At 43.8% G+C, this 72,089-nt stretch overlaps 1 pseudogene; it reads right to left on the bottom strand.

Moving 5' to 3' along the window:
* Positions 1 to 48,720: 48,720 nt before the first annotated feature.
* On the bottom strand, positions 48,721 to 50,294 carry LOC123399002 (annotated as a pseudogene).
* Between the last annotated feature and the right edge of the window lie 21,795 nt (positions 50,295 to 72,089).

The raw sequence follows: 72,089 nt of genomic DNA, 5'->3' as shown, positions 1-72,089 counted from the left end.
GCTTGTAACTTTTGACCCGTAGCTCCGTCGGAGATGTTCTTTATGTGTAGATTGCTTGTCTTGACGCGTAGAATCACGTGAACCTATTTGTCTTGCTGTTAACAAACAGTTAAATGTGTTAGTTCAGATCTGGACAGAATTGTAAATTAGCATGTGAGGTCGTCTCGGAGATGCTATATGTCATTTCCGACCTCATTTAAAATGTCTAGATAGGTAGTTTAATTTCCGCTTCACCTCTTGCATGTATGACAACATTAATATTGCCGAGTATCTAATCGGGATAGACCTGAATAATTAACGTGGAGTTTCGTCAATATGCAACTCGTTGCATATTGAACTTCACTTAATGTGTAGCTTTGATTGTGTGGAATTGTCATGCCTTGCATTAGACCGTTCATGCATCATTTGTGTTGTTGCACCGTGTGGTGAATTTCGTGTGTTGATTTGTGTTTCCGGTTTGCGTCGTCTCGATAGAGTTCCGCAAGCGTGCCGGATGTGAGGACCCGTTCGACTACATCGGTTCGTCTGCTTCACGGAGGCATTCTTCTTACAAGCGGGATCTCAGGCAAGATGATCATTTCCCCAGATACCATTACTATCATTGCCATGCTAGTTTTACCGTCTCCATCGTTATGTCTCGTTGCCTGCCACATGTTAAATAGCAGCCTCTCAACAATCCATGATAACCTTCAACCTGTTCGACCTAGCAAACCACTGATTGGCTATGTTACTGCTTGCTTAACCCTGTTGATAGCGTTGCTAGTTGCAGGTGTAGTTTCTTCCATGTGAAAGCATGGGTTCCTTGTCATATCACCATATTAAATGCTATTTAATTTAATGCACTTATATACTTGGTAAAAGGTGGAAGACTCGGCCTTCCTAGCCTGGTGTTTTGTTCCACCTTTGCCCCCTTAGTTTCGGCTACCGGTGTTATGTTCCATAATCGAGCGCTCCTAACACGATCGGGGTTGTTATGGGGACCCCCTTGATAATTCGTTTTAGATTAAAGCTAGTCTGGCAAGGCCCAATATTGGTACTATTTGCCCAACATAATAATTCTGTTAAATTGAAATGCATAGGGAGTTAGCGTTACCCGAGGAGTAATTCTACATAATACAGGGGGGCCAGTGCTGTTGGTGCTGGTCCAAAACTAGAGCTGTTTGCGGGGCCAACCCGGGGCAACTCGGGAGATTTCTATCAGGTCACCGTACGTTGTGCTTATCCGTCGTGTCCTGAGAACGAGATACGCGGCTCCTATCGGGATCGTTGACACGCCGGGCGGCCTTGCTGGATTAGTTTTACCTTTGCCGAGATATCTTGTGCATCGGGATTCCGGTGATGCTTTGGGTAATCTGAGAGTTGAGGTTTTCCACTAGGGAATCCGACGAGATCGCGAGCTTCGTGATTGAGGATTTCTATGCGGCTTGTGGTAATTTGTGATGGACTAGTTGGAGCACCCTGCAGGGTTAAATCTTTTCGGAAAGCCGTGCCCGCGGTTATGTGGCAACGTGGAAACTTTGTTTAACACTGGTTCTAGATAACTTGAAGATAACGTAATTAAAATATGCCAACTGTGTGCGTAACCGTGATTGTCTCTTTCGTGAGTTCTTTCTCCGATGGAGGACACGGTGGGGTTATGTGTGACGTAGGTATGTGTTCAGGATCATTCATTTGATCATCAGTAGTCACGTCCGTTATGCGTAGATCTTCCCCCTCTTGTTTCTTGTACTCGTAAGTTTATCCACCAAATATATGCTTAGCCGCTGCTGCAACCTCACCACTTAAACTTACATCACCCATTAAGCTTTGCTAGTCTTGATACCTTTGGAAATGAGATTGCTGAGTCCCCTGTGGCTCACAGATTACTACAACACCAGTTGCAGGTACAGGTAAAGGTTACTAGACGCGAGCGCGTTGATTGTTCATTTGGAGTTGCTTCTTCTTCTTTTTCTTCATCGATCTAGGATGGGTTCCAGTCCGGCAACCTGGGATAGCAAGGATGGACGTCGTTCTTATTTTTCTCGTTTGTTTCCGTCCGTAGTCGGACCCTGCTCTTACTCTTGATGATTATGTAATGTACTGATGTGACTCTGATGTAGCTTGTGGCTAGTGTAAGCCAATTCTATATATATCTCTTCCTTTCAGTACATGTACTTGTAACGATATCCATTCTTGCGACACGACGAGATGCGCTTCTATTCCTGACGAGGCCTTCGTGCCAAATTGAGGATAGGATCACATCTTGAGCGTGACATAGCAGCAACGCGTGTTGTTGGCCCACGCGGTACCGTTACAAGTTACCTGTAGCGCTGGCTCAACCCACGCCGCTGCTATAACTTGCGAGTAGCGTTGGACAAACCCACGTTGCTGCTATGTAAGGATAGCAGTAGCAAGTTTCTACTAGCGCTACTGCTACAAGTTAGTTGTAGCGCGCTAGCAGTAGCGCGGGCACCCGTGCTACTGCTAGCCCAAAAACTAGCGCTACTAGTTGCCTTTTTTCTAGTACTCGTTGGAGATTACAGATCAAGACATGGGGAAGCGGAACTGGATCGGCTTGTCCCAGTCGGTAGAGCAAGTGGCTCGCGCCTATGACATGACGGCGATCCACCTCCACGACAGCCAGGCAAAGATAAACTCCCACCTTAATAGCGGCGGCTTCCCGGATTTGGTTGTAGTTGATCCCGGAGTGCTCTCCGATCACGAGGTACAAGAGAATTGGGAAGCCCCTGAGCTAATCTAGGTCGCGCACACCAACGGGAACTACATGGCCGAGCTCTCAACGAATTATCCAGAGCTCATCGCCAAGGAGCTCTAGGTTCATGAGCTCTAGAAGAAGACTACCGATGAGGCGCGCCGTTTGGTGGGGCGGTTCGAGGATGAGCTCGCCTCGGATATGACCGATCTTTCTTCCAGCGACTCCGACTTCGATGGCTCCGACGAGGGTGGAGTGGACTCGGAGAATATGTTGCCCGAAGAAGATTAAGTAGTTTTTATTATGCTCCTAGTAGTTTCATTTTGTTTGAAACGAGTAATTTAAGTTCATGTGAAGCAACGTATCCACTTGTGTATCTTTGTTTATATTTGTGTTTGAATCGGGTAATTAATTTTTCAGAAAATTCCGAGAATGTAGAAAATATTCACAAATATAAATAGATATTCATGATTTGAAAAAAGGTTCACGAATTAAAAAAATGAAGTAAAACAAGAAAAAAGTACCTAAAAACCCAAAAATAGAAAACAAAGAAAAAACAAGAAAACTGCCGTATAAAATAAAAAAAAAGTACGGAACCTTCCTAAACTGAGCTTAAGTTACAAAACCGGAGGAAAAATCTTCACAATACCAACGGAAGGTTTCCCACGCTCTAGTGGGCGATTCTCGGGACATGTATCGGAGTTAGCAAACTACATACCTAATAATATGTTAAACGACTTTCATGACCATTTAATTATCGTGCAACCCGGAAATGTACATAATTAATACATATTATTAGAGAAGATTTTGCATACACTAGTGGGGACAGGACCTATAGTCCCGGCCCGTAAGAGGCTTTAGTCCCGGTTCATCAACCGGGACCAAAGAGACGGGACTAAAGTTCTAACCTTTAGTCCCGGTCTTGTTCCATGCCGGGACCAAAGGTGCTCCACGTGGGCGCCTCGGAACGTCATCAGGGGCAGACCCTTTAGTCCCGGGTCTTAACACGCACCGAGACTAAAGGATCCGTTTGTTTATTTTGTTTGTTTGACCCAAAAAGGTACATTTTTTATTTATTTTTGAATATTCTTTGATTTGTTTTTATGTTTTATTTCAATTTTTAAATCTTTGATTTATTTGACAATTTAATCTCTAATCACCCATCATCACCGCTCTAGCGTAGATTACTCATTTCAAATCGTCTAACTTCTCGGTCGGTCACCCATCCTTTCACTGCTTCAGCCCGAGCATGCTTAACTTCCTGGTTCTATCGCCCCTAGTTGCCAAGTCTGCACTTGTTCTCCTCCTGACAATAGTAAGCTATCAATCCTAAACAACCTAGGGTTTGATGTCATGTCACATGATTTAATTTTTTGAAATTCAAACAATTATTAAAATAAACAAAATAAGTAATAATAATAGTGAATTTAAATGAAAACAACCTAAAGATTTTAAATAAAATTATTTTTTCTTATTTTTGTGGAAAAAACTTCTTTTTGCCATAACTTTTTTTACATTTGGAATTTTGAACATTTGAGAAAACTTCACCGGGCAAACCCCGGTGAAATCGATTCCCAATTTTCTCTAGTTTTTTTTTGATATATTAAAAAAATGACGTCGTATGCAAAAGTTATGGCTGTTTTACATTTTTCCCTTTTTTGAAAAAACGGTCAAAATTCATATCTTAAAATTTGTATACCAACTATGCACTAAAACCTAACTACATCTCAAAGGATTTTATTTTTTGAAGATTTTAGCATTTTTGTTTATTTTCTACAAAACTAAAAAAGACGGTCCAGGGAGGGTAGAGTTTGAAAATTTCAGAATCCCCTTTAGCCAAGAGTCCAATCATACCCGTCGACTACGTTTGCTAGCATCGTCCTCGCCAGAATCACAACTAAGGTTAACCAAGCCAGAGTTAACCCTTTCTAACTTTATTTGCTATGTTGAGCTAAATGACGCTGAAATTGAAAAGAACTATAATGAACTCTGAAAATGTTGAAACTTGGCATGGTATCATCATTTCATCCACATAGCTTGTGCTAAAAAGTTGAGAGGGTTACGACAAAAACTGGATGCACTTCGTGTACAAACTGGACCATCTCCTACGAAGTATCACGGTTTTCGGACGAAAACCCATCTGCTAGAAAGATATTTTATTTTTTTACTTATTTCAACTTCACACATTTTATGCATTTTGTGCATTCAATATAAACCATTCAAAACCACATCCTAAATTTCGACCCTTTATAACTTCATTTGCTATTTTTCATGCATTTAATGATTTTTTGACCTAAATGACCTTGAAATTGAAAAGCCCGACAAATGAACTCTGAAAAGGTTGAAATTTGGCATCGTATCATCATTTCTCCCACATAGCATGTGCTAAAAAGTTCAGAGGGTTACGTCAAAACCTGGATGCACTTCGTGTATAAAATGAACAATCTCTTTCGAAGTATCAGGGTTTCGAACGAAAACTCATCTATTGCATAGGGATTTCATTTTTTTGAACTCCATACTTTTTGTGTGTTTAAAATACACCATTTAAAGCCACATCATAAATTTTCAATATTTTCTGACTTCATTTGGTATTTTTCATGCATTTACTTACTTTTTTGAGCTAATTGACCCTGAAATTGAAAAGCACTACAAATGAACTCTGAAAAGGTTGAAAGTTGGCATGGTATCATAGTTTCACCCACATGGCATGTGCTAAAAAGTTGAGAGAGTTACGATAAAAACTGATGCACTTCGTGTACAAACTGGATCATCCTTCGAAGTATCAAGGTTTCAGACGAAAACCCATCTGCTACAAAGGCATTTTATTAAAATGATTTTAATTCTAGACTTTTTATGCATTCAATATGCACCATACTATAACATGTTAAAATCTACATAAAGTACTAACTAAAAATAATAAAAAACAACAATTCAATGACTAAAACAACTATATAAGCAAAACACTATTGTTTTAATTAAAATCCAAATTTAAATTATTCTAAAAATAACCAAATAAATCTTACTGTGATAACAATCTAACAAATGACTAGGATAAAAAAGAATTAAATTAAAAACTATTTGTAAACTCAAGTTATTCACAATTTGGGTTTGAAGCAAATTTGAACAAATTCAAATTTAAACCATTCAAATTTAAAAACTAATTGCACAAACAGAAACTAGACAAAATTTTGAATCTAATGCAAAAAGAATCACTCAAAAAAAATTAAATATCCTAAAAGATATAAGCAATTTAAAACAGAAACTACAAACAGAAATAAAATTTAAAAACAGGAAAAATAAAAATACAAAACCCCTTTAGTCCCGGTTCATGTCTCGAACCAGGACTAAAGGTCTACCCTTTAGTCCCAGGACCTTTAGTCCCGGTTCAAGACACGAACCAGGACTAAAGCCTCCAAACCCTTTAGTCCCGGTTCGAGACACGAACCGGGACTAAAGGTCCCTTTTGAACCGGGACTAATAACCGACCGGCGCCCTTGCCGTTCGAATCGGGACTAATGCTAACATTAGTCTCAGTTCGTAATGGAACCGGGACTAATGTGTAAATTGAGCTGGGACGGAAGCCCCTTTTTCTACTAATGATAACTTTATGTATATTGCATAAATCACCATGAGACTCCACTCTAGATCACTTGCTTAAAACAGTAAACTTAGATATCGGGTGATTTTATACCGCCAAACTCCGTGGTTTCGAAATCATGATACAAGCACTCATTCAAGAAATCTTAGCACATTGGTTTTCAAATTCAACAAATGGAAATAAGATTTTAAAATCTTCACAATATTTTAAAGGTTCCATTTTAAGGAAATGTTTGATAATTTTGGAAATACAATTAAGAATTTAGAAAAATTTCACGAATATTAATGAATATTCATGAATTTTAAAAATGTTCACAAATTAGTGATAAATTAAATGATGAACTAAGAAAAGCAAGAAAAAATAAATGTAAGAAATAAAAAACCAAGAAATCTGGTGTAAAAAAAATAAAAGAAGGACGAAACCCCAAATCTGAGATTAAGTTGCAAAACCAAAGGAGGAACCGCCGGAAGGTTTACTACATTCCTGCTAATTAGCTGGCCCATCTTGTAGTTGGTGATTCTTTCTACATTTATCGCAATTAGCAAACTACATGCTTAATAGTTTAAATGACTTTCATGACTATAGCATTAATGTGCAACTCTGAGATGTACATCACTAGTGCAAAATATTGGAGAAGACTTTGCAGAAATTTATGTATATTGCATAATCATCGCGAGACTCCCCTCTATATCACTTGCTTAAACATGGTAAATGTAGATACCGGTGATGTTATATCAACAAACTCATGGGTTCAGAAATCATGATATAGTCCGAATTTTTGCAGCATTCATTGGGTTTAGCAGAGACCGAATCTGTCAAACAAATGAGGCAACACTAAATCATCAGGAAACAACAAAATATTACATCATATTAACGAGTCAACATATTCTCTGCCCAAATCATCATTTACAGACAACAAAATACAGAAAGGCATAGAGGAAAATAACCAGAATGACCTATTATATGTATGTATTGGCCATGGGAAATACACTTTGGTTCTTGGTTATATGCACTCTATATAGATTTTTTCTAAAATAATTAATTAAAAAGTAAAAATAATTCCAAAGTATTTTTAAGATTAACTTGATTTTGGTTTGCACTAGTATATAAATTTTCATGAAAAAAAAACATTGACTTATGGGCAAAAAAGACAAAATTTCTTTACTATTATAGGTTACTATTCACACTATTTTGATCGAAAATTTATCTTTTTTGAAAGAAGTCAAAGTGTAATTTTTGTATGTGAATTTTTCTCACAAGTACAATGAAAGGTCAGCTTTATTTCAAATATATTTGCAAAATATATTGACTTTTTGTTGAATTACCAACTTTTTGCATATACGATGTATACACACCCAGGTTTCAAAAGTTCCTCTCCGGTTGGCCATATCATACTGTTAGGATTTGAACTCATCTTCAGTTTCATTACTTGTAATATAAAGTGTAGTCTCAAACTGAACCAGTACTCCGAGTACTCATTTGGTCGAACCGAAAGTGATCCAGCCACACAATTGAGGCAAAATCAAAGCGTAGAAATGGAGCCAAAGATTAACGAATCAAATTGCACACTGACATCCATAGCAAGTACAGAGAGTATCATTTTATAATGTCAGAGTACTGTCAAAGGAAGCAATCAAGTACGTATATGATCTACTGTACTGTATGTTTTTATTGCCACATTTGGCCACATCATATATCACAAGAATCATCACTACTCAGAGCAGGATCTTTGTCAAAACAGAGCAAGCAGAAGAGGCGGAAGGGGTGGCCACAAGTCTGGCAGATCGGGCCCGAACCGAGGGCCGAGCTCGAGCTGGAGCTGGAAGAAGGCCTAATGGCCGCAGCCCCTCGAGGCGCACCGCCGTGGCTGGGGACTGGACGCGGATGCACGCAGCGGATCTCCGGGTTCTTCTGAAGCACTTTGCTGACGACGAGATTGGTGTAGCAATCCGCGCACACTGGCCCCAATCCCGAGAACACGATCATGGGCTTCTTGCAACGAGGGCACTCTTGACCAACGAGGGCACCTGCCGCACTCGCGCAAGAGATTGCCGAAGAAGGCTGCTGACCAATGCAAAGATCCAAGAGGAAATCAATGAGTTCATGGCGGCAGGACAAGACCAAATAACGAATGAATGGGAAGTATTGCATAGCAAATTACCACGCCGGAGCCGGTGTGGCCGCGCGGCGGCCCTGTTCCTGTCTGCAAGGGGCGGGCGGTCTGGTTCTGGCTGGGGAGCTGACCATGGCCGTTCGGCGCGTGGTACTGGTGGGTGAAGGGCGGACGCCCACCGGCTGCAACAGAAACCAAGAAATCGAACTCCGGCGTCAGTGAAGAACAAGAACCGCACGGATCAGAAAGAATTTGGCGCTTTTCTTGGGAGCTTAGCTAACCCACCTGGATTGTGCAGCGGTGGCCGGAGCATCCCCTGAGATGGCATCTGCGGCTGCCCTGTTCCTCTCTGCATGGGTCCGGCGATCTGGTTCTGGCCGGGGAAGAAACCATGGCCGGTCGGCGCGTGGTACTGGTACAGAAAGGGCGGACGCCCACCGGCTGCAACAGAAACAAAGAAATCCAACTCCGACGTCAATGAAGAACCAAGAACCGCACGGATCAGAATGAATTTGGCGCTTTTCCTAGGAGGGAACTCACCTGGATAGCCCAGCGGCGGCCGGAGCATCCCCTGAGATGGCATCTGCGGCGCCCTTCCATACGACTGCGACTGGGAGAATCCCCTGTACGACTGGGAGAATCCCCTATACGACTGCGACTGCGACTGAGAGAACCCGCCCCCAGCCCCGCGAGCAGCTGCAAGGAACGAATGGGATGTTACAATCCAAGAAGCGACATGATCAACCCAAGAACGAATCCCGCGGTCGATCGTATGCCTTGATTTCTTGGGCACCCACCTCCACCGGACTGGGAAAAGCCGCCGGCGGAGCCTGTAGTCGCCGCCGTCAGCCCTGCAAGCGCCTGCAAAGTCCCGGAAATTCTGTGGCCGGCTGCATTCTCCGTCCGCCCTGATGTCTGCGCCGATGTACCGACGAGGTCCTCGCCGTCTCTAGTGTCCGTCCGCGCACGCGCAGCCGGATGCCTTGTCCCGGTAAGGTTGTCTTCGGCCTTCCGCTTGCCCGCCATCTCGCCTCGTCCGAACAGCTTCGCAAGGACGCCCAGAGGAGGGAAGGAAGCTACGATCGAGAAACGATGAGAGGGGAGGAAGGACGGCGAGGAAGGTGTAACCGATTTCAAGAAGCAGAGGTTCAGTCGGTTGATTTTGGGGGGAAGACGATAGGAAGAGGAACAAGCCTAAATAATGGGCCTAGTTTATTCGGACAGCCCAACCAGTAGCCCAAATAAGTTGGCTAGTTCAAGAGCTCGCCGGCCAATCAAACGAGCCACGTGATCGCTCGCCCGTTTAATAAAAAAATCATAAAAAGTTCATGAGTTCAAGAAAAGATAGTGGATCTGAGGAAATGTTGGCAGATTCAAAAAAGTTCAAAATTTTAGAGAAAAGTTAACGATCCTTTTCAAAAAGCTCATAAATTTTTAAAAAACTTCACAGATCCAAAAAATGTTTATCGATTTTGCAAAACAAAAATCACTTCATAACTGGGGAGGATATGAGGTTCTCTGGGCATGTCGGACAAGGCCCATCTAGACCATTTTTTCTTGGGAAAATCTAAGTAACGACGCCGCACCTCTTCCTTCCCGTGCGGCGGGCGCATGCAACGATCTGTGCAGGCATCGTACGACATTGTGTTAGCATGCAGTGCGACCGGTCTTTTAATGTTGAATTTTTAAAAAGTTTTATCTCTTGAACTATAAATTCAATTGACGATCCGTTTACACCGTTAGCTTTCTCGCAACGAGATCTTCAAAACTAGATCCCATGTCGACATGTTTCGACAACTTTTTTTTTTCATCGATAGTTGCCAGATTACTATTACTTAGTTGTTAGATTATGAGACACTTAGTAGCCATATTTAATTAACCTAGTTGTCAATTTGACAACTGTGTGTATAAATTTTTATCAACTACGCTTGTTTAAACCCGACGACCGTGTTTGACAAATTATTGTTGTCTTGTAGCAATTTTCATTATACATGATATAAATGCATGTCATAGGTTTGGTTTGCCAATTTAAATATGTCAACTTATCATATTTACATACAACTTTGCCAGAAAAATATTTTGTGTGTTTGCTACTTTAACTATGACGACTTGTCATATTTACTAACAATTACCAAAAAAAGATTTCTTCTGGTCGTCGATTTTAAATATGCTGAGTTGTCATATTTTTACACGTTATCATCTTAAAAATGTCGTTTGTGCTTGCTCGTCCGATTATGTCGAGATGTCATATTTATACGCAATTTCTAAAAAATATGACGATTAAGTTAACTTTTATCAGACAAGTAAGTATTTACTAATATGACAAGTACGTACAACAAATGTGGTAAGTACGAGAAACAAAAAAGTTGTCGAAACATATCGACATGGGATCTAGTTTTAAAGATTTCGTCGAAACAAAGTCAACGACGAAAACGGATCATCGATCGAATTAATGGTTTGAAAGATAATTTTTTTGAATTTTAATCATTTTAGAAAAATCTGATGACATCATTGCATGCATGCATGCATGCGTGAATGACGAAGGGAGAGGGTTTGGCCGCAGCATCACATTACTTTTTTTAAATTAACATGATTAGCAAAGCACTAAAGCAACGCTACTTTTATATTAGAATGGTGATTAGTTCGGCCGCCCCACCGCAAGACGCAGGTGCGGCGCCGCTGGGTAGTGTTGTCCTTTTTTCTTTTCCTTTCTTTATCTCCACCAACCAAATGCAACATATACATGTGACCGAACAATTTAATGGACACGGTTGTGCAAACGAACAAACAAACGTGGGCTCAAAACAGATAGGTCTAAACATTGTATAGACGCGTCTAGAGTAAAGTTAGCCCAACACAATTGTAGACGCTATAATAGCATCTACTACCAGGGGCGGCGTTAGCCCCAGGCAGACGGGGCAGCCTCCTAGGACATGGACGAAAGTTGTCTAGTTGACTGTAGCTACATTGCGTTGTAGGCTGGCCTGGGTGTCTCTTCGTCATGGCTCCGCTACTACGTAGCTAATTTGAGTTGCCAGCCGTCTATGGACATGGTTGGACGCGTATGCGGACAGTAACCCATCATACCTCATATTTCACCTTCGACAATCATAGTACCCATTTCATGATTTGCATTTCCAAACAAAAGCATGCACATTGATATCATGTTTTGCCTAAGCTACCACCTCTGTTGAGCTACCATGGGTGGACTTCACTCTAACACCAGTGGCGAAGCTTAACTGTGATGTGAGGGGGCAGAAAGCAAAGTGTACATGTTCGGGGGAGGGGGGCTAATGAGAATAATTTGTTCTACTTATGCCCCTAAAACAGGGATTTGTGTTTGGTGGGGGCGCTAAATACCCTTCTTGTCTGGCGCATGGAATCCCCGCATCTGAATGTGACCTCTTTCGTGTCCAATGCCGATGGCCGTGCATCCACAACATGTCTCAAGCTCACCGTGACTGCTTGCGGTGTCCTGATCTCACCCTCGAGATTTCACCTTGCTCTCACACAACAATGAACATAGGCGGCAAAAAAATCCGCTCATTTGAATAATAGCAAACATGTTAATGAAAACATACGTAGAATTGGATGACAGGAATGAACAAAGAAGATCTTGGACAAGCTATAGATTACTTATGGTCAATAGCAAGCGTGGTGGTCACTCGCAAAAAAAAACAAGCGTGGTGGATATGAATTCGATCACACCAGACCGGATCCAGCAATGAGATACCTACAATCTACTCCCTCTGACCCATAATATGGGACAGAGGGAGTAGTATTCTGCACTAGTGAAGTATTTGCTCGTTTCTAATAGGAAGGAATCCACTGAACATCCTTGAATTGTTGGGGGCAATCATTCAGGTCATTCGATTTTCCTCCTCGAATTAGAAAGCCATAAAATCTTCTTCTCCATCCATGAAAACCGGTATTTGTCCACCTTGGCTGGTTTTGATGATGATTTTTGTGTGGGCCGCCACGTCATCCATCCTTGTTGGTACCATGTTTGGTCGGCCCACAAGGCAGCCTCCTTTTCCATGTCAGGCTGTCACTCTCACAAGTCAGCCTCCAATGTATGCTCATGTGTCATTTCCCTGTCCCTTATACCCGGAATTCAGTACGGGCCGGCGCTTTTGTTGGGGAACGTCGCATGGGAAACAAAAAATTTCCTACGCGCACGAAGACCTATCATGGTGATGTCCATCTACGAGAGGGGATGAGTGATCTACGTACCCTTGTAGACCGTACAGCAGAAGCGTTAGTGAACGTAGTTGATGTAGTGGAACGTCCTCACGCCCCTCGATCCGCCCCGCGAACCGTCCCGCGATCAGTCCCACGATCTAGTGCCGAACGGACGACACCTCCGCGTTCAGCACACGTACAGCTCGACGATGATCTCGGCCTTCTTGATCCAGCAAGAGAGACGGAGAGGTAGGAGAGTTCTCCGGCAGCGTGACGGCGCTCCGGAGGTTGGTGATGATCTCGTCTCAGCAGGGCTCCGCCCGAGCTCCGCAGAAACGCGATCTAGAGGTGAAACCGTGGAGATATGTGGTCGGGCTGCCGTGGCAAAGTTGTCTCAAATCAGCCCTAAAACCCCACTATATATAGGAGAGGGAGGGGGAGCCTTGCCTTGGGGTCCAAGAACCCCCAAGGGGTCGGCCGAGCCAAGGGGGGAAGGATTCCCCTCCCAAACCGAGTCCTACTTGGTTTGGAAGGTGGAGTCCTTCTTCCCTTTCCCACCTCCTCCTTTTTTTCCTTTCCTCTTTGATTTTCTTCCCAATGCGCATAGGCCTCTCTTGGGCTGTCCCACCAGCCCACTAAGGGCTGGTGCGGCACCCCAAACACCTATGGGCTTCCCCGGGGTGGGTGCCCCCCCCCCCCCCCCGGTGAACTCCCGGAACCCATTCGTCATTCCCGGTACATTCCCGGTAACTCCGAAAACCTTCCGGTAATCAAATGAGGTCATCCTATATATCAATCTTCATTTCCGGACCATTCCGGAAACCCTCGTGACGTCCGTGATCTCATCCGGGACTCCGAACAACATTCGGTAACCAACCATATAACTCAAATACGCATAAAACAACGTCGAACCTTAAGTGTGCAAACCCTGCGGGTTCGAGAACTATGTAGACATGACCCGACAGACTCCTCGGTCAATATCCAATAGCGGGACCTGGATGCCCATATTGGATCCTACATATTCTACGAAGATCTTATCGTTTGAACCTCAGTGCCAAGGATTCATATAATCCCGTATGTCATTCCCTTTGTCCTTCGGAATGTTACTTGCCCGAGATTTGATCGTCAGTATCCGTATAACTATTTCAATCTCGTTGACCGGCAAGTCTCTTTACTCGTTCCGTAATACAAGATCCCGCAACTTACACTAAGTCACATTGCTTGCAAGGCTTGTGTTTGATGTTGTATTACCGAGTGGGCCCCGAGATACCTCTTCGTCACACGGAGTGACAAATCCCAGTCTTGATCCATACTAACTCAACTAACACCTTCGGAGATACCTGTAGAGCATCTTTATAGTCACCCAGTTACGTTGCGACGTTTGATACACACAAAGTATTCCTCCGGTGTCAGTGAGTTATATGATCTCATGGTCATAGGAACAAATACTTGACACGCAGAAAACAGTAGCAACAAAATGACACGATCAACATGCTACGTCTATTAGTTTGGGTCTAGTCCATCACGTGATTCTCCTAATGACGTGATCCAGTTATCAAGCAACAACACCTTGTTCATAATCAGAAGACACTGACTATCTTTGATCAACTGGCTAGCCAACTAGAGGCTTGCTAGGGACAGTGTTTTGTCTATGTATCCACACATGTAAATGAGTCTTCATTCAATACAATTATAGCATGGATAATAAAGGATTATCTTGATACAGGAATTATAATAATAACTATATTTATTATTGCCTCTAGGGCATAATTCCAACAGTCTCCCACTTGCACTAGAGTCAATAATCTAGCCCTCACGTCATCATGCGAATTACATTGTAATAAATCTAACACCCATACAGTTCTGGTGTTGATCATGCTTTGGCTGTGGAAGAGGCTTAGTCAGCGGGTCTGCTACATTCAGATCCGTGTGCACTTTGCATATATTTACGTCCTCCCCTTCGATGTAGTCGCGGATGAGGTCGAAGCGTTGTTTGATGTGTCTGGACTTCTTGTGAAACCGTGGTTCCTTTGCTAAGGCAATGGCACCCGTGTTGTCACAGAACAAGGTTATTGGATTCAGTGCGCTTGGCACCACTCCAAGATCCGTCATGAATTGCTTCATCCAAACACCCTCCTTAGCCGCCTCCGAGGCAGCCATGTACTCCGCTTCACATGTAGAATCTGCTACGACGCTTTGCTTGGAACTGCACCAGCTTACCGCACCCCCATTAAGAATAAATATGTATCCGGTTTGCGACTTAGAGTCGTCCGGATCTGTGTCAAAGCTTGCATCGACGTAACCTTTTACGGCGAGCTCTTCGTCACCTCCATATACGAGAAACATCTCCTTAGTCCTTTTCAGGTACTTCAGGATATTCTTGACCGCCGTCTAGTGATCCACTCCTGGATTACTCTGGAACCTACATGCCATACTTATGGCCAGGCTAACGTCCGGTCTAGTGCACAGCATTGCATACATGATAGAACCTATGGCCGAAGCATAGGGGACGGAGCGCATATGCTCTCTATCTTCATCAGTTGCTGGGCACTGAGTCTTACTCAATCTCGTACCTTGTAAAACTGGTAAGAACCCCTTCTTGGACTGTTCCATTTTGAACCTTTTCAAAACTTTATCAAGGTATGTGCTTTGTGAAAGTCCTATCAGGCGTTTTGATCTATCCCTATAGACCTCAATGCCTAGAATGTAAGCAGCTTCTCCTAGGTCCTTCATAGAGAAACTTTTATTCAAGTAATCCTTTATGCTCTCCAAAAACTCTACGTTCATATAATATTAGAAACGCCACAGAGCTCCCACTCACTTTCTTGTAAATACAAGATTCTCCAACCACTTGTATAAACCCAAATGCTTTGATCACCTCATCAAAGCGTTTGTTCCAACTCCGAGATGCTTGCACCAGTCCATAAATGGATCGCTGGAGCTTGCACACCTTGTTAGCATTCTTAGGATCGACAAAACCTTCAGGTTGCATCATATACAATTCTTCCTTAAGGAAACCGTTAAGGAACGCCGTTTTGACATCCATCTGTCAGATTTCATAATTGAAAAATGCAGCTATTGCTAACATGATTCTGACGGACTTAAGCATCGCTACGGGTGAGAATGTCTCATCGTAGTCAACTCCTTGAACTTGTGAAAAACCCTTTGCCACAAGTCGAGCTTTATAAACGGTCACATTGCCGTCAGCGTCCGTCTTCTCTTAAAGAACCATTTGTTGTGAATAGCCTTGCGGCCCTCAGGCAGTACCTCCAAAGTCCACACTTTGTTCTCATACATGGATCCTATCTCGGACTTCATGGCTTCTAGCCATTTGTTGGAATCTGGGCCCACCATTGCTTCTTCATAATTTGCAGGTTCATTGTTGTCTAACAACATGATCGATAAGACGGGATTGCCGTACCACTCTGGAGCAGCACGTGGTCTCGTCGACCTGCGTGGTTCGACAGAAACTTGAACCAGAGTTTCATGATCATCATCATTAACTTCCTCCTCAACCGGTGTCGCAACGACAAAGGTTTCCCCTTGCCCTGCGCCACCATCCAGAGGGATGAGAGGTTCGACAACCTCGTCAAGTTCTATCTTCCTCCCACTCAATTCTCTCGAGAGAAACTCCTTCTCGAGAAAAGCTCCGTTTTTAGCAACAAACACTTTGCCCTCGGATTTGAGATAGAAGGTGTACCCAACTGTCTCTTTTGGGTAACCTATGAAGACGCACTTTTCCGCTTTGGGTTCCAGCTTTTCAGGCTGAAGCTTTTTGACATAAGCATCACATCCCCAAACTTTAAGAAACGACAACTTTGGCCTTTTGCCAAACCACAGTTCGTATGGTGTCGTCTCAACGGATTTTGATGGTGCCCTATTTAAAGTGAATGCAGCTGTTTCTAATGCATAACCCCAAAACGATAACGGCAAATCGGTAAGAGACATCATAGATCGCACCATCTCTAATAAAGTACGATTACGACGTTCGGACACACCATTACGCTGTGGTGTTCCAGGCGGTGTCAACTGTGAAACAATTCCACATTGTCTTAAGTGAGCAGCAAACTCGAAACTCAGATATTCACCCCCACGATCAGACCGTAGGAACTTGATCTTCTTGTTACGATGATTTTCAACTTCACTCTGAAATTGCTTGAACTTTTCAAATGTTTCAGACTTGTGCTTCATTAAGTAGACATAACCATATCTACTCAAATCGTCAGTGAAGGTGAGAAAATAACGATATCCGCCGCGTGCCTCCATGCTCATCGGACCACACACATCGGTATGTATGATTTCCAACAAGTCACTTGCACGCTCCATTGTTCCGGAGAACGGAGTCTTAGTCATCTTGCCTATGAGGCATGGTTCGCACGTGTCAAGTGAATCAAAGTCAAGTGACTCCAAAAGTCCATCGGCATGGAGTTTCTTCATGCGCTTTACACCAATATGACCTAAGCGGCAGTGCCACAAAAATATGGCGCTATCATTGTTAACTCTAACTCTTTTGGTCTCAATGTTATGTATGTGTGTATCACTATCAAGATTCAATATGAACAATCCTCTCACATTGGGTGCATGACCATAAAAGATGTTACTCATAGAAATAGAACAACCATTATTCTCTGACTTAAAAGAGTAACCGTCTCGCAATAAACAAGATCCAGATATAATGTTCATGCTCAACGCAGGCACTAAATAACAATGATTTAAGTTCATAACTAATCCTGACGGTAACTGAAGTGAGACTGTGCCGACGGCGATTGCATCAACCTTGGAACCATTTCCCACGCACATCGTCACTTCATCTTTCGCCAGCCTTCGTCTATTCCGCAGTTCCTGTTTCGAGTTGCAAATATGAGCAACAGAACCGGTATCAAATACTCGGCACTACTACGAGAGCCGGTTAAGTATACCTGATTTTTCTTTGGCCGCCTTCTTATCAGCCAGATACTTGGGGCAATTGCGCTTCCAGTGACCCATACCCTTGCAATAGTAACACTCTGTTTCAGGCTTAGGTCCAGCTTTGGGTTTCTTCGTCGGATTGGCAACAGGCTTGCCGCTCTTCTTCGAATTACCCTTCTTGCCTTTGTCGTTTCTCTTGAAACTAGTGGTGTTATTCACCATCAACACTTGATGCTCTTTACGGAGTTCAGACTCTGCGACTTTCAGCATCGCAAACAACTCGCCGGGAGACTTGTTCATCCCTTGCATGTTGTAGTTCAACACAAAGCCTTTACAGCTTGGCGGCAGTGATTGAAGGATTCTGTCAGTGATAGCTTCTTGCGGGAGTTCAATCCCCAGCTCAGCTAGACGGTTTGAGTACCCAGACATTTTGAGCACATGTTCACTGACAGATGAGTTTTCCTCCATTTTGCAAGCATAGAATTTATCGGAGGTCTCATACCTCTCGATCCGGGCGTTCTTCTGAAAGATAAACTTCAACTCCTGGAACATCTCAAATGCTCCATGACGCTCAAAGCGACGTTGAAGTCCCGGTTCTAAGTCATACAAGACTGCACATTGAACTACTGAGTAGTCCTCCTTACGTGTTAACCAAGCGTTCTTAACATCCCGATCAGCCGTAGCGGGTGGTTCATCTCCTAGCGCAGCATTAAGGAGATAATCCTTTTTCCCAGCTTGTAAGATTAGCTTAAGATTACGAGCCCAGTCTACAAAGTTGCTTCCATCATCTTTCAACTTAGCTTTCTCTAGGAACGTATTAAAATTCAGGATGACTGTCGCGTGAGCCATGATCTGCAACACAAATATATTCAAAGTGGACTTTAGACTATGTTCAAGATAATTAGGGTTTAACTTAATCAAATTATTCGCTAAACTCCCATTCAAAAAGTACATCTCTCTAGTCATTTGAGTGGTTCATGATCCACTTACACTAGCTCAAGTCCGATCATCACGTGAGTTGAGTATAGTTTCAGTGGTAAGCATCCCTATGCTAATCATATCATCTATATGATTCATGATCGACCTTTCGGTCTCATGTGTTCCGAGGCCATGTCTGCACATGCTAGGCTCGTCAAGCTTAACCCAAGTGTTCCGCGTGCGCAACTGTTTTGCACCCGTTGTATGTGAACGTTGAGTCTATCACACCCGATCATCACGTGGTGTCTCGAAACGACGAACTGTAGGAACGGTGCACAGTCGGGGAGAACACAATTTCGTCTTGAAATTTTAGTGAGAGCTCACCTCATAATGCTACCGTCGTTCTAAGCAAAATAAGGTGCATAAAAGGATTAACATCACATGCAATTCATAAGTGACATGATATGGCCATCATCACGTGCTTCTTGATCTCCATCACCAAAGCACCGGTACGATCTTCTTGTCACCGGCGCCACACCATGATCTCCATCAACGTGTCGCCATCGGGGTTGTCGTGCTACTCATGCTATTACTACTAAAGCTACATCCTAGCAAAATAGTAAACGCATCTGCAAGCACAAACGTTAGTTATAAAGACAACCCTATGGCTCCTGCCGGTTGCCGTACCATCGACGTGCAAGTCGATATTTTCTATTACAACATGATCATCTCATACATCCAATATATCACATCACATCGTTGGCCATATCACATCACAAGCATACCCTGCAAAAACAAGTTAGACGTCCTCTAATTTTGTTGTTGCATGTTTTACGTGGTGACCATGGGTATCTAGTAGGATCGCATCTTACTTACGCAAACACCACAACGGAGATATATGAGTTGCTATTTAACCTCATCCAAGGATCTCCTCGGTCAAATCCGATTCAACTAAAGTTGGATAAACTGACACCCGCCAGTCATCTTTGAGCAACGGAGTTACTCGTAGCGATAAACCAGTCTCTCGTAAGCGTATGAGTAATGTCGGTCCGAGCCGCTTCATCCAACAATACCGCGGAATCAAGAAAAGACTAAGGAGGGCAGCAAAACGCACATCACCGCCCACAAAAACTTTTGTGTTCTACTCGAGAAGACATCTACGCATGAACCTAGCTCATGATGCCACTGTTGGGGAACGTCGCATGGGAAACAAAAAATTTCCTACACGCACGAAGACCTATCATGGTGATGTCCATCTACGAGAGGGGATGAGTGATCTACGTACCCTTGTAGACCGTACAGCAGAAGTGTTAGTGAACGCGGTTGATGTAGTGGAACGTCCTCACGTCCCTCGATCCGCCCCGCGAACCGTCCCGCGATCAGTCCCACGATCTAGTGCCGAACGGACGGCACCTCCGCGTTCAGCACACGTACAGCTCGACGATGATCTCGGCCCTCTTGATCCAGCAAGAGAGACGGAGAGGTAGAAGAGTTCTCCGGCAGCGTTACGGCGCTCCGGAGGTTGGTGATGATCTCGTCTCAGCAGGGCTCCGCCCGAGCTCCGCAGAAACGCGATCTAGAGGTGAAACCGTGGAGATATGTGGTCGGGCTGTCGTGGCAAAGTTGTCTCAAATCAGCCCTAAAACCCCACTATATAGGAGAGGGAGGGGGAGCCTTGCCTTGGGGTCCAAGAACCCCCAAGGGGTCGGCCGAGCCAAGGGGGGAAGGATTCCCCTCCCAAACCGAGTCCTACTTGGTTTGGAAGGTGGAGTCCTTCTTCCCTTTCCCACCTCCTCCTTTTTTTCCTTTCCTCTTTGATTTTCTTCCCAATGCGCATAGGCCTCTCTTGGGCTGTCCCACCAGCCCACTAAGGGCTGGTGCGGCACCCCAAACACCTATGGGCTTCCCCGGGGTGGGTGCCCCCCCCCCCCGGTGAACTCCCGGAACCCATTCGTCATTCCCGGTACATTCCTGGTAACTCCGAAAACCTTCCGGTAATCAGATGAGGTCATCCTATATATCAATCTTCGTTTCCGGACCATTCCGGAAACCCTCGTGACGTCCGTGATCTCATCCAGGACTCCGAACAACATTCGGTAACCAACCATATAACTCAAATACGCATAAAACAACGCCGAACCTTAAGTGTGCAGACCGTGCGGGTTCGAGAACTATGTAGACATGACCCGAGAGACTCGGTCAATATCCAATAGCGGGACCTGGATGCCCATATTGGATCCTACATATTCTACGAAGATCTTATCGTTTGAACCTCAGTGCAAAGGATTCATATAATCCCGTATGTCATTCCCTTTGTCCTTCGGTATGTTACTTGCCCGAGATTTGATCGTCAGTATCCGTATACCTATTTCAATATCGTTTACCGGCAAGTCTCTTTACTCGTTCCGTAATACAAGATCCCGCAACTTACACTAAGTCACATTGCTTGCAAGGCTTGTGTGTGATGTTGTATTACCGAGTGGGCCCCGAGATACCTCTCCGTCACACGGAGTGACAAATCCCAGTCTTGATCCATACTAACTCAACTAACACCTTCGGAGATACCTGTAGAGCATCTTTATAGTCACCCAGTTACGTTGCGACGTTTGATACACATAAAGTATTCCTCCGGTGTCAGTGAGTTATATGATCTCATGGTCATAGGAACAAATACTTGACATGCAGAAAACAGTAGCAACAAAATGACACGATCAACATGCTACGTCTATTAGTTTGGGTCTAGTCCATCACGTGATTCTCCTAATGACGTGATCCAGTTATCAAGCAACAACACCTTGTTCATAATCAGAAGACACTGACTATCTTTGATCAACTGGCTAGCCAACTAGAGGCTTGCTAGGGACAGTGTTTTGTCTATGTATCCACACATGTAAATGAGTCTTCATTCAATACAATTATAGCATGGATTATAAACGATTATCTTGATACAGGAATTATAATAATAACTATATTTATTATTGCCTCTAGGGCATAATTCCAACAGCTTTCGGTTCGAGAGCTTTTGGCCCAGGGCCGAAGGCTTCATGCAGACGGTGGCGGAGACTTGGCAGACTATTCCATCTGTGGGGAACCCGTTCCTTGTGCTAGCTAGACAATAAGTTGCATGAAACTGCCAAAGTGCTTCAAAGGTGGAGTGATTGGTTCGTTGGCAACATTCGCCTACAGCTATCCATCGCTAAGGAGGTGAGCATGCGCCTTGATGTGGCCGCAGAGTCACGTGTTTTATCTGAGCAAGAGCATGGCTTGCGCAAACTTCTTAAGAAGAAATTGCTTGCCCTTAGCTCGATGGATCGATCTATTGCTAGGCAAAGATCACGACTGTTACATCTAAAGGAAGGGGAAGTGAACACGTCGTTCTTTCATCGACAACCTAGACACCGGCAAAGGCAAAGGAAAAAACAGCATCACCACCTTGCGTCACAATGGGTAGATTTTCACAGGACGGGATGAGATCTCCGAGGTGGTGGATGAGTACTACGACACTCTACTCAGATCAGCGGCGACACGTGACCACACCTTGAACTTGGACTTCTTCGACCTACCATCTCACGATCTATCGCACCTAGAAGCCATGTTATGCGAGGAGGAAGTGGCACGAATAATCAAGTCCATGCCTTCGGACAAAGCACCCGTACCGGATGGCTTTACCCGTCGCTTCTGTGCGACTTGTTGGCTCATAATCAAAGATGATTGATTTCATGAGGGATTTATCCCAATTCTATGAGGGAGATATGAGAGGGATGCCAGCTATCAATAATGCGCTTGTGTCGTTGCTTCCTAAGAATGAGGGAGTGGATATTAAGGACTACAGGCCGGTAAGTTTGATACATGGGGATGTGAAGATCTTCGAGAAGATTCTAGCTTCACGACTTACGGATGACCTTCCAAAGTTGGTTGGGAAAAATCAGAGTGCCTTTGTATGGGGGCGTTCCCTACACAACAACTTCATGCTTGTCCAGTGCACGGCAAGGTGGCTTCATGCGCTCAAAAACCCAACTGTAATGTTGAAACTTGACATCTCGAAGGCATTCGACACAATTCAATGGCCGTTTGTGATTGAGGTCCTCATGTGAATGGGCTTTAGGGAGAGGTGGATTTCCTGGATTTGCGGATTACTGTCTACATCATCAACGAGAATTTTGGTAAATGGAGTACCAGGCAAGCCAATTCTTAATTGACAAGGCTTATGACAACGGGCCTCGGTGTCACCACTGATATTCATCTTATGCATGGAGCCCCTCTATCGGTTATTCCAGCATGCCACGATGAGAGGCCTCTTTGCACCCCTGGCACGGTCTGGTATGCACCAGCGCATTTCCATGTTTGCGGATGATGTGATGATCTTCCTCAAGCCGTCGGAACTTGAGGCACGAGCATGCAATGCCATCTTGTCACTTTTTGGTGGGGCTTCAGGGCTGGTGGTGAACAAAGCAAAGAGCATGGCAATTCCAGATGCTCGTAGCAGATGATAGATATGGTTGGCGAACTTATGGGCTGCACAATCTCGACCTTTCCATGCACATACTTGGGTTTTCCGCTGACCTTGCGGAAACAGTCAGCCGCGCAGTTCCAGTGTCTTGTGGATCGGGTTGCGGGTTACCTACCTACGTGGAAGGTAGCGATGATGCCTAAGAGCGATCGCCTGGTTCTCATATTATCAGTTCTATGTGCCATTCCCATCCACTTAATGATGGCACTCGACCTCCCACCAAAAATCCTCCCGGCACTTAACATAATATGTCGTGGTTTTCTCTAGTGTAGAAAGCGGGAAGCAAATGGCGGAAACTGTGCGGTGGCATGGGAGCTAGTGTGCAGGCCCAAATGGGTCGGTGGCCTGGCCATTCCCAACCTGGCATGGCTAAACAAAGCACTGCAAGCACTATGGCCATGGATGCAGAGGACGGACAAGGAGAGGCCATGGACGGAGTTTGAGATAAATGTTCCGGCGGAGTCAAGGCATTATTCCATGCAGCCACTAGCGCTATGGTGGGCAACGGGAATGCAACTCTCTTCTCAAAGGACCGATGGATCGACGGATTTAGAGTTTGCGAGCTGGCACCTGGAATTTATTCCAGGATCTCGAAACGTATCAGAAAGACTCGCACAGTTGCGGAGGCGGTCCAAGGCAACGCGTGGGCTGGAGATATTGGATCGGACATCGAGCAAGGTATGCTCGCTGAGTTGCTACGTCTATGGCCAAGAATCACAACCTTCCGAGTGGATGAAGACGTTGATGACTCGATCATTTGGTTGTGGGAGAAGGAAGGGCAGTTTTCTGCGCGGTCCACCTATGCGGCGAAGTTCATGGAGATGGAAGTGTCGCCTACAGCATCCTTCACTCAGGATTCAAAAGCGCCGCTAGAATGTCGATTCTTCGCATGGCTTGCACTTAAGAACCGGTGTTGGACGGCTGACAGATTAGCAAGGCAAGGACTATCGCACCCGGAGGCATGCCCGTTGTGTGATATACAAGAAGAGGCCATGGACCACCTGCTCATTAAGAGTCCCTTTGCAAGGCAAGTATGGCACTGGATAAGTGTGGCCACGGGTAGACTAGAGTTTGTGACTAGAGACGATGAAAGTCTGGGGGAGTGGTGCATCCGGCAGGATATAGGGACGGCGAACCGCAAAGCAACGAGATCGAGGTGTTAGCTAGGCATGTGACTGCTATGGAAGCACCGAAATGACATTGTCTTCAATGAAGCATCGCCGTGCATTCGACGGATCAAACAACGCATCGAATAGGAGGGAAAGGTATGGAAAATGGCCGGTCTACTAACTGGAGACACATGCGGCCATGCGAAAGTGGATTTAGGCGAGTAGTTCACTTCTTCAGTTGATCGGTTGGTGGGCTTAGTCCCGCATGTAAATACCTTGTAAAACCGTGGATCTTAGGATTGCATGTAAATTTTTGTGTAGTGCAAATAAAATATAATATCATCATCGTCTTGACATTGCAATGACACTGTACAAAACAAAATGGGAGACTCGTCATTACTACATCAATGGGGTATGCGATGTAAAGCCTTCAAATAAGACCAGAAGCTGCAGCCCCCCTTTTTCAAACAATCTACATCAAGTGAAGCACATGTTCCATTTTTAAACTAAGAAGGAAATCTTCTTGCTTGGCGAGCTCGGCGTACAGCAATGGAGACCACCGGTGTTATGATGCGACGACATCTGGGCTACCTACATCTCGGCCAACTCCAAGTTTTCCACCCAGGCACAAACTAGACTGGACTGCCCAAAACCTCTCCCTGTTTTTACAAACTGTACTGCACAATGTCAAACATGCATTAACCAGCAACAACAATTGATATTATATAGACAACCTAACCAAAAAAAAATGCATTCAACCCAGAATTAAAACCTTTATGCTAAAGCAATCCAGTTCGAATCAAATCTCACTTGGGGCATAAAACCGAGGAACTCGGACATCAACAGCACTTCTGTAGATAACACTCTTCACCTCATTTTAACGAGGCTCACGTCCTCTCTGGAGTCTGGAGTCTGGACACAAATTTTACGTTATTCCTACTTTGGTAGATATGGAAGTCAAGAAAAAACCATAGTTTCAAAAGTAAAAAAACACCTATAGACTCGGTTATGTACCTTGCCAAACAGAGTTTTTATCCCACAATTATCACATTGCCAAGACCAGAAGTTTACAAACTAAGGATCCTCCCATCAACCAAAATGAGCTCATCACAGTACAGAGCTCCTACAACTTTCTGCTGTTCTAGTGCTTCTTTCGCAACCCAATGAGGTTAGGTCTTCACGGCTCCATCAGCATGCTTAATACTCAAACTAGTTGGTTGCTGCAGTCTTGCTGGCTGCACATATATTTTTCATGTTTTGCAGGTACACCACAGGACAGCTATTTCAGATAACCTCAAACCTGACAACAGCCTGAATGCCGAACTGGATGCTCAGACCAGCGACATTAGAAACGAAGAAAATATCAGATAGTACGAATTATCTTCACTGCTGTTACCTACAGAGAGACAAAAATGCAATTCCTGATAGTGTAGCAAGTCAGTTCTTCAGAGACACGCTATTCCTTCAAGAGCTCAGTGTTGTAATTCTAGGCATGACCCTGTTTGCTCAATCTTAAACACCTTGTCGAATCTACCACAAGATCATTTTATCTAACTTCAAGGGATCAAAATATGTAACTTACAATGCTATATCAACGAAATCAAGCCCTTCAAGGTTGTTTTCTTCCAAAACAAAAAAAAATCCTACTTACAATGTTATATTCCGAGAATATAATGTCGCTGTATTTAATAATATTTCCATTCTGATAGATGGGCTAATGTAGCATTGCACGCTAATGTACACCGTATGGGTATCAAATGTTCAACAGAGGTTGCACATGGAAGGAATTTTTTGCAGAAGATAAAGAGCACGTGTTACACGGTTGCAGAGAAGCTCCAGATAAAATTAGCAAAGCTGATAAATAAAAAGTTCAGTTTTGGACGGGTTGATGTAGGACAACTTTAACGCCATTGGTATCACTTGAGAATTAATCTAACCACTCTTAGATTCATCTAATACTGGGCTGATCATTCCTACGAGTCTACGACAGATTGGTAACAAATCTACTAATGTAGCTGCTCATGCCTTACGAGACTTCCTTCTCTTCTCCAATGCTTCCACTATGAGCGATGGGCATGTCACATTGAGATCTTTGTAGCCTTGGGCTCCGGTAAGGGTTTAGTGGATTCGGAGAAAATCCTGCTGGAAGAAGATTAGGTAGTTTTTAGTATGCTTGTACTAGTTTTATTATGTTCGAATTGAGTACTTTAAGTTAATGCGATACAAAGTATCAAATTGTGCTACCTTTGTTTATATTTGTGTTTGAATGTGGTAGTTCACATATGTGAATTTTGAAAAAAAATCCAGAATTTAGAAAATGTTCACAAAATAAATAAATATTCATGAATTCCAAGAAATGATCACATATTTAAAAGATGAAAGGGTGAAATAAAACAACAAGGAAAAATAAAAAAATAACTAAAAATCAAGAAACAAAAACAAGGGAGCTGGTGCATAAAATAAAATAAATGTCGGAATCTTTCCAAAACCGAGTTTTTTTTTTTTGAGAAATCCGAAAACCGAGCTTAAGTTACAAAACCAGAGGAAGGACCTTAGCAATACCACCGGAAGGTTTCCTACACTATCGCTAATGGGCCAGCCCACGCTCTAGTGGGCGATACTTTCGACATGTATCACAATTAGCAAACTACAGGCCTAATGATAGTTTAAAGGACTTTCATGGCTATAGCATTACGATGCAACCTGGAAATGTACATCATTAGTGCAAAATATTAGAGAAGATTTTGCAGAAGTTGCTTAAAATCACCATGAGACTCCACTCCAAATCACTTGCTTAAAATAAGTAAACCTAGATATTGGGTGATGTTATACTGCCAAACTCGAGGGTTTAGAAATCATGATACATAGCCCAAAAAAATTAGCACTCATTCAAGAAATGTTAACACACCATTTTTAAAATTCATAAAATCTTCCTGGATTCAAACAAATGTTTTATAAATATAAAAAATATTCACAAAATTTTAGAAGTTTAACTTTCTTTAAATATTTGTGAATTGTGGAAAAAATCAATAATTTAGAAGCAATTCGCGAACATGAACAAATATCATGAATTTTTAAAATATCAACGAATTCAAAAAGTAAAAGTGAAGTAAGAAAAAGAAGGAAAAGGCATTAAAAAGGAAAAACCCAAGAAAACTGGTTTAGAAAATTAAAAAAGGACGGAACCTTCCCAAAACCGATTTAAAGTTGCAAAACCGTAGGAAGCACCTCCGCAATACCGCCGGAAGGTTTTCTATACTCTCGCTAATAGGCCGGCCCACTTACTAGTGGGTGATTCCTTCGACATCTATCGCAAGTAGCAAACTACATGCCTAATACTATTTTCGTTTCTAAATATAAGTCTTTTTAGAGATTTCACAAGAGACTAAATACGAAGCAAAATGGATGAATCTACATTCAAAAATATATCTATAAACATCCGTATGTATTTCCTAACAGAACCTTTAAAAAAACTTATATTTAGGAACGGGTGGAGTAGGATAAAGTACTTTCATGAATATAGCATTAGTGTGCAATTCGGAAATGCACATCATCCGTGCATAATATTAGAGAAGACTGCGTAAATCAGCACGAGACTCTGCTCTAAATCACGTGCTTAAAAGAAATAAACCTACATATCGGGTGTTGTTATATCGCCAAATTTGTGGATTTAGAAATCATTATACATAGTCCCAAAAAAATTGAGCACTCGCTGGATTTAATAGACTGAATCTGTCAAAGAAATGAGGCAACACTAAAGCGTCGGGAAACAACAAAATAATACTCCCTTCATCTACTAAATACAAGGTCATTTTTTTTATAATCTATTTGAATGAACTTTTCAATAATCTATTTTTTTATGAATTATATCTCATATTTTGTTGATCAAAATTACAAGTCAAAACTTGACCGAAAAACGAAGTGGCTTTGTATATAAAAACGGAGGGAGTACTTTGTACGAACGAATCAAGGTATTCTCTGCCCAAATCATCATTTACAGACGACAAAGATATGTATGTATTGGCCATAGCATACTGTTAATTAGGATTTGAACTCATCTTCAGTTTGGTCGCTTGTATAATAAAGTGTAGTCTCATGGAAGAAGCTGGCGAGTACTGATTTGGTTGAACGAAAAGTGATCCAGCCACACAATTGGGGCAAGATCAAAGCGCAGGAATTGAACCGAAGATTAGGAAAGAAACCAAAGATTAAGGAATCGGATTGCACACTGACATCCACAACAAGTATGAAGAGTATCATTTATAAATGTCACTGACAATGGAAACAATCAGATCTACTGTGTCTGTGTGTATGTATTTGCCACATTTGACCACATGTTTGTCAAAACAGAGCAATCAGAAAAGGCTCGGAGAGTTGAGAACAGAGCAAACCAGAGCGACGAGTATGAGCTAGCCTAGCCCTGGCCCTGGCCGTTGCTGTGGCAAAACCTGCACGCCCTGTTTCCGGTGCCCAAGGGGTGGCCACAAGCCTGGCAGATCGGCCCCGAACCCACGTCCGAGCTCGAGCTCGAGCTGGAGCTGGAGCTGGAAGAAGGCCTAATGGCCGCAGCCCCTCCAGGCGCACCCGCGTGGCCGGCCTGCGTGTGCTGCGGACGCAGGTCGAAGGTGCCGACGAAAAGGTTGTAGCAAGGCTCGCATAATGGCGACGAGCGATAAACCCGCGTGGTGGCCGCTTGGCAAATACGGCACCATGGACCAGGGCCGACGGCAAGCCGGGCCAGCTCCGCGGACGAGGAAGAAGGCTGCTGGTGACCCTGAGTCGCGCCGCCGTTGCTGAGGACTGGACGCGGAGGCACGTAGCGGATCTCCGGGTGGTTCTCAAACACGTTCCTGAGGAAGAAATGGGTGTAGCAATCCGTGCACAATGGCGACAGTCCCCAATACACGATCGTCGGCCTGTTGCAACGAGGGCACGGCCGATGGAAGGGACTGACTGGAGCACCATCGTATGCCTGTTGCAACAAATGCCAAGATCCAACAAGAAATCAATAACGAATGAATGGGAAATAACAAATGAATGGAAAATAACGCGTCGCAAATTACCCTGCCGGAGTGGCCGCGCGGGTGCCCTGTTCCGTTCTGCCTGGGGCCGGCGACGTGGTTCTGGGTCTGGCCGGAGAGCGAACCATTGCCGGCCGGCGCGTGGTTCTGGGTCTGGCCGGAGAGCGAACCATTGCCGGTCGGCGCGTGGTTCTGGGTCTGGCCGGAGAGCCAACCATTGCCGGTCGGCGCGTGGTTCTGGGTCTGGCCGGAGAGCGAACCATTGCCGGTCGGCGCGTGGTTCTGGTACGGGTAGGGCGGACGCCCACCGGCTGCAACAGAAACATGGAAATCCAACTCCGGCGTCAATGAAGAACCATGAAATCCAACTCCGGCGTCAATCAAGAACCAAGAACCGCGCGGATCAGAAAGAATTTGGCGCTTTTCTTGGGAGGGAACTCACCTGGATTGCCTGGCGGCGGCCGGAGCATCCCCTGAGATGGCATCTGCTGCTGCCCTGTTCCCGTCTGCAAGTGGCCGGCGATCTGGTTCTGGGCGTTGAAGAAACCATTGCCGGTCGGCGCGTGGTACAGGTACGGGAAGGGCGGACGCGCACCGGCTGCAACAGAAACCAGGAAATCCAACTCCGACGTCAATGAAGAACCAAGAACCGCACGGATCAGAATGAATTTGGGAGTGAACTCACCTGGATTGTCCACCAGCGGCCGGAGCATCCCCTGAGACGGCGCCCTTCCATGCGGCTGGGAGAACCCCCTGTTCCTGTCTGCAAGAAGATAAGAAACGAAGCAATGGGATGTTACAATCCAAGAAACGACATGATCAACCCAAACTCGTATGCTTTGATTTCTTGGGCACCCACCTCCACCGAACTGGGAAGAGCCGCCGGCGGAGCCTGTAGTCGCCGTCGTAAGCCCCGCAAGAGCCTGCGAAATCCCCGCAATGCCGTCGCCGGCTGCATTCGCCGTCGTCCCTGATGGCTGCGCCGATGTACCGGCTGCAACAGAAACCAGGAAATCCAACTCCGTCGTCAATGAAGAACCAAGAAACGCACGGATCAGAATGAATTTGGGAGTGAACTCACCTGGATTGCCCACCGGCGGCCGGAGCATCCCCTGAGACGGCGCCCTTCCATGCGGCTGGGAGAATCCCCTGTACCCCAACCCATCCCCTGCCCCGCGAGCAGCTGCAAGAAGACAAGAAACGAAGCAATGGGATGTTACAATCCAAGAAACGACATGATCAACCCAAGCTCGTATGCCTTGATTTCTTGGGCACCCACCTCCACCTAAAGCGAAGGCCGGTGTAGTCGCCGTCTGCCCTGGAAAAGCCTGCCGTGGCGGCGGAGCGAATCCCCTTCCCCTCTGCCCCGACCATGGGCCGCGCCCGAGAACTGCAAGAAACGAAGTTACCGAAGGTTACAGTCCAAGAACGAACCCCGCGCTCGATCGTATGCCTTGATTTCTTGGGCACCCACCTCCACCTAAAACGAAGACCGGTGTAGTCGTCGTCTGCCCTGGAAAAGCCTGCCGTGGCGGCGGAGCGAATCCCCTTCCCCTCTGCCCCGACCATGGGCCGCGCCCGAGAACTGCAAGAAACGAAGTTACCGAAGGTTACAATCCAAGAACGAACCCCGCGCTCGGTCGTATGCCTTGATTTCTTGGGCACCCACCTCCACCGGACTGGGAAGAGCCGCCGGCGGAGCCTGTAGTCGCCGTCGTCAGCCCCGCAAGCGCCTGCGAAATCCCCGCAATGCCGTCGCCGGCTGCATTCGCCGTCGTCCCTGATGGCTGCGCCGATGTACCGGCGAGGTCATCGCCGTCTCTAGTGTCCGTCCGCGCACGCGCAGCCGGATGCCTTGTCCCGTTAAGCTCGTCGTCGGCCTTCCGCTTGGGCTCCATCTCGCCTCGGTCGAACAGCTTCGCAAGAACTCCCAGATGAATCAGAGAGGGAAGGAAGGAAGCTACGCTCGAGAAGCAATGGGAGGGGAGGAGGAGGAAGGACGGCGAGGGAGGCTATATAGACGACGGTCAGAGCGTCTCCCGCTGTAACTGATTTCGAGAAGCAGAGGTTCAGTCGGTTGGTTTTGGGGGGAAGATGATGGTAGGAGCCACGGAAATGGGCCCAATGTATTTCGGTTAGCCCAGCATGTGGCCCAAATAAGTTGCTTAGCTTTCCAAAGTTTCTGCAATCTTAACAACTTTCACCCAAGGCGGAAAGCCTAGCCAGTGGCACAAATGCGTTCGCTTATTTTTTCCAAAGTTTCCGCAAGCCTTCAATTTTAACCCATCCTGTTAAAATAAGGACTTCTAAAAAGATTTAAAGGCACAATGCCAATGATTTGCTTTCAAAAATATTCATTTTGTTTGGAGCATGGTTTGCCCATGCCAGTGTTGTTGCATAATAAATGTAAGTGTTTGAAGGCACAATAATTTCATGGCGGGCTTCTTTGATAAACTTCATCTAGTACAAAAGGTGAAATACTCAAAACAATAATGTCAATGCATCATCTGCTTAATGATGAAGGCATTTCAAAAAAAATAAATGTCAGTCAAAGATAACGTACAAATCTAGGGCTGTTTTGGCAGGGGCGGAGCCAGTGGGGGCGAGCGGGGGCCAGACCCCCCTATCTATTGGCCACCCCCATCTATCATCAGCGGGGACTAGCTATGGTATATCAAGCAGTGATTTTAGATTAATTAGTACTTGATGTTTTCATTAGCAGGCCCAGTAACTCGGAAGTGGCCCAAGCCTAGTTAGCAAAAGAATGCTCAGGTCTGCACTAGATGTATTGACTAGCCTTGTCGCTTTTGTCAAAAAAAAAAACGAGCCTGGCCGCTGTTTCACAAGATTAAACCCGTACTAGGACATCACCAGCCACCGGCGGCGCTTCGTGGCAGATTTGATTGGCGTCCCTTATCGCATGTTGCGTGCGACCAGCCTGTACGCCGACCTCTTGATTACCTATACTAGGCGCTTCAGATTTCACACTCAAGGCTGCACAATATGACTCACGTCGGATCAAAGGTACTATTTCATATATTACCGCTCATATGACCAAGTTTACCACTAAATTTATACAAACTGCTATACTCCCTCTGTTCCTAAATATAAATCTTTTTAAAGGTTTCACTAAAAAAATACATACAAATGTATATAGACATACTTTAAAGTATATATTTACTCATTTTATTCTGTATATTGTCCACTAGTGAAATTTCTTAAAAAACTTATATTTAGGAACGGAGGAAGTAGATGCTAGTTACCTTATGTTAGGTTGATTATAGATTGCAAACTAGCCTATGTACATAATAGCTTCAATCTTAATTCTTTTATGCGTAGCTTCAATCTCTACCGATCAAATAATTTAGCACAAGTAGAGTTACACAACAAGCTGAAACAGAAATCAGACCATATGAGATTTTTATTTTCTTGCATTTGTTTAGGGGTGTATATGATCTACATTAGTCTAATAGAAATCTGTTTTCCTTCTTCTGTTTTCAAAATATATACTCCCTCCGTCCCAAAAATTTTGTCTTACATTTATGTAGATATGAATGTATCTAGTCACATTTTAGTATTTAGATACATCCATTTGTAGACAAATCTAAGACAAGAATTTTGGGATGGAGGGAGTATCATCTTACGCTCCACTTGTATGTTCATTGGTCAAAACATATATTATCTTGCATTCCTTTTATGTTTATATATTGGCGAAGAAAATAATATTCGTACTCTTCTTCGCCCCCCATATGGTAAAATTCTGGATCCGCCCCTGTGTTTTGGAGTGAACTAGATCCATCTTCAGTTAAAATCTGAATATTCTCGAGAACTGCGTTTGTGACAAAAATAACTTGACTAGTTAGATTTACACAAATCAAGCTTGTAGAAGATGAAACAAACTATTATTCGCATAGTAGTCCGGTACCGACAAACTCATCTACAATATGACTATTCAAAAAAAAAGTTAAATAGAAACTCGATTTTCATTTCAAAACATAAGGTCGATGCAGGTTCTTTTTTAAAACTTATGATCAATTGCAAGATCAGAATGCACAAGAACTATATATGCCAGTACAATTCAGGTAAAAGAGAAGGAAAAAGAAGATAAAGAAAGTAACATGTTTTTTTTTGTGTGTGTGTGTGGGGGGGGGGGGGGGGGGATAAAGCAACAACCTTAACCATAAACTTACTGCATGGTAATGGTACAATCCAAATAATGTTGATATGATATTATTAAAATTTATTGCTTGAAATTTATTAATATGCTTTTAAATTGAATTTACGCGTATTGTTTTATTACCCTCCACATCTCAATGGTTTTCTTTTTAAAAGTGCGGTTTCTCAAGTTTTGTATTATTTAAATTATTTTCCCCTTCCCCCAAATTTTATTTACTATCCATGCTTACTATTTACCCATTCTTGCTTTTGTCTTCTGCGAAAATTTGGATTGAAGGGCCTTCTTATCCTTCACATGGACAGTGTGTCAACAAATACTTTGACACTTAGATGGCTGGTTGTGCACAGAGTTGTCATGCAACTTGTAAACCTAAATGAGAGATCTGGACCGTCCGCTTAATGGAACACTGAACACTCCCACACAACATTTCTTACTTTATATGAAACATCAGTGCAACATTTTTCTTTTGTAATGTAAAAAGTCATGGGAAACAACATTGTAACATCTCAAACCGACGTGCAAGTAATTATGACTTACGATTTTGGAGAATGCTCGCAACATGAGAATTTTTTGGAGGCTTCAAAACAAAATGTTCTAAGACTCACATTACTACAAATCCAAATAGCACTGATCACGCGTTAGTGGTGAGCACTAGCACCAACCGCTCAGCCAAGATGCCTCAATGATATTGCATTCGGGCTAGGCTTGATGCCTATCATGGGTGGGCTGGAAAATCACCCGTCATGATCATGTGTATAGTACACATGGTCAAACAGATCAACAATTTTGACTAACGGACAACTATATTTCACACATTATGTACAGATAGTACGAGCCACGGAAATGGGCCTAATCTATTTTGGATAGCCCAGCCAGTGGCCCAAATAAGCTGGCTAGCTTTTCAAAGTTTCTGCAAGCCATGAAAGAGAACCATGGAGCTCTTTCAAGATACGTGAAGCTTTCTAAAAAAAGTTCATGAATTCAATAGTGCACTTGAAAAAATAAAAAATATCTTTTTTAATAAAGCTAGAAAAAAATCATGATTTTAAAAAAGTTCGTAAATTTGAAAAAAAAACTTCACGTATCTGAAAAAAGTTCGATGATTTTGCAAAACAGAATTCACTCCATAAGTTGGGAGGATATGAGATTGTCCGGGCATTTCGGACATGGCCCATCCGGACTATCTTTTGTTTTTCTTTCTTCATCTCCAACAATCATATGCATATGACCGAACAATTTAATGGACACGGCTGCACGGATGAACATATGTAGGTTCATAACGAGTTCATAACGAATGTGTTTAAACACTCTTCCGACGTGTCCAAAGTAAAATTAGCCCAACACAATTGTAGATACTATAAGAGCATCTACTACCAGGGCGGCGTCAGGCCAGATGCCTAGGGCATGGACTAAAAATTGCTTATTTGACTGTAGCTACATTACGTTGTAGGCCTAGGCGTCTCTTCGTTCTGACTTTGTTACTGTATACAACCACATATAGCTAACAGTAACTCGTCATACCTCACATTTCACCGTCCACAATCATAGTACTCATTTCATGATTTGCATTTGATGCCCCGTTCTGCCTGAGCTACTACCTTTGTTGAGCTGTCGTGGACGGAGTTCACTGTAAACACCAGTGGCGGAGCTTGACTGTTTTGTCAGGGGACAGAAAGCAAAGTGTATGTATTTGGAGGGGGGTACTTTGTTGTAACTATGTGCCCTAGAACAGGGATTTGTGTTTGGCTGGGGGTGGGGTGAGGGAATACTTTGTTGGAATTATGTGCTGGGGGTGGGAGGGGGGCTCAACACCCTTCTTAGGTGCCGTATGGAATCCCCGCACTTGAACTACTTAACCTTCATCGTGTTCACCGTTGGTGACCTCACATCTACATCATGTCTCAAACTCACCGCGACTGCCCTAGGCGTCCCCATCTCACCCTCGGGGTTGCATGTTGTTCTCGCACGAAGATGAACTAAGGCGGCAAATTTTTTCGCCCGCTTGAATAATAGCAAACACGTTGATGAGAACGCATGTAGAATTGGACAACATGAAAGAATAAAGAGGGTCTTGGACAACTTATAGATTGCCTATGGTCAATAGCAAGCATGGCCGTAGATAATTACCCGAGTGTCGGATCGCAACAAGTAATATATGAAACTTGTGTAGTTTTTCACGTAGATTTATATTTTTCAACTTGCATGTATGTTTGAAATAGTTTGACCCGCCGAATGCCTAGAAACGTGTGATGTCCTATTATGTTTTTGTCCGTATTAATTTTCGTGTGTGTCCGGATTGTTCAAACCCCGTAGATGAAATGTTCATATTTTTAGGGACCTTTTGCCATGTATTTTAGAGTAGTTGTTTGTATTTTTCTTCTAGGATTCCGTCGCTAGTTTATTAAATCGTGTTTAGGACATATTCTCGCATATTCGTGTGGCGTTATTTTTATTTTGCAACCCCTCATGTTATATATGTTTTCGGGGTAGAAAAATCCATAGAATTTAACTATGCATTTGTTTTAGCTTTTGAGTAAGTTAGTGCATGTGATATTTTGCCATGTTGCCCTTTTATTTATTTTGTGTGATTTAATCCATGCATGATATGAAGGAGTTGTCAACTAGAGATTTGTCCTTGGATATGTAGGCTAGCCTTTAGTGATTTTGGTTGCTTTAGAAATCTATGTTTAGGTGTCGTTTGCTTGCTATCAATATGCTAGGAAATAGTGCTAATTTGGAGATGCTGAAATATTTCTAAGTCTGAAATCTGCTATATTTTGTTGCTCTCTTGTCGTGAGTTTATCTGGTGAGCTATTGCTCTTTTGAGGTTGGTGCAATGAAGTTAGTGGTAGACTTTAAGATTCTCTAACATGTTGTCAATTTTCATGCCATTTGAAGTCCTGTAATATATAGTTTTGTTGTTGTCAATATGCATGGAGGACTTTGTATCATGGCCATGGGATAGGCCTGGTAACTTGTCTGTCAAGAGTGCTTATCACTTTGCTATGTCAACCTGCTGGAATCAGATCAACCCAGGTGCGTCTACTTCAGCCCCGTCTGGTGATCGGCCACTGTGGAAACTGGTTTGGAATGCCGCTGCTCCTCCAAAGATGCGGCACTTTGCCTGGCAGGTTATATCAGGTTCACTACCTACATCCGCGGAGAAAAACCGGAGACATATAGGCACATCTGCTGCCTGTTCCCTGTGCGATCGTGACGAGGAGACGTCATTTCATGCACTTTTGGTGTGTCCCAATGCTGCTCGGTTATGGGACTCAATGCAAATGTTCTGGCCGCTGCCCAATAGGATGGATATCATTTGCACAGGTACGGAGTGGCTGCTTCATTTGCTGGTGGAGTCGCAGGAATTCATAAGGAGCGGGATCATCATGGTGCTATGGAGAATCTGGCACTTAAGGAATGAAGTCATGCATGGCAAACTATACCCCCGCTGGATATTTCATGCTCGTTTCTCTCAAGCTACTACAATTCCTACAAAGATATATCCCTGAGTGCTGAGGAGATTTTGAAAGGTAAAACCCCAGTCATGGAGTCTGCACTTACATTGGCTACGCCAACATTACAACCCTGTAGGCCATGGCCAGCTCCGGCAAGGAATGTGGTAGCCTTGTCTGTTGATGGCTCTTATACTCCTATGGATGGGTCGACGGGCTCGGGTATGATTCTCCGAGATGATAAAGGGGCTGTTATCTTTGCCTCCTATCGCAAATTGTTCCATTGCAATGAGGCTCTTGAAGCAGAACTACAAGCAATGAAAGAAGGGCTTGAGCTGGCGGTGGTTCATTCTCAATTCCCGGTGGTGCTGCAATTTGATTGTGCGGTGGCTCTCAAGATGATTGCGACGGATTCCTTTGATAGATCAGCCTATGGTAACTTAGTCTCAGAGATTAGGAGGTATCTTATGGAAAGGGTTGTTATTCCTCTTAAAATTAGCCAGGAACACAATAAAGTTGCTCATTGTTTAGCAAACTATGATAGATGTGGTGATAGCACAACTTGTTGGTTGGGCCAGCCACCTCCATGCATCACTAAATTAGTTGTTGAAGATTGTAATTCTATACCTTTGGAATAAAAATCCCTATGTTTCATCGCAAAAAAATATAGCAAGCATGGTGTATACGAATACGACCACACCAGACCGGATTCGCCACCAAGAGATCTACAATCTAGTATAACAACATGTATAAACTGAAGCATGCCTCTTATTTGTAACAGGATTTGCATTGTAAAAATATGTAGTAAGTATAAACTAAGAAGAAGAAAAATCCTCAATCATGTCCATCCAACAGAGCGAGATGTATGGCCAAGAAATTAAAAATAAGACGAGAAGCTGCAGCCCCCATTTTTCAAACAAGCTACTCGGGGCGAGCAAAATCTTCTTGCTTGGCACATCTCGGCTACCTACATCTCGGCCAATTCCATGTTTTCCACCCACGCACAAACTAGACTGGACTGGACTGCCCAAAACCTCTCGTTGTGTTTACAAACTGGACTGCCACAATGTCAAACATACATTCAACCCAGAATTCAAACCTTTATGCTAAAGCAATCCGGTTCGAACCAAATCTCAATTGGGGCTTAAAACCGAGGAACTCTGGCACCAACAGCACTTCTGTAGATCACACCCTTCACCTCATTTTAGCGAGGCTCACTTCCTCTCAGGACACGAATTTTGTGTTATTCCTACATTGGTAGATATAGAAGTTAAGAAAAAACCAGACATTCGAAGGTAAAGGAACACCTATAGACTCGGTTATCTACCTTGTCAAATCAGAGTTTTTATCCCACAATGATCACATTGCCAAGGCCAGAGGTTAACAAAGTAAGGATCCTCCCATCAACCAAAATGACCTCATCACAGCACCGAGCTCCTTCGACTTTCTGTTGTTGTGGTGCTTCTTTCACAACCTAATGCCAGTCAGGGATAGGTCTTCACATTTCCATCAGAACTCTCAATACTCAAGCTAACATTTTAATCCAAGCCTTTGGGTCTGTTTATGTCTCTCCTTCCAACGCAGAGGCCTCTGCAGATTTTGCTGTCTGGACATACTCCCTCCGTCCCAAAATAAGTGTCTCAAGCTTAGTACAACTTTATACTAGAGCTAGTACAAAGTTGAAACAGTTATTTTGGGACGGAGGGACTATAATTTTTCATGTTTTGCAGGTACACCACAAGACAATTATTTCAGATAACCTCAAACCTGTCAACAGCCTGAATGCCGGACAGGGAAGCAACAAAAACATGGAATGGATGCTCAGACCAGCGACATTACAAACGAAGAAAATAGCAGATACAAATGCTCTTCACTTTGGTTACCTATAGAGGGACAAAAATGCAATTTCTGCTAGTCTAGCGAAGGCAGTTCTTCCTAGAGCTGCTATTCCTTTAAGAGCTCAGTGTTGCATATCTTGTCTAATGTAGCACAATATCATGCTATCCTTCTTCTGTGCATCAAACTATGTAATCTACAATGCTATATCAATGAAACCTAGCGCTCCGAAGTTGTTTGCTTGAAAAAACTGTTGTTTGCTTGGAAAATTTGTCCTATTTATAATGCTATATTCCAACAATAGCATTTTGCTGTGTCCAGTCTTGTTTCATTCTAATACATGAGGCCATCATAGCATTGCATGCTAATGTAGATGAAAGGACGTGGATGTCGCCTAGAGGGGGGGGGGGGGTGAATAGGCGCTTTAAAATAATTATGGTTTAGGCTTGAACAAATGCGGAATAAAACTAACGTTTAATTTGTCAAGCACAAAACCTACAACAACTAGGCTCACCTATGTGCACCAACAACTTATGCTAAGCAAGATAAACAACTAAGTGATAGCAAGATATATGACAATAAACAATATGGCTATCACAAAGTAAAGGTCATAAGTAAAGGGTTCGGGTAAGAGATAACCGAGGCACGTGGAGACGATGATGTATCCCGAAGTTCACACCCTTGCGGATGCTAATCTCCGTTGGAGCGGTGTGGAGGCACAATGCTCCCCAAGATGCCACTAAGGCCACCGTAATCTCCTCACGCTCTCGCACAATGCAAGATGCTGTGATTCCACTAAGGGACCCTTGAGGGCGGTCACCGAACCCGTACAAATGGCAAACCTTGGGGGCGGTCACCGATACCCGTACAAATTGCTCGGGGCAATCTCCACAACCTAATTGGAGACCCCGATGCTTGTCCGGAGCTTTACACCACAATGATTGAGCTCCGAGACACCACCAAGCTTCTAGAACGCCAAAGCATCCACGAAGAACAATATCTAGGTTACTAAGTACCAAAGGTAATAAGCTTCTCAAACTTCACTTCCAAGTATCACCGTGGAGAACTCAAACCGATGCAACTAATGCAATGACAAGGGCACATGGAGTGCCCAAGTCCTTCTCTCCCAAATCCAACCAAAGCAACTAATGCTAGGGAGGAAAATGAGAGGAAGAACAAAGAAGAACACGAAGAACTCCAAAATCTAGACCCAAGGGGTTCCCCTCACTTAGAGGAGAAAGTGATTGGTGGAAATGTGGATCTAGATCTCCTCTCTCTTTTCCCTCAAGAACTAGCAAGAATCATTGGAGGGATTGAGAGTTAGCAAGTTCGAAGAAGGTCAACAATGGGGGAAGAACACGAGCTAAAGAGGTAAGGTTCAATGGGGAAGAAGACCCCCTTTTATAGGTGGGAAAAAATCCAACCGTTAAGCCTCACAGCCCGCACACAGCGGTACTACGGCTCATGGAGCGGTACTACGGCTCGGTAGGTTCACCAATCATGCTGAGGCCAAAAAGTATGTAAAAAATGGTCCGACGGAGCGGTACTACCGCTCTTGGAGCGGTACCACCGCTAGGGAGCGGTAATAAAAATTACTACCGCTCCGGGGGCGGTACTACCTCTCCGGGGGCGGTACTACCGCTATAGGAGCGGTACTACCGCTCGCACCAGGAGCGGTACTACCGCTGGATACTGAAACTGCTGTAACTTTTGCATACGGACTACGAATTCCATGAAACCAAGTTTGTTGGAAAGCTAACGACATGGGCTAACACAATCTTGATAGAAATATAAATAAGAAGCAAGTGAGAAAATTACCATAAGAAAATGGTGAGAACCCTTCTTCGAATAAGACCGGTAAAAACTCCCAACATCGAAAATATCATAGAAGATGCATATGGACTCCGTTTTCGATGAACTCGAGCTTGTCATGAAGATGAACATAAGCTCTAAAACTCACAAAGAGAAACAACAAACAAGAACCAAGAAGTATGATGTAAGGATGCAAATGGTTTGAGCTCTCAACGAACGATACAGTCAAGCTCTCTATGAACATTCTTTGGATAATATCTTGAATCCCACCTTGGTCATCATATAAACTCCTTGAACCCAACACATGGACTTCAAGAAGTGTCTATGGACAAATCCTATAAATATAACTTAAGGCAACCATTAGTCTATAGTATTGTCATCAATTACCAAAACCACATATGGATATATATGCTCTAACAATCTCCCCATTTTGGTAATTGATGACAACCACTTCAAGAGAGTTTATATAAGGAAATAAGCATAACCAAGCGCACACATAGAAAGCAATAATGCATGTGTGGAAGATGTAAATACTTACGCAATAAAAGCAAAACCCTCTAAACATATCCAAAGTAAACTCTCTAAACTTCTCCCCCATTGGCATCGATTGCCAAAATGGACGAAAAGTTTAGAAAGCCAATATATTTGCTGATCCTCCAAAAAGTGTGTACTTCTCAGCAAATGAGTAAGAAATACACAAATACAATGATAAGTAGTTGGAGGAAAACAAACTATATTGAGGACCCAAAGATTGCAAATAAAAGGATCGTATGCCACAAAGACATACAAAAATAGAGGCAAGCAATCAAAAGGTACCAGATGGAACAAACAACCATATGGTCCTTCGAACGACATGAATAAAAGATATTATGATAAAGGCAATAGAGTGTTTTATCAAAACTAGAGAAGCTCCCCATGATTTGTGCACTAATAAGAGATTTTTGTATTTGATACAAGTGCACAAAATAGGATCGTTGCTCCCCCAAAAATTAATAAAAACACACAACGAGTGCAAGAAGATAAATGAGACAATAGGAATATCACTTGCACAAAACAAATGGTTGAGAAACATGTAAAAGAAGCAACTTAAGAATAGGCTCAACCAAAATAATGTATGTGATTCATGGCAAAGCACTTGAGAAGACTAAGATAAGGATGAGCATTACTCATCAACATAGTCTTGATGAAATGAGACACAAAGTGCAAGACATATCATTCCCGCACACACACATACGAGAAAATGGGTTCACAAGCTTACTAATAAACAAAATAAGAACCAACGCTTGTGACAACCCATGGTGAAGATAGGAAATAAGAACCTTGTCAAGAGGAGGGATACCAATCGAAATGGCAAAACCCTCATCAAGACAAGCATGAGGAAAAATAATCTTCACGGCCAAAGAGTGCATCAAGATGTAGGAAAATAAGATACGCACTCAAGACAAATCCTTTCACGAAGCCACCAAAAACTGAAAAAGGAAATGCAACGATGGACGTGAAAGAAAAGAGGATATTAATTAGAGATGTAACTTTTCTCATGTGTAAAAGATTCTAAGTAGAAGACAATCATGATGATATATATCCACAAAGAAGTATGTACACACGAAATGGTTACAAGAAGGAACAAACAAGATATCCAAAAGGAAGTCATAAATATATCAATAAGATCTTTGCTTGAAAGCATATCACATGGCCTAATATTTTCTTATTGTACAATATGAACTTCCAACATACAAACATCAAAGACATCCCAACTAGCAATAAGACATCATCGTTCGGATGCTTTGAGAAAGGAAACAAGTACTACAAGAACGAATCAAGAGATTCATGCCATGATGCAACCTCGAAAAGAAAAGACAGGTTTGGGCCTTTGTAAGAAATGAATGCATGAAGTAGATACTTGTTACCGAGACAACATTGGATTGGTGTAGTAGATAGTTGTTCGTTGATCATCCTAACTTGACTCCAATAACCACATGGTCTCAACACCTTCCTTATAGGTGAGCCGAGCATCCAACGCATCTCCAATTGTTTCTGCAACAACAAAACAAACAAAATGGTGCCCAAGCTCATTGGGACCAAAGATTTAGAAAACCAACAATACATAGGACAAACTCCACATACATATGTGCACATATATATGAATTTGAATTTCATGCACACTTTAACCAATTTATGACAAGGTGGAGTTTCCCTTATATATTGGGTCAAAAAAAGAAAGCAAGCAAAAGAAGCTATATATAGTAAATATGCATGCTCAAGGCTTTCAAGAATCAACTCAACACAAAGTTGATAATACACCAAAAGACAAGGTATCAAGTGATAATAAGATACCAAATGAAAAACTATCACTTGAAGGATATCACTTAAAAGATACCTCAAGGAATGAGATATCCATTGACACATGCCAAATAAAAGGAAACAAGATACCAATTGAAGGAAAACAAACACAAGGTATCTAATTTCTAAAAGAGTGCTAGGTTCCAACAAACCAAACCCTCGACAAATTTTCATGATGGCACAAAGCATCATAAAGAGCAAGACTTGCCTCCAATCGACACACACTTGATGGGGATCAAAAGATTTTATGATGGATGAATAAAGAGAGTGTTCTAAAGAAAATATGATAGCTCCCCCAAGGGACGTGCATTATATAGAATTTGCATTTAAATACAAAATGCACAAGATGGGATCATCACTTTCTCTATATCTATAAAAACACTAGACATGTTAAAATAGATCCACAAGAGGCAAGGAAGACAAACGAAACACAAAATCCAATGTAAAGATGATTAGCAATTCCTACCACATGATGGGAATACCAATTGTCAAGGACAAGAAGTATTTTGAAAATGATACTCATTGGTAGATCGCAAATATATCCAAGATCATCTTTACCCATAAAACGCAAGCAAATGACACTTGTAGAGCTAACATGCCACCTAGGAACAAGATAATTTACAATATCAACACTAAGTGGCAACACCTCAAATGTACACATTTTATAGGTTTGTAATATGCACATAGCATATTACTCCCCCATAATATGATAAACCAACAATATAAACAAGTGGCAAATTAAAACCAACAAGAGATAATTAATGGACCATATAGAATTTGAATTTCTCATGAGTAAGACATACCACGTACAAACTAGATAATCTTGAAATATCAATACTAAATGGTATTCCCCATGTATACATATTTATAGGATTGTGAGGTGTGCAAAGCACATCACTCCCCCCACAATGGGATAATCCATTAATCTCTCACAAGAGCCAACAAAGATACAAACAAGATGCAAAAAAGCTTAATACAAGACTCACATGTACATGATATGCAAACCAACATACACATACTCGATTACTCAAGATAAGCAAGTTGGAAGCACAACATATACAAACACATGCAAGGTACAAAACCACAACATGCAAAGAGGCAAGCAACTAACAATGTAAACAATTTAAGTACAAGTTACTGTAAGGAGGCACATTCGATATAAGATAGAAACTCGATAATCCAAATGACTTGGCTTGAGAAAATATGAATGATGAAGACCCCTTAATTCTTCATTATGTATCCAAGTCTCTAATGTCCTCCACAAACACCTATTGATCAAGTTTGAGCTTGTTGGTTCCCAACCACGTTGGGTCCTAAGAGGTTAGTCACAATAGGCTTGGCAACCCAAATGGTACATTTCTTGACACCACTTTGAATACCAACAAACTTGGCAAACATATTGCCAACCTTATCCTTCCCAAGTGAATAGATATCATGAATAATGATTATGTTGGATAAATTACCTCTCGTGCAAGAAGAAGCGAAGTGACCCTTCTCACGACATAAGTAGCAACATCTACCCTTTAATTTCTTCCCTATTGATTTCTCAACATGAGGAGTGTTGGCTTGGGTCTTCTTGGGAAAGGGCCTTTCTTCAACTTCTAGTTGAGTATGTAAGTGCACTTGTGGCCTCTTCCCTTGTTGCTTCTCACTTTGGAGCTTCTTCTTTAGTGGGCAAGATCTAACATGGTGTCCTTCAATTTTGCACTTGAAGCAAATAATCTTGGCCGAATTGTTGACTTGTTCTTGGCCCTTCTTCTTGAAGATTTTGGACTTATTCTTCTTGTTGGAGTTGAATCCAAGTCCATATTTGTCATTTGGGGATTTTTGCCCACACAAGACATTGTTGAGTGTGGACATTCTTCATGACTCTTTTTTCCAAGTCTTTCTTCAAGGAAGTGACTTGGGCCTTGAGCTCTTTGATTTCCTCTACATGGTTAGTATCAACACAAGTACTAGAGGTAGTATAATCTTCATTGTTAGAGCAACAAGGCATGGAAAGTAATTCATCACAAGATGTAGCAACATTGTGAGTAGATGAATTACGAGGACTAGCAAATGGCAATATAGCTTTTTGACTAAAAGTAGTGCTAATGTCCACATGAGGCTCACTCGATGTTACCTTGGTAGTAATAGCCTCATGAGCTAATTTTAGCACATTATGGGATACTAGAAGATCATCATAAGAGCTTGTGAGCATTACATGACTTTCTTCCAATTTCTCATAATTGCTAGATAGCAACTCAAGTTGAGCCCTTAGCTCAACATTCTCCTTTAAAATGGATGCTTCACAAGAAGTAGCGTTAGTAGCACAAGCATCATTATTAACAATAAGAGGAGAAGGCAACTTGGCAAGCTCTTTAGCATATGAAGCTTCAAGTTGAGCATGAGACTCGGTGAGTTCTATGAGCGAACTCTTAATAGCCTTTGAGCCATTTTCGAGGTGCTTATAGTCCTCAATGAGTTTAGCATGTGCAACTTTAAGATTATCATTTTTAGTTCTAAAATCATTAGCCACCTCGAGAGCTCTATCATGGGATTCCTTTAATCTAGATAATTCTATAGCAAAGGTTTCCTCAAGATATTCCTTGATGGTTTGTTCATTTTCAAGATCTTGAGATAGCTCCGCGATCTCGTTAGCGTATTCACGCTCATGACCTTCCATTGTCTCAATGGTGGCCTCATGCTCCTCGAGATGAGCTTCCAACTCCTAATGTATTTATTGCCCTCAGTGGCAATAGACATGATTTCAAAGAAGTTGAAACAAGCAAGTTTATTCTTATAAAGAGATTTAAAAATCATTTCACCCTTAATTTTTAAGGATGCAATATTATCACTCTCTTCGTCATTATTCTCATCCCCATTATCATCAACATCATCATCATGAGATATATTGGGATTCAAAGTAGGAGATACCTTTGAAGCCTTAGCCATAAGGCAAAAGTGAGTCACAATAGATGATGATGTAGGATCCCTTGAAGCATCATTCAAGGCCACATCTTGTTCCATGGAGTGATGAATTTCCTCTACATTGCTAGCACAACAACTCGAGGAAATATATACATTTTTATCATGGCAACAAGATATAGGAAGCATATCATCATGAGATTTAGTCAAGCAGTTTTTACATGATATGTAAGGACTATCAACACAAGCATGTAAAACATTTAGAGTGCTCGAAGTGTTAATGCCCAAAGATGAAGCATTGCAATAATATAGTGATGAATGATCATCAACAATAAACCCACTATCATTGTTGCAATGATCACCACTACACACCATATCATTACCTTGTGGCAATCCACATGTAGGTGAAGTAGATAAAGTTGAGAAGACCACACGACCGGAGGTGGAGGGAGAACAATCATTCCGACAAATCTTGGACATACCATATTTATCTTGAAGCTTTGTCCACAACTCATGAGCATTCCGGAATGGCATGAGTAGAAAGATAACTACATTGCTGAAAGCATCAAAAAGCACATTAGAAGCTTGAGCATTGAGATAAGAGTTTTTCTCATCCTCTAAAGATATATTTTGAGAATCCTTTGGAGGAGAAAAACCCATATCTACAATCCGCTCTAAATTTGGGTCCAAGACCCGAAAGTGATTAAGCATGCGAATTACCCAAACATCAAAATTTGTGCCATCGAAACTAAGAGTGTCAGTGAATCCTAAATCCCTAGTCGACATCCTTACTCTCTAGGTGGTTAAACCTAATAAAGAGAGACCTAGCTCTGATACCAATTGAAAGGACGTGGATGTCGCCTAGAGGGGGGTGAATAGGCGCTTTAAAATAATTACGGTTTAGGCTTGAACAAATGCGGAATAAAACTAACGTTTAATTTGTCAAGGACAAAACCTACAACAACTAGGCTCACCTATGTGCACCAACAACTTATGCTAAGCAAGATAAACAACTAAGTGATAGCAAGATATATGACAATAAACAATATGGCTATCACAAAGTAAAGTGCATAAGTAAAGGGTTCGAGTAAAAGATAACCGAGGCACGCGGAGACGATGATGTATCCCGAAGTTCACACCCTTGCGGATGCTAATCTCCGTTGGAGCGGTGTGGAGGCACAGTTCACCCCAAGATGCCACTAAGGCCACCGTAATCTCCTCACGCTCTCGCATAATGCAAGATGCCGTGATTCCACTAAGGGACCCTTGAGGGCGGTCACCGAACCCGTACAAATGGCAAACCTTGGGGGCGGTCACCGATACCCGTACAAATTGCTCGGGGCAATCTCCACAACCTAATTGGAGACCCCGACGCTTGTCCGGAGCTTTACACCACAATGATTGAGCTCCGAGACACCACCAAGCTTCTAGAACGCCAAAGCATCCACGAAGAACAATATCTAGGGTACTAAGTACCAAAGGTAATAAGCTTCTCAAACTTCACTTCCAAGTATCACCGTGGAGAACTCAAACCGATGCAACTAATGCAATGACAAGGGCACATGGAGTGCCCAAGTCCTTCTCTCCCAAATCCAACCAAAGCAACTAATGCTAGGGAGGAAAATGAGAGGAAGAACAAAGAAGAACACGAAGAACTCCAAAATCTAGACCCAAGGGGTTCCCCTCACTTAGAGGAGAAAGTGATTGGTGGAAATGTGGATCTAGATCTCCTCTCTCTTTTCCCTCAAGAACTAGCAAGAACCATTGAATGGGTTGAGAGTTAGCAAGCTCGTAGAAGGTCAACAATGGGGGAAGAACACGAGCTAAATAGATAAGGTTCAATGGGGAAGAAGACCCCCTTTTATAGGTGGGGAAAAATCCAACCGTTAAGCCTCACAGCCCGCACACAGCGGTACTACCGCTCGGTAGGTTCACCAATCATGCTGAGGCCAAAAAGTATGCAAAAAACGGTCCGACGGAGCGGTACTACCGCTCCTGGAGCGGTACTACCGCTAGGGAGCGGTAATAAAAATTACTACCGCTCCGGGGGCGGTACTACCTCTCCGGGGGCGGTACTACCGCTACATGAGCGGTACTACCGCTGGATACTGAAACTGCTGTAACTTTTGTATACGGACTACGAATTCAACGAAACCAAGTTTGTTGGAAAGCTAACGACATGGGCTAACACAATCTTGATAGAAATATCAATAAGAAGCAAGTAAGAAAATTCCCATAAGAAAATAGTGAGAACCCTTCTTCGAATAAGACCGGTAAAAACTCTCAACATCGAAAACATCATATAAGATGCATATGGAATCCGTTTTCGATGAACTCGAGCTTGTCATAAAGATGAACATAAGCTCTAAAACTCATAAAAAGAAACAACAAACAAGAACCAAGAAGTATGATGTAAGGATGCAAATGGTTTGAGCTCTCAACGAACGATACGATCAAGCTACTCACTTGAGAGCCCCTTGACAATACGACAATCTATCCTAAAACGGAAAACCTATCAAGGGCAAACCTATACCTTGCACCTCGTCCTCTTGAGCTAGATGACGATGATCTTGGCTTTCTCAAGATGGACCACCTTTCTTGATTGCGTTGGCTTGATGAAGACTAGTTGATTGCTCTCTATACACACTATGGGTGAGCGGCTCTTCAACATATCTTCACAAGTCCATTGCCACCATCCTCAACCACTTGACGTCATCCTTAATGAGTTGTATGAGATCTTTCTGTTGACGCAATCCCATGAAAACACACCTAACCCCACATAGAACTCTCACGAAGACCATGGGTTAGTACACACATACATAATGGATAATGCTTACTATACCATGGGATCGCTTGATCCCTCTCGGTACATCTTGTACGCTTTGTGTGTTGATCATCTTGATTTACTCTTTGTCTGACGATCTTGATCAACCTTGTGTCTCTATGAACATTCTTTGGATAATATCTTGAATACCACCTTGGTCATCATATAAACTCTTTGAACCCAACAGATGGATTTCAAGAAATACCTATGGACAAATCCTATAAATATAATTTAAGGCAACCATTAGTCCATAGGAATTGTCATCAATTATCAAAACCACATATGGAGATATATGCTATAATAGTAGAGCATCAAATGTTCAAGGAAAGTTTCACAAGGAAATTTTGCCAAAAGGTTAATAGTAAGTGTTACACGGTTGCAGACAAGCGCTACAGATAAAATCAGCAAACCTGATAAATTAGAAGGTTCAGTTTTGGACGGGTTGATCTAGAAGAACTTTCACGCCATTGGTATGACATGAGACTTAATCTAACCATTCTTAGATTCATCTAACGTTGCGGCTGATCATTCATACGGTAGATTGGTAGCAAATCTACTAACATAGTTGTTCATACGTTATGAAACTTCCTTCTCTTCTCTAATGCGTCCACTATGAGAGATGGGCAAGTTTCTTTCAGATCCTTGAAGCCTTGGGTTGCCACCATAACATCCATAGAATTGGTATCTGATATTTCGATAAATTCAAGGCAAGCATCCTTAAGCTCGTCGCAGTTATGTTGGTCAGCTAAAGCCAATGTGGTTGCCACAGTGTCCACATTCAGATCCTCGCAAAATATGCTTTGGCAAACCAGCTTGAGCCTCTCCATGGCATACCTGTCCGCAGCCACCAGTAAAAGCCGGGTCATCTCGGTATCCTCATCCTCGCCACCAGGCAAAGAATCGGTATAGATGAAATGGAGCAGGGCCCTGGCTGCATGTCCTTAATGGTTATGCACTGCCCCGGCCTCGCCTCCCGCACAGGCCCGTAGAGCTCTGCCTTCAGAACAGGCGACCGCATAGCAAGAACGAGCCTATGTGCTTCAATGGTCTCTCCTCCAACAATGAAACTGACATCGAATCCCTCCTTGTCTTCCAACAGCCTACCAACATGTTCAGTCATGTCAGATGGTGGCATGCCGATTTTGCAGAGCCCCGGTCTGGTATCAGTAACATGCGGCTTATCAAAAACAGTGACGATGCATTCGATCTTCAGGTGGTCACCCTTAAGGTACGAGGATCCCTCGATGTCGCTTCGCCTCTGGAACTCAGAAGTCTGTGGAGCAAACGCAGTCACATCACCGGAGTTGAAAATCCTGGGCTCTGTTTTATGCATTGAAGACGATAATCCGGTGCAGTGGTCCATTAGTTTCAGGTCGCAGGACGCCCGGACTTTAGTGCTCTTGCTCAAAAGCTCGACATAAACTGAGATGTAATCTTGGGATTCTTTGCCATTCCCATCCGGGTAGAAGCGGATGGCCCATTCGTAGCCGCCGACGGCGAAAATCCCGGACCGTATGTAGCTCTCTGGTTTGTTCCCCATGCCCCTGAGCTTGCTGTAGCCCAAGATATCGAACACATGTGTGGCTTCAGCCGCCCCCGCGGTGCACGCGGAGACCGTCTTGCATGCCTCCATCTGGTCTCCGGTGACCGGCGACCAGATTGCCGGCCAGAGGAAAAGAATCTCGGCGACGGAGCCGCCGCGAGCAAATCTGATGGGGGGAAAGAAAAGCGCATTAATCCCCGACGGAAAGCAGAGGGGAAAAGAATCAGGATGCGGGGGAGTAGATTGAACCTCCAGACGTCAGGTGGTAATCGTAGATGGCGGCGGCGGCGGCGGCAGTGCAGAGGACGGCCGGAGAGGAACCCTCCTCAACTTTCTTTCTACTATTTTTTAGGAAGAAGCCGAAGTGACCACGGAGCGGCTGAGGCCAACTCCGACAAATTTGATCTTTTGCCCCAATTTACTTCCCAATTTGATAATTGGCCTTCCGTGAAACTGCAGGGTAGGGTTGGGGCCACTGGTCATTGAGATAACACTGGGGCACATCATCCAACCCTTTATAAAGTGAGGCAAATCATCCAATCCCCCGGCCAACTCCACCCCGCGACCCCATTCTCTCGCGCGCGTGTCCGTTTGGGGCAAAACGGACAAAACAGACGGCCCAGCGCGCGGGACCAAACGGTCCGTTTTGTGTCCGTTTCGACCCATCCCCGGCCCAACTTTACGTCGATTTTGGTGTGAAACGGACAGCGCGCGGACGGGCGGGACGCGCGCTCGTCCGCCCTTGGCCCGCCAGTCGATGGCACAAAGTAAAACCCACCCCGCCCCTTTTGGCGCCATTTCTCACCAAACCCTCCCACTTCTCGCCGTCTTCCTCTCTCTCCCCCGTCCATGGCCGACGCCCACCCGAATTCCGACGGTCCGGCCGTCGACCAGACCAGAATGGCCAAGAAGAAGAAGGCCAAGGCGCCAAGAAAGCCGCGCGCGAAGTGCACGCTAGAGGAGATCGCCAAGGCGCCAAGAAAGCCGCGGGCGAAGTGCACGCCAGAGGAGATCGCCAAGGCGCCAAGAAAGCCGCGGGCGAAGTGCACGCCAGAGGAGATCGCCAAGGCGCCAAGAAAGCCGCGGGCGAAGTGCACGCCAGAGGAGATCGCGAAGAGGAAGAACCGGAGGGCGGCCGTGAAGGACAACGCCGCCGCGCGCAAGTTTGCCACCGAGCGCGATGCGATGGAGGCCGCGCGGCGCAAGATCGAGGTCGAGCACAAGAAGGCCATCGTCAACAAAGCGCACGCCCTCCTCATGCTTGGCATTTGTCGTCCGGCCGGTTTCTCTGCAGCGGTCGTCGGCCCGACAAACACAGGCTCGTCGGTCACCCGGTCTCCTCACTGCAAGTCGCCGACGTCGCGGACCACGGGTGTGTCGCCCGGCTACCCCCCGCCAAGGCACGACGCCCACACCCGTTTCTCGGGGTCGCCCGACGTGAGCGTGATCGCGCCTTCCACCCCACGCCCCTCGGCCTACATAGACCTTAATGTCGCACCTGGGTCCAGCAGCGGCGGCCGGGCGTCCGTCGAGATGCAAAGAAAGCAAGCACAGCCGCTGCTACCTCAAAAAGATCCCCGGCGACAGCGCCAGAAATACTTCTGATGTTTGTTGTGTATCCCTTGCAACGACGCCAGAAATAGTTGTGTCGACGGCACCAGGAATCCTTTAGCTGCGGCTACGCCTTAAGGGACTTCATAGGCAAGTATGCAAAGGATTTCCCCCGTGGCCTTGGAGCCTTGCATTGGTGTTCCCTCGAAGCGGAAAGGGTGATGTAGCACAACGATGATAAGTATTTCCTTCAGTTTGAGAACCAAGTTATCAGTCCGGCGGAGGAGTATCTCAAGATCCTCCACAAATACAAAAGCTTACACCCAACGCTATCAAGGGGTTGTCAATCCCGTATAGATTGTTTGCCAAGTGAGAACTGAAAGCAACAAAGTAACAAAGCAAAGTAAAAGCGGAGGTGTAAACGATGGATGTGAATAGACCCGGGGGCCGTAGTGTTTACGAGTGGCTTCTCTCATGAAAGCAAGTAGACGGTGGGTGAACAAATTACTGTCGAGCAATTGATAGAACCGCGCAAAGTCGTGACGATATCTATGCAATGATTATATCTATAGGCATCACGTCCGAAACAAGTAGACCGATACTTTCTGCATCTACTACTATTACTCCACACGTCGACCGCTATCCAGCATGCATCTAGTGTATTAAGCCCATAAGAACAGAGTAACGCCTTAAGCAAGATGACATGATGTAGAGGGGTAATCTCAAACCAATGATAAAAACTCCATCTTTTTACCCTTGATGGCAACTACTTGATGTGTGCCTTGCTGCCCCTACTGTCACTGGGAAAGGTCACCACATGGTAGAACCCAAAACCAAGCACTTCTCCCATTGCAAGAATCATAGATCTAGTTGGCCAAACAAAACCCAAGACTCGGAGAGACTTACAAGGATATCAAATCATGCATATAAGAAATCAGCAAAGACTCAAATATAAATCATAGATAATCTGATCACAAATCCACAATTCATCGGATCTCGACAAACACACCGCCAAAGAAGATTACATCGGATATATCTCCACGAAGATCATGGAGAACTTTGTATTAAAGATCCAAGAGAGAGAAGAAGCCATCTAGCTACTAACTACGGACCCGTAGGTCTGAAGTGAACTACTCATGAGTCATTGGAGGGGCGATGATGATGATGAAGAAGCCCTCCAACTCCAAAGTCCCCTCCGACAGGGTGCCGGGAAGGGTCTCCAGATGAGATCTTGCAGAAACGGAAGCTTGCGGCGGCGGAAAAGTACCTTCGGTGCTCCCCTGATTTTTTGTGGAATATTTGAGGATTTATAGGCCAAAGACCTAGGTCAGGGGGCAGCCAGGGAGGCCACAAGCCTGCCCACCGCCGCCTCCCCCTGGTGGCGGAGTGGGGGCTTGTGGGCTCCGTGGAGCCCACCTAGCTTGGCCCAAAAGCCCCCTGGTCTTCTTCCATTCGGGAAAAAATCATTTCGGGTTTTTTCTTCCGTTTTGACGCCGTTCCAAAATCAGATCTGAAAAAAGTCAAAAACACGGAAAAACAGGAACTGGCACTTGGCACTGAATTAATAAGTTAGTCCCAAAAAAGATATAAAAGGTACATAAAACAACCAAAGAAGACAAGATAACAGCGTGAAACCATAAAAAATTATAGATACGTTTGAGACGTATCAAGCATCCCCAAGCTTAACTCCTGCTCGTCCTCGAGTAGGAAAGTGATAAGAATGAATTTTTGATGCTTTCATGCTACCTAGCATAGGTGTCCTTTATAATTCCTCTTATGTGATGTGAATGTTCAGATCCATTAGATTCAAAACAATAGTTTGCTATTGACGTGGAAACAATAATAATTCAAGCAAACTAGCAAAGTAATCATGAACTTTCAAAATCACAAGGCCAAAAGAAAGTTATCCCTACAAAAGCATATAGTCTGGCTATGCTCTATCATCATTGCACAACGAATTTAAATCATGCACAACCCCGGTATTGACCAAGTAATTGTTTCACACTTTTACTTTCTCAAACCTTTTCAACTCTCACGCAATACAAGAGCGTGAGCCATGGTTATAGCACTATAGATGGTGTGGAATGTAGTGGAGGTTGCAAGACAAAAAAAAAGATAGTCACATTAACTAGGCATATCAATGAGCTGTGGAGATGCTCATCAATAGATATCAATGTGAATGAGTAGGGATTGCCATAAAAATGATGCACTAGAGCTACGAGTATGTGAAAGCTCTTGAAGAAAACTAGTGGGTGTGCATCCAACTTGCTTGCTCACGAAGACCTAAGGCAATTTTGAGGAAGCCTATCATTGGAATATACAAGCCAAGTTATATAATGAAAATTTCCCACTAGCTATATGGTGGTGAAAAAATGAGAGACTCTCAATCATGAAGATCATGGTGCTTAATATGCACAAGTGTGGAAAAAGTGGTAGCATTGTCCCTTCTCTCTTTTTCTCTCATTTTTTTTATTTGGTGGGCTCTTTGGCCTCTTTTTTTTTTGTGGGCTTCTTTGGCTTCTTTTATTTCCTCACATGAGACAATGCTCCATTAATGATGATCATCACACTTTTAACTCAAAACTTAGAGTAACGATGACTCTATATGGAATGCCTTCGGTAGTGTACCGTGGCAATGATCTAGCATGGCATAGACATCAATGGAAACATCATGCTAGCTATCTTACATCATGCAATGGCAATGTAGACGTGGTGGCACATGTCATGGTGGTAGTTGCATGGCAATATATCTCGGAATGACTTTGAAAAAGCCATAGTAGGTAGGTATGGTGGCTGTTTTGAGGGAGGCTAATGGTGGGTTTTGTGCACCGGCGAAAGTTGCACGACACTAAGAAGATAGTGATGGTGGAAGGTGAAAGTGCATCTAAACCATGGACTCAACATTAGTCATGAAGAACTCATATACTTGTTGCAAAAGTTTTATTAGTAATCGAAACAAAGCATTCAACGCATTCTCCTAGGGGAAGGGTTGGTAGGTATAAACCATCGCGCGATCCCGACCGCCACGCAAAGGATGACAATCAATATACTAATCATGCTCAGATTTCATCACATAGCGGTTCACCATACGTGCATGCTACGGGAATCACTAACTTCAACACAAGTATTTCTAGATCCACAACACCTTACTAGCATGACTTCAATATTACCATAACCACAACTCAAAACTAATTGAGATGAATCAAACTTCTCTAACTATTCAATGCACGTGAAGGTGGAAGTTTTCGTATCCCTTTGGATAACTACCCCTTTTCAGACTACTTTCAAAGCATAGATCAACTACCAAGCCACGCACAGCTGTACTCTAAAAGATATAAGTGAAGCACATAGAGCAAAAGTATCTAGCTCAAAAGATATAAGTGAAGCACATGTGAGCTGAACTGTCTATCAAAAGATATAAGTGAAGCTCGACAAAATCATAGTGTGTGCATGTCTCTCTCTCTAGGTGTGCAGCAAGGATGATTGTGACACAACAAAAATAAAAGACTCCTACGATACAAGACGCTCCAAGCAAAAACACATAACATGTGGTGAATAAAAATATAGCCCCAAGTAACGTTACCGATGGATTGAAGACGAGAGAGGGGATGCCTTCCCGGGGCATCCCCAAGCTTAGGCTTTTACGGCATCCTTGAATCTCTTGGGGTGCCTTGGGCATCTCCAAGCTTGAGCTCTTGACACTCTTTATCTCTTTGTCCATAAGAACTTCACCCAAAACTTGAAAACTTCACAACACGAAACTTAAACAGAAACTCGTGATAGCATTAGTACAAGAAAGCAAACCACCACTTCCTTAGGTACTGTAGCAAACTTAAATTCTACTTGTGCTGATGTTGGGTTACTGTACTTTCAATCTTCCATGGCTAATACCCCCCGATACTATCCATAGTTTCATCAAAATAAGCAACCAACACAACAAAAACAGAATCTGTTAACAGCAGACCAGTCTGTAGCAATATGTATATTTCGTATACCTTTGGTACTTCAAAAATTCTGAAAAATTACGACAGTCTGAAGAATTTGCGTAGCAATCAGAAGCAAAAAGAATCAACTCAAAAGCTCTTACAGGAAAAAATGAAAATTCTTTTCATGAGCAGAAAGTTTCTGTCTTTTCCAGCATGACCAAATGATCATCCCCAAGACTAATCATAACGGTTTTGCTTGGCACAAACGCAAAAATAAACACAAAAAACACAATCATGACAGAATTATGAAAGTGTGGAAAACACAAAACAGAAAGAAAAATGATAGATTCCTTCGGTTGCCTCCCAACAAGCGCTTTTGTTTAACGCCCTTAGCTAGGCGAAAGTGATGGAATCACGTATAGTCATCTTTGGTGCTCAAACCATAGGTAGCCCTCATCATAGTTTCATAAGGCAATCTTATTTTCTTTCTAGGAAAGTGCTCCATGCCCTTCTTTAAAGGAAATTGAAATCTAATATTCCCTTCCTTCATATCGATGATAACACCAATAGTCCTTAGGAAAGGTCTACCAAGAATAATGGGACATGAAGGATTGCAATATATGTCAAGTACAATGAAATCCACGGGTACATAGTTCTTATTTGCAACAATAAGAACATCATCGATCCTCCCCATTGGTTTCTTGACAGTAGAATCCGCAAGATGCAAATTAAGAGAACACTCTTCAATCTCATGAAAACCAAGAATATCACATAAAGACTTTGGAATCGCGGAAACACTAGCACCCAAATCACACAAAGCATTGCACTCATAGTTTTTGATCTTGATTTTGATAGTAGGTTCCCACTCATCATGAAGTTTTCTAGGTATAAAGACTTCTAGTTCGAGCTTCTCTTCAAGAGATTTCATCATAACATCTATGATATGCGCGGTTAAGGCTTTGCTTTGGCCATAAGCATGTGGAGAGTTTGCAATGGATTGCATCAAAGAAATGCATTCAAACAAGGAGCAATTATCATAATTGAATTCCTTGAAATCCAAAGTGGGAGTTTCATTACTACCCAAAATTTTGACTTCTTCTACTCCACTCTCCACACCTTTATCATCAAGATAGGTGGACTCTGAATCATTGGGGCGTTTTTCAACCAAAGTGGATTCATATCCAGCCCCTCCATAAGTAGGTTTGACACGCGAAAACAAAGATTCAAGAGGAGACACACCAAGCACTTTAAGATCTTCGTGATTTGCATCACTAGAACGCACCCTTTTAAACCATTCATGTCTAGCGCGAATTTGGGTGGTTCTTTCTTTGCTCTCATTCATGGAGATACGCATAGATTTCAAAGTTTCATCCAAGTTGACCTTGGGAGGAGCGCATCTAACTTTCAAAGCATCAATATCACAAGACATCCTATCAATGCTCTTAGCCAAATCGTCTATTTTGAGTAGTTTTTCCTCTATAGACGCATTGAAAATCTTTTGAGAGTTGATGAAATCTTTGATATTACTCTCTAAATCAGAGGGTAATTTGTTGTGATTTCCATAAGTGTTGTTGTAGGAATTGCCATAATTGTTAGAGGAGTTACTAGGAAAAGGCCTAGGAACATAGTTTCCTCTAAAAGCATTGTTGTTGCCAAAATTGTTCCTACCAACAAAATTCATGTCTAAACTAGCGTTGCTACTCTCAATCAAAGAAGATAGTGGCATGTCATTAGGATCTACGGTAGCGTTTCTACTAGCAATCAAATTCATCAACTCATCCATCTTAGCACTAAGCGAGTTAATCTCTTCTATAGCGTGCACCTTTTTGCTAGCAGGCGACCTTTCAGTGTGCCACTGAGAGTAGTTGATCATGATATTGTCTAGGAGTTTTGTAGCATCTCCTAACGTGATTTCCATGAACGTTCCACCTGAGGCGGAGTCCAAGATATTGCGAGAAGCGAAATTCAAGCCAGCGTAAAAGATTTGTATAATCATCCACAAACTCAAGCCATGAGCGGGACAAATTCTAATCATAAGCTTCATCCTCTCCCAAGATTGTGCAACGTGTTCATGATCAAGTTGCTTGAAATTCATGATATCGTTACGTAAGGAGATGATCTTAGCCGGCGGAAAATACTTGGATATGTAAGCAACTTTGCACTTATCCCAAGAATCGATACTATTTTTAGGCAAAGAAGAAAACCAAGTTTTTGCACGATCTCGCAACGAGAAAGGAAAAAGTTTCAACTTAATCATGTCATTATCCACATCTCTTTTCTTTTGCATATCAGAAAGCTCAATGAAGGTATTGAGATGGGATGCGGCATCTTCACTAGGAAGGCCAGAGAATTGCTCTTTCATAACAAGATTCAGCAAAGCTGCGTTGATTTCATACGATTCTGCACTAGTGGCGGGAGCAATCGGAGTACTAATAAAATCATTATTATTAGTGCTCGAGAAGTCGAAAAGTTTGGTGTTTTCAGACATGATGACTTCAACAACCAAACAAGCACACAAGCAAGCAACAAAACCGGCAAAGGCAAAAGAAAACGGTGAAGGCGAAATGCGAATGAAAACGGCAAATGTGAAGTGGGGGAGAGGAAAACGAGAGGCAACTGGCAACAAAAGTAAATGCAAGAGAAGAGTTTGTGAGACCTACTTGGATGGTCTTGTTTTCTCCTCCCCGGCAACGGCGCCAGAAATACTTCTGCTACCTCAAAAGATCCCCGGCAACAGCGCCAGAAATACTTCTCATGTTTGTTGTGTATCCCTTGCAACGGCACCAGAAATAGTTGTGTCGACGGCACCAGGAATCCTTCAGCTGCGGCTACGCCTTAAGGGACTTCCTAGGCAAGTATGCAAAGGATTTCCCCCGTGACCTTGGAGCCTTGTGTTGGTGTTCCCTCGAAGCGGAAAGGGTGATGTAGCACAGCGACGGTAAGTATTTCCTTCAGTATGAGAACCAATGTATCAATCCGGCGGAGGAGTATTTCAAGATCCTGCACAAACACAAACGCTATGAAGGGGTTGTCAATCCCTTATAGATTGTTTGCCATGTGAGAACTGAAAGCAACAAAGTAACAAAGCAAAGTAAAAGTGGAGGTGTAAACGATGGATGTGAATAGACTCGGGGGCCGTAGTGTTTACTAGTGGCTTCTCTCATGAAAGCAAGTAGGCGGTGGGTGAACAAATTACTGTCGAGCAATTGATAGAACCGCGCAAAGTCGTGACGATATCTATGCAATGATTATATCTATAGGCATCACGTCCGAAACAAGTAGACCGATACTTTCTGCATCTACTACTATTACTCCACACGTCGACCGCTATCCAGCATGCATATAGTGTATTAAGTCCATAAGAACAGAGTAATGCCTTAAGCAAGATGACATGATGTAGAGGGATAATCTCAAACCAATGATATAAACCCCATCTTTTTACCCTTGATGGCAACTACTTGATGTGTGCCTTGCTGCCCCTACTGTCACTCGGAAAGGTCACCACATGGTAGAACCCAAAACCAAGCACTTCTCCCATTGCAAGAATCATAGATCTAGTTGGCCAAACAAAACCCAAGACTCAGAGAGACTTACAAGGATATCAAATCATGCATATAAGAAATCAGCAAAGACTCAAATATAAATCGTAGATAATCTGATCACAAATCCACAATTCATCGGATCTCGACAAACACACCGCCAAAGAAGATTACATCGGATAGATCTCCATGAAGGTCATGGAGAACTTTGTATTGAAGATCCAAGAGAGAGAAGAAGCCATCTAGCTACTAACGACGGACTCGTAGGTCTGAAGTGAACTACTCACGAGTCATTGGAGGGGCGATGATGATGATGAAGAAGCCCTCCAACTCCAGAGTCCCCTCCGGTAGGGTGCTGGGAAGGGTCTCCAGATGAGATCTCGCGGAAACGGAAGCTTGCGGCGGCGGAAAAGTATTTTCGAGGCGCCCCTGATTTTTTGCGGAATGTTTGGGGATTTATAGGCCAAAGACCTAGGTCAGGGGGCGGCCAGGGAGGCCACAAGCCTGCCCACTGCCGCCTCCCCCTGGTGGCGGAGTGGGGGCTTGTGGGCTCCCTGGAGCCCACCTGGCTTGGCCCAAAAGCCCCCTGGTCTTCTTCCGTTCGGGCAAAAATCATTTCGGCGTTTTTCTTCCGTTTGGACTCCGTTCCAAAATCAGATCTGAAAAGAGTCAAAAACACGAAAAAATACAGGAACTGGCACTTGGCACTGAATTAATAAGTTAGTCCCAAAAAATATATAAAAGGTACATAAAACAACCAAAGAAGACAAGATAACAGCGTGAAACCATAAAAAATTATAGATACGTTTGAGACGTATCAACCGCCGTTTGCGGGCACCATGCCGTCCCCCCGCGTCCTGTTCGACAAAATGCCAACGGCACCGGTCGACAACAACTATAATCATTTCATGGAGGACGTGATCTACAACGGTGGGCATGTCCCTGCCTACGATCCCGACGAGACCCAAAGTCAACATGCTGACTACGACCATGGTGACTACGACCATGGTGACACGTGGCATGGAGACGACGAAGAGGCCGACGACCGTGCTGACTACGACCATGGTGACACGTGGCATGGAGACGACGACATCTATTGAGAAGGTGATGGCGATGAAGATGAAGTCAATGACATTGATATTATTGGTGAGCCATTGTTCATCGACGAGCTCGCCCAAAGAGCGGAAGCACAAAAGAAGAAGAAGAGCATTCGCACGGGTTCATACACCCAAGATGAGGACAAGCTGATTTGCAACTCTTGGATGGAGATTAGCCAAGATCCAAGGACGGAAGCGCAACAAAAGGGCCTAGTTTTTTGGACGAGAGTCCACAAAACTTTCCATGAAAGGAAGATGTTTGAGCCCTATCAAATCACAAGCGACCGTGGCATCACCTCGATTCAAAAGAGGTAGTTGTTCATCCAACAAGAGTGCAACAAGTATTGCGCCGCATTGGAGAGAATTGAAGCACGGCCCGTGAGTGGCCTCGGCATTGGGGACATGGTATGCTCTCCTCATCCTAGTCCTTTCCTTGTTTCGGCCTTGTATATGTTTGCATGTCCAAATCTTTGTTGATCATGTGGTGTAGGCATTTCAATCTTTGGAAGCATTCAAGGCCCGGCACAACGACAAGCCATTCACGCTTACGCATTGTTGGACGATCATCAACGATTGCCCTAAGTTCAAGGACCAATACCGTGAACTTCAAAGGAAGAGAGGAAAGAAAACGGCCAAGTTCGCCGGAGGTGGAGATGGCGAGGCGTTGAAGAGGCCGAGGGGCAAGACCAAATCCAAGGTGAACGACATATGTGATGCCGCATCCATGGACTTGCATGAGACTTTGCATGGCATGATGTCTCAAAAGGACATGAGGGATGAGAAGAAGCGACAAAGCAAGGACGAGCATATGAAGCAGTACCTGGAGCTTCAAAGGAAGAAGCTAGAGATGGAGGAGGCGGCCAAGAAGAGGAAGATCGACCTGGAGGAGGCGGCCCGGCAAAGGCAGCTTGACATCGAGGCCGCCAATGTCGAGACCAGGAAGAGGCAGCTCAACATCGAGGCCACCAATGTTGGGAAACGTCGCATGGGAAACAAAAAATTTCCTACGCACACGCAATACCTATCATGGTGATGTTCATCTACGAGAGGAGATTTCCGATCTACGTACCCTTGTAGATCGCACAGCGGTAAGCATTAAGAAAACGCGGATGATGTAGCGGAACAGCTTGTGTGATTCAAATCACCATAGTCGTACCCTTCATCCCACGATCCCATCACGATTCGTCCCGCGAACTTCATCACGATCCGTCCCGCGATCTCATCATGATCCTTCCCGATGTAGTGCCGAACGGACGGCACCTCCGCGTTCAGCACATGTACAGCTCGATGACGATCTCCACCTTCTTGATCCAGCAAGAGGGGCGGAGAGGTAGAAGAGTTCTCCGACGGCGTGACGGCGCGCCGGTGGTGGTGATGATCTACTCCGGCAGGGCTTCGTCTAAGCTCCGTAGAAATACGATCTAGAGGAAAAACTGTGTGGTATAGGGTCGAGCAGCACGTGGCAAAGTTGTGTCTCAAAAACCCTCAATACCTCTAGTATACATAGGAGGAAGGGAGGGGAGGAGGCAGCCTCAAACCCTCAAGGTTTGGCCGAAATTGGAAGTGGAGGAGTCCTACTCCAATCCTACTTGGAGTAGGATTCCACCTTCCCACTTGAAAACTCTTTCCACCTTGTATGTTTTCCTTCTCAAACCTTATGGGACTTAGTGGGAACTTATTCCAGCCCACTAGGGGAGGGTTTATCTCTTGCCATAGCCCATGAGACCCCTTGGGGCGTGACACTCCTCCCGATGGTCCCCGACACCCCTCCCGGCACTCCCGGTACACTACCGATGAGCCCAAAACTTTTCCAGTGACCAAAACAGGACTTCCTATATATCAATCTTTACCTCCGGACCATTCCGGAGCTCCTCGTGACGTCCTGGATCTCATCTGGGACTCTGAACAACTTTCGGTTACCAACACCTATAACTCAACTATACCGAAACGTCACCGAACCTTAAGTGTGCAGACCCTGCGGGTTCGAGAACTATGCAGACATGCCCCGATGTACTCCTCGGTCAATATCCAATAGCGGGACCTGGATGCCCATATTGAATCCTACATATTCTCCGAATAACTTATCGGTTGAACCTTAGTGTCAAGGATTCAGGTAATCCCGTATGTCATTCCCTTTGCCCTTCGGTATGTTACTTGCCCGAGATTCGATCGTCGGTATCCGCATACCTATTTCAATCTCGTTACCGGCAAGTCTCTTTTCTTGTTTCGTAATACAAGATCCCGTGACTTACACTAAGTCACACCGCTTGCAAGGCTTGTGTGTGATGTTGTATTACCGAGTGGGCCCCGAGATACCTCTCCGTCACACGAAGTGACAAATCCTAGTCTTGATCCATACTAACTCAGCGGACACCTTCGGAGATACCTGTAGAGCATCTTTATAGTCACCCAGTTACGTTGTGACGTTTGATACACACAAGGTATTCCTCCGGTGCCAGTGAGTTATATGATCTCATGGTCATAGGAATAAATACTTGACACGCAGAAAAACAGTAGCAACAAAATGACACGATCAACATGCTACGTTCATTAGCTTGGGTCTAGTCCATCACATGATTCTCCTAATGATGTGATCCCGTTATCAAGTGACAACACTTGCCTATGGTCAGGAAACCTTGACCATCTTTGATCAACGAGCTAGTCAACTAGAGGCTTACTAGGGATAGTGTTTTGTCTATGTATCCACACATGTATTGTGTTTCCAATCAATACAATTATAACATGGATAATAAACGATTATCATGAACAAAGAAATATGATAATAACTAATTTATTATTGCCTCTAGGGCATATTTCCAACACTCTCCCACTTGCACTAGATTCAATAATCTAGTCCCATAGCACTATGTGATTCTAACGAATCCAACACCCTTACAGTTATGGGGTTTGGTCACGTCTTGCTTGTGAGAGAGGTTTTAGTCAACAGTTCTGAACTTTTCAGATCCGAGTGAGATTTACAAATCTTTATGTCATCTTTATAGATGTTGCTACTACGTGCTATTTGGAAATATTCCAAATATCTACTCTACTATACGAATCCGTTTTACTACCCATAGTTATTCGGATTAGTGTCAAAGCTTGCATCGACGTAACCCTTTACGACGAACTCTTTAACCACCTCCATAATTAAGAAAATTCCTTAGTCCATTGGTTACTAAGGATAACTTTGACCGCTGCTCAGTTATTCCATTCTGGATCACTCTCTGTACCTCTTAACAGACTTGTGGCAAGGCACACATCAGGTGCGGTACTCAGCATGGCATACTTTAGAGTCTACGCCTAAGGTATAGAAGACGACCTTCGCCTATTCTCTTTATTCTGCCGGGGTCGGGTTTTGAGTCTTTACTCAAATTCACACCTTACAACACAACCAAGAAATCCTTCTTTGCTGATCTATTTTGAACTCCTTCAAAAACTTGTCAAGGCATGCATCTTGTTGAAACCTCTATTAAGTGTTTCGATCTATCTCCATAGATCTTGATGCTCAACGTTCAAGTAGCGCAATCCAGGTATTCCTTTGAAAAACTCCTTTCAAAGAACCTTTTACGCTTTACAGAAATTCTACATTACTTCTGATCCACAATATCTCAACCACATATACTTATCAGAAATTCTATAGTGCTTCCACTCTTCTTTGGAAATACAAGTTTTCTCATAAACCTTGTACAAACCCAAAATCTTTGATCATCTCATCAAAGTGTACATTCCAACTCCGAGATGCTTGCACCAGTCCATTGAAGGATCACTGGAGCTTGCATACTTGTTAGTATCCTTTAGGATTGACAAAACCTTCTGGTTGTATCACATACAATCTTTCCTCAAGGAAACCGTCGAGGAAACAATGTTTTGACATCCTGTGTGCAATATTTCATAAATAATGCAACAACTACTAACATAATTCCAACAGACTTTTAGCATCGCTACGAGTGAGAAAGTCTCATCATAATCAACTCCTTGATCTTGTCGGAAACATCTTTGCGACAAGTCGAGCTTTTCTTAATGGTGACGATTCACCATCATCGTATGTCTTCCTTATAAAGATTCATCTTTACTTAATAGTCTTACTACCATCAAGTAGTTCTTCCAAATTCTACACTTCGTTCTCACACATGGATTCTCTCTCGGATTTCATGGCCTCCAGCCATTTGTCGGAATCCGGGCCCAACATTGCTTCTCCATAACTCGTAGGTTCATTGTTGTTCAACAACATGACCTCCAAGACAGGGTTACTGTACCACTCTGTAGTAGTATGCGACCTTGTCGACCTACGAGGTTTGTAGTAACTTGATCCAATGCTTAATGATCACCATCATCAGCTTCCACTTCAATTGGTGTAGGCGCCATAGGAACAACTTCTTGCACCCTGCTACACACTGGTTGAAGTGATGGTTCAATAACCTCATCAAGTTCTACCACCCTCCCACTCAATTCTTTCAAGAGAAACCTTTCCTCGAGAAAGGACCCGTTTTCTAGAAACAAACACTTTGCTTCCGGATCTGAGATAGGAGATGTATCCAACTATTTTGGATATCCTATGAAGATGCATTTATCCGCTTTGGGTTCGAGCTTATCAGACTGAAACTTTTCCACATAAACATCGCAGCCCCAAACTTTCAAAAAACGACAGCTTAGGTTTCTCTAAACCATAGTATATATTGTGTCATCTCAATGGAAATACGCGGTGCCCTATTTAAAGTGAATGCGGTTGTCTCTAATGCATAACCCATAAATGATTGTGGTAATTCGATAAGAGACATCATAGTATGCACCATATCAAATAGGTCGCGGCTATGACGTTCGGACACACCATCACACCATGGTGTTCTTGGTGGCATGAATTGCGAAACAACTTCCACATTGTCTTAACTGTGTACCAAAACTCGCAACTCAGATATTCATTTCTATGATCATATCGTAGACAATTTATCCTCTTGTTACGACGAACTTCACTCTGAAACAGAATTGAACTTTTCAATATTTTAGACTTTGTGATTCATTAAGTAAATACTCATGTATCTACTCAAATCGTCATTGAAGTAAGAACATAATGATATCCACTGCGTGCCTCAGCACTCATTGGACTGCATACATCAAAATGTATTACTTCCAACAAGTTACTATCTTGTTTTATCTCAATGAAAACAAGGCCTTGCTCATGTGGTATGATTTTCATGTCACAAGTGATTCAAAATCAAGTGAGGATAAAGATCCATCAGCATGGAGCCTCTTCATGCAATTTATACCAACATGACTCAAGCGGCAGTGCCACAAGTAAGTGATACAATCATCATTACCTTGTATCTTTTGGCACCAATATCATGAACATGTGTAACACTATGATTGAGATTCAATAAACCATTGAAGGTGATTATTCAAGCAAATAGAGTAACCATTATGCTCTTTAAATGAATAATCGTATTGCAATAAACACAATCCAATCATGTTCATGCTTAACGCAAGCACCAAATAACAATTATTTAGGTTTAACACCAATCCCGATGGTAGAAGGAGCGTGCGACGTTTGATCATATCAACCTTGGAAACACTTACAACACGTATCATCACCTCGCCTTTAGCTAGTCTCCGTTTATTCCGTAGCTTTCATTTCATGTTACTAATCACTTAGCAACCGAACTAGTATCCAATACCCTCACGCTACTAGGAGTACTAGTAAAGTACACATCAACATCATGTATATCAAATATACTTCTGTCGACTTTGCCATCCTTCTTATCTACCAAGCATCTAGGGTAGCTCCGCCTCAGTGACCGTTCCCCTCATAACAGAAGCAATTAGTCTCGGGTTTGGGTTCAATCTTGGGTTTCATCAAAGCAGCAACTAGTTTGTCGTTTCATGAAGTATCCCTTTTAGCCCTTGCCCCTTTTGAAACTTAGTGGTTTTACTAACCATCAACTATTGATGCTCCTTCTTGATTTCTACTTCCGCAGTGTCAAACATTGTGAATCGCTCAAGGATCATTGTATCTATCCTTGATTTGTTATAGTTCATCACGAAGCTCTCACAGCTTGGTGGCAGTGACTTTGGAGAACCATCACTATCTCATCTGGAAGATTAACTCCCACTTGATTCAAGCGATTGTCGTACTTAGACAATCTGAGCACACGCTCAACGATTGAGCTTTTCTCCTTTACTTCATGGACAAAGAATCTTGTCGGAGGTCTCATACCTCTTAACAAGGGCACGAGCATGAAATCACAATTTCATCTCTTTAGAACATCTCTTATGTTCCGTGACATTTCAAAATGTCTTCGGCGCCTTGCTTCTAAGCCATTAAGTATTTTGCACTGAACTATCGTGTAGTCATCAGAAATGTGTATGTCGTATGTTCACAACATCCACAGACGACGCTCGAGGTGCAGCACACCGAGTGGTGCATTAAGGACATAAGCCTTTTGCGTAGCAACGAGGACAATCCTCAGTTTTACAGACTCGGTCCGTAAAGTTTGCTACTATCAACTTTCAACTAAATTTTCTCTAGGAACATATAAAAACAGTAGAGCTATAGCGCAAGCTACATCGTAATTCGCAAAGACCATTATACTATGTTCATGATAATTAGTTCAATTAATCATATTACTTAAGAACTCCCACTCAAAATGTACATCTCTCTAGTCATTTGAGTGGTACATGATCCAAATCCACTATCTCAAGTCCGATCATCACGTGAGTCGAGAATAGTTTCAGTGGTAAGCATCTCCATGCTAATCATATCAACTATATGATTCATGCTCGACCTTTCGGTCTCATGTGTTCCGAGGCCATGTCTGTACATGCTAGGCTCGTCAAGTTTAACCCGAGTGTTCCGCGCGTGCAACTGTTTTGCACTCGTTGTATGTAAACGTTGAGTCTATCACACCCGATCATCACGTTGTGTTTCAAAACGACGAACTGTCGCAACGGTGCACAGTCGGGGAGAACACTATTTGAGCTTGAAATTTTAGTGAGATATCACCTTATAATGCTACCGTCGTTCTAAGCAAGATAAGGTGCATAAAGGACTAACATCACATGCAATTCATAAGTGACATGATATGGCCATCATCAAGTGCTCCTTGATCTCCATCACCAAAGCACCGGTATGATCTTCTTGTCACCGGCGCAACACCATGATCTCCATCATCGTGCCGCCATCGAGGTTGTCGTGTATGCTATGCTATTACTACTAAAGCTACGTCCTAGCAATATAGTAAACACATCTGCAAAACACAAACGTTAGTTTAAAGACAACCCTATGGCTCCTGCCGGTTGCTGTAGCATCGACGTGCAAGTCGATATTAACTATTACAACATGATCATCTCATACATCCAATACATCACATCACGTCGTTGGCCATATCACATCACAAGCATACCCTGCAAAAACAAGTTAGACGTCCTCTAATTGTTGTTGCATGTTTTACGTGGTTGCCATGGGTATCTAGTAGGATCACATCTTACTTACGCAAACACCACAACGGAGATGTATGAATTGCTATTTAACCTCTCTCCAAGGACCTCCTCGGTCAAATCAGATTCAACTAAAGTTGGAGAAACCGACACTCGCCAGTCATCTTTGAGCAACGTGGTTGCTCATAGCGATGAAACCAGTCTCTCGTAAGCGTACGAGTAATGTCGGATCGAACCTCTTCGATCCAACAATACCGCAGAATCAAGAAAAGACTAAGGAGGGCAGCAAATCGCACATCACCGCCCACAAAAACTTTCGTGTTCTACTCGAGATAACATCTACGCATCAACCTAGCTCATGATGCCACTGCTGGGAACGACGCATGGGAAACAAAAAATTTCCTACGCACACGCAATACCTATCATGGCGATGTTCATCTACGAGAGGAGATTTCCGATCTACGTACCCTTGTAGATCGCACAACGGTAAGCGTTAAGAAAACGCGGACGATGTAGTGGAACAGCTTGCGTGATTCAAATCACCGTAGTCGTACTCTTCGTCCCATGATCCCATCACGATCCGTCCCACGAACTTCATCACGATCCGTCCCGCGATCTCATCATGATCCTTCCCGATCTAGTGCCGAACGGACGGCACCTCCGCGTTCAGAACACGTACAGCTCGATGACGATCTCCACCTTCTTGATCTAGCAAGAGGGGGCGGAGAGGTACAAGAGTTCTCCGACGGCGTGACGGCGTGCCGGTGGTGGTGATGATCTACTCCGGCAGGGCTTCACTTAAGCTCCGTAGAAATATGATCTAGAGGAAAAACTGCGTGATATAGGGTCGAGCAGCACGTGGCAAAGTTGTGTCTCAAAAACCCTCAATACCTCTAGTATATATAGGAGGGAGGGAGGGAGGGGAGGAGGCAGCCTCAAACCCTCAAGGTTTGGCCGAAATTGGAGGTGGAGGAGTCCTACTCCAATCCTACTTGGAGTAGGATTCCACCTTCCCACTTGGAAACTCTTTCCACCTTGAATTGTTTTCCTTCTCAAACCTTATGGGCCTTAGTGGGAACTTATTCCAGCCCACTAGGCGCTGGTTTATCTATTCCCATAGCCCATGAGACCCCTTGGGGCGTGACACCCCTCCCGATGGTCCCCGGCACACCTCCCGTCACTCCCGGTACACTACCGGTGAGCCCGAAACTTTTCCGGTGACCAAAACAGGACTTCCTATATATCAATCTTTACCTACGGACCATTCCAGAGCTCCTCGTGATGTCCTGGATCTCATCTGGGACTTCGAGCAACTTTCGGTTACCAACACCTATAACTCAACTATACCGAAACGTCACCGAACCTTAAGTGTGCAGACCCTGCGGGTTCGAGAACTATGCAGACATGCCCCGAGGTACTCCTCGGTCAATATCCAATAGCGGGACCTGGATGCCCATATTGAATCCTACATATTCTACGAATAACTTATCGGTTGAACCTCAGTGTCAAGGATTCAGGTAATCCCGTATGTCATTCCCTTTGTCCTTCGGTATGTTACTTGCCCGAGATTCGATCGTCGGTATCCGCATACCTATTTCAATCTCATTACCGGCAAGTCTCTTTTCTCATTCCGTAATACAAGATCCCGTGACTTACACTAAGTCACATTGCTTGCAAGGCTTATGTGTGATGTTGTATTACCGAGTGGGCCCCGAGATACCTCTCCGTCACAGGGAGTGACAAATCCCAGTCTTGATCCATACTAACTCAGCGGACAACTTCGGAGATACCTGTAGAGCATCTTTATAGTCACCTAGTTACGTTGTGACGTTAGATACACACAAGGTATTCCTCCGGTGCCAGTGAGTTATATGATCTCATGGTCATAGGAATAAACACTTGACACGCAGAAAAACAGTAGAAACAAAATGACACGATCAACATGCTACGTTCATTAGTTTGGGTCTAGTCCATCACATGATTCTCCTAATGATGTGATCCCGTTATCAAGTGACAATACTTGCCTATGGTCACGAAACCTTGACCATCTTTGATCAACGAGCTAGTCAACTAGAGGCTTACTAGGGACAGTGTTTTGTCTATGTATCCACACATGTATTGTGTTTCCAATCAATACAATTATAGCATGGATAATAAAATATTATCATGAACAAATAAATATAATAATAACTAATTTATTATTGCCTCTAGGGCATATTTCCAACAACGAATGCCGCAACCAAAGCTAAGGAGGTGGCCCTTGCGATCATGAGCGTGGACTTGACGAAGATGAGCGAGAAGACTAGGAGCTGGTTCGAGGTCAGGCAGAAGGAGATGTTCGACGCCGACGACCTGAACTAGGTCGTCCGATCTGACGTGTCCATTCTTTTTTGGAGGCTGACATGGGTGTCGCCCGTTGAGCCGGTGGCAGTTGTTGGGGAACGTAGCATAAATTCAAAAAAAATCCTACGCATATTCAGATCTTCCTATGGAGAGACCAGCAACGAGAGAGGGGTGAGTGCATCTTCATACATTTTAAGATCGCTAAGCGGAAGCGTTGCTAGAATGCGGTTGATGGAGTCGTACTCGCGGCGATTCAGATCGCGGTGTGATTCCGATCTAGTGCCGAACCACAACACCTCCAAGTTCAACACACGTGCAGCCCGGTGACGTCTCCCGCACCTTGATCCAGCAAGGAGGAGGGAGAGGTTGGGGAAGATCTCCGGCAGCACGACGGCGTGGTGTCGATGGAGAGACGAGGTCTCCCGGCAGGGCTTCGCCAAGCACCGGCAGAGAGGAGGAGAAAGAAGAGTAGGGCTGCGCCGAGAGAGAGGGAAAACTGTGTCTCCAAAAGCCGAAAAGTGCCCACTATATATAGGAGGAGGGGAGGGGGGTGCCACCCCTAGGGTTCCCACCCTAGGTGGTGCGGCAGCCCCCCAGATGGGAGGTGAGGTGGCCAGGGCAGGGGGAGGGGTGGCACACCCCTAGGTGGGCCTTAGGCCCACCAGCGCCTAGGGTTTCCCCCCCTCTCCACCTCCTGCGCCTTGGGCTGAGTGTGGGGGCGCACCAGCCCACCTAGGGGCTGGTTCCCTCCCGCACTTGGCCCATCTAGCCTCCCGGGGTCGTTGCCCCCTTCTGGTGGACCCCCGGGGCCACCTCCGGTGGTCCCGGTGGTCCCTGTACATTACTAGTGACGCCCGAAACACTTCCGGTGTCCGAAACCATTCGTCCTATGTATCAATGTTTACCTCCGGACCATTCCGGAGCTCCTCGTGATGTCCGGGATCTCATCCGGGACTCCGAACAACTTTAATAACCTCGTATAACAATTCCCTATAACCCTAGCGTCATCGAACCTTAAGTGTGTAGACCCTACGGGTTCGGGAGACAGGTAGACATGACCGAGACACCTCTTTGGATAATAACCATCAGCGGGGTCTGGATACCTATGGTGGCTCCCACTTGCTCCACGATGATCTCATCGGATGAACCACGATGTCAAGGATTCAATCAATCCCGTATACAATTCCCTTTGTCTGTCGATATAGAACTTGCCCGAGATTCGATCGTCGGTATACCTATACCTTGTTCAATCTCGTTACCGGTAAGTCTCTTTACTCGTTCCGTAGCACGTCATCGTGTGACTAACTCCTTAGTCACATTGAGCTCATGATGATGTTCTACCGAGTGGGCCCAGAGATACCTCTCCGTCACACGGAGTGACAAATCCCGATCTCGATTCGTACCAACCCAACAGACACTTTCGGAGATACCCATAGTGCACCTTTATAGTCACCCAGTTACGTTGTGACGTTTGATACACCCAAAGCACTCCTACGGTATCCGGGAGTTGCACAATCTCACGGTCGAAGGAAAAGATACTTGACATTGGAAAAGCTTTAGCATACGAACAATACGATCTAGTGCTATGCTTAGGATTGGGTCTTGTCCATCACATCATTCTCCCAATGATGTGATCCCGTTATCAATGACATCTAATGCCCATGACCAGGAACCCATTATCATCTATTGACTAACGAGATAGCCAACTAGAGGCTTGCTAGGGAAACATTGTGATCTATTTATTCACAAATGTATTACTGTTTCCTGTTAATACAATTATAGCATGAACAATAGACGATTATCATGAACAAGGAAATATGATAATAACCATTTTATTGTTGTCTCTAGGGCATATTTCCAATAGTCTACCACTTGCACTAGAGTCAATAATCTAGTTACATTGTGATGTATCGAACACCCATAGCATTATGGTGTTGATCATGTTTTGCTCATGGAAGAGGTTTAGTCAACAGGTCTGCAACATTCAGATCCGTGTGTACTTTACAAATCTCTATTACTCCACTCTGGACATGGTCCTGGATGGAGTTGTAGCGACGTTTGATGTGCTTCGTCTTCCGGTGAAATATGGGCTCCTTAGCTATGGCAATGGCCCCAGTGTTATCACAGAAGAGTGTCATTGGACCCGACGCGCTTGGAACCACTCCAAGGTCAGTGATGAGCTCCTTCATCCAAATTCCTTCATGAGCCGCTTCTGAAGCAGCTATGTACTCCGCTTCACATGTAGATGCTGCCACGACTT

This window comes from Hordeum vulgare, chromosome 5H (genome assembly GCF_904849725.1).
Source record: "Hordeum vulgare subsp. vulgare chromosome 5H, MorexV3_pseudomolecules_assembly, whole genome shotgun sequence".
In the NCBI taxonomy this organism is placed as follows: domain Eukaryota; kingdom Viridiplantae; phylum Streptophyta; class Magnoliopsida; order Poales; family Poaceae; genus Hordeum; species Hordeum vulgare.
Note: the sequence above shows the minus strand (reverse complement) of the source record. Positions and strands in the feature narration are given on the sequence as shown.